The 72,089-nt window shown below is 39.8% G+C and overlaps 2 protein-coding genes across 2 annotated transcripts; both read right to left on the bottom strand.

The window, feature by feature from the left end:
* Positions 1-32,714: 32,714 nt before the first annotated feature.
* On the bottom strand, positions 32,715-42,479 carry LOC138820060 (vomeronasal type-2 receptor 116-like). The gene is made up of 6 exons (XM_070011703.1): positions 42,382-42,479; positions 38,930-39,218; positions 36,974-37,771; positions 35,837-36,052; positions 34,570-34,693; positions 32,715-33,637 (listed from the first exon to the last, which is right to left on the bottom strand). The coding sequence occupies exons 1-6, from the start codon at positions 42,477-42,479 to the stop codon at positions 32,715-32,717; spliced, it is 2,448 nt and encodes an 815-aa protein (XP_069867804.1).
* Positions 42,480-48,883: 6,404 nt separating this feature from the next.
* LOC138820059 (vomeronasal type-2 receptor 116-like) lies at positions 48,884-55,687 on the bottom strand. Its single transcript, XM_070011702.1, has 5 exons — positions 55,361-55,687; positions 53,463-54,263; positions 52,633-52,860; positions 51,092-51,215; positions 48,884-49,806 (listed from the first exon to the last, which is right to left on the bottom strand). Exons 1-5 carry the CDS (start codon positions 55,685-55,687, stop codon positions 48,884-48,886), a joined length of 2,403 nt encoding a protein of 800 aa, XP_069867803.1.
* Positions 55,688-72,089: the final 16,402 nt, after the last annotated feature.

Raw genomic sequence — 72,089 nt, 5'->3', positions numbered from 1 at the left:
GGTGCTGAGGAATTGAACCCAGGGCCTCATGCATGCAAGGCAAGCACTCTACCACTGAGCCACCTTCCCAGTTCCTCAGTCGTGTTTTTCTTTTGATATTTAAGTAGTTGTACAAAGGGGTTTCAATTAACATACCAGTTCGTAAGTACAATGCATCTTGATCAATGTCAAGCCTTCTCCCATTGTTCTCCTCCATCTCCTCCACCCTACCCTCTCCCTCAAGTCATCTGGTCCTGGTTTTACATATGTACATCAATGACATGAATCATTTGCCCACTTTCCCTCTCTCCATTGTCTACCTCCCTCCCTTTAAGCCTCACCCCTTCTCCAGCAACACATTTGGCTTCCTGGTATTTATTTTGTTAAAGTGACAGTTAATTGTTCAAAGGAGTTACACCATTGGAATTCTCCCCTGCATGGGCCTGCTCCAGTCCATTTGTTCATGTACATGTGCTGTGTATGCTTTCATACATGTTTATGATTTCGGAGAAGAAACATTCACCTTTTGTCTAAGCCTAACTTAACTTTTTTCATATTTTGTTGTGCAGCAAAAAAATTAAATACAGGATGGAGAGCAAAGTGTATAAAAAGGGGGAAATTGCTGGGCCCTGGTGGGCTGGTCCTCACAGCTTTCCAACTTTCTCAGTGTTTCATGAATATACAAGAAACTAGGCTGAGGGTAGGCTAGGAAATGACCTTCCCCAAATGGTGAGTGCCATTTAAATACTCTTGAAATTATTCAAATTTCTCTGACCTAGAAATGAGGACATCATAGCACAGATGGCTGGGTGATAAATTTTCCACCTCTTTCTGTTGCCAAGCAGTCTGCAATTGCAATAGACATGTCTGTGGTCTCTGACACTGGGGTTTGGCATTTTGGCTTGAAGACTAATCTGACACCAGGAAGTTGCCTTGAGTGGCAGCTAAGGCTTGCCAAGTGTGGCACACACCACGTGTGCTAAAACGAAATAAAAAAAAAGTTCTGCTGAGATTGTGAGTTCCTACCAAGTTCGGGTTACAACTGAGTGTCTGTCTGAGCTATTCAGCGTCTCTTTCCAGTGTCAGCTCCTTCTTTTCTTTTCTTTTTCCACTTCCAGGTTTATTTATTTATTTATTTTTTATTGTGAAAATACTGTACAGAGGGGTTACAATTACATGGGCAAGATAATGAGCACATTTCTTATCCAGCATTGTAGCCTTCTCCTTTGTTTCCCCTTCCCATCCCTTCCCATCTCCCCCCGCCAACCAAAGTTGTAAAGTTTGTTTTTCCACATAACAACCTGTACATCTCATTGTTGCAACGGATCCACCTGGATCCCTATTTAAATGATTTGTTTTTCCCCTTCCCCTCCACAAATTATACCGACATCAAATACAGTGAAAGCAGGGGTTATACCGTAGGGGAGGGACATACAAAGCAACAAAGAAATAATCTTGTAAATGTGTTAGAAACAATCGCATGAGAGAAAAAAAAATTTGAATATATATCTTAGGGTTCATTTCCCTAACATCACCTTATCTGACCTTTTCTGCTTGACTCAGACATATACTAGATATTGCAAATAAGGGAAACCATGGGACCTATGTTTCTCTGGACCTGGCTTACTTCACTTATTATAATTTTTTCCAAGTCTTTCCATTTCCTAACAAATGGGGCAATGTCATTCTTTCTGATGGAGGCATAGAATTCCATTGTGTATAGGAACCCAACCTCCTTCTTTTCTTTTTTATTTCTGCCAGTCCTTGGGCTTGAACTCGGGGTCTGGGCACTGTCCCTGAGCCTCTTTGTGCTTAAGATGAGTGATTTACCTTTTGAGCCACAGCACCACTTCTGTTTCTTTTTGTTTGTTTTGTTTTTTTGAGTAGTTTATTGGAGATCAGAGTCTCGAGGGGATTTTCTGCCCCAGCTGGCTTTGAACTTTGATTCTCTTTTCTTTTCTTTTTTTTGTCGGTCATGGGGCTTGAACTCTGGACCTGGGTGCTCTTCAGCTCAAGGCCAGCACTCTACCACTTGAGCTACAGCACCACTGAACTTTGATTCTCTTATCTCAGCCTCCTGAGTAGCTAGGATTACTTGTGTGAGTCACCTGCACCTGCTCTACCACTTGAACCACACCTCCATTTGGGGTTAACTGAAGTCTCCTGGACTTTGCTGCCTGGGCTGGCTTCAAACCGTGATCCTCAGATCTTAGTTTCCTGAGCAGTTAGGGTTACTGCTGTGAGCCATCAGCACCCATCTGTCACTTAGTTCTTAAGGTTGTTTTGATTGTTTGAATACCTGTCTATTAGTGAGAGTTGGATGTTAAAACCTCCCACTGTAATGAGGTCAGAATCTACCTGTAGTTTTATGTCTGTAGTTCTACTTTGGTATTTTTTTTCCTATCTGCTGAGAAAAATAATCTGAGAAACAAACAAACAAAAAAAGGAGGGCTAAAAGAAAATTGTGTGATCAAGAAAAATGCTTTGAAATGCAAGGAAAAAAAAAACAACAAAAGCAGGATTCAGGCACTGGGGGCTCACCTGTAATCCCAGCTACTCCGCAGGCTGAAATCTGAGCATCACTGTCCCAAACCAGCCAGGCCAGGAGAGTCCACGAGACTCTTACCTCCAATCACCCACCAAAAGCAGCAAGCTGTCTATGGCCCAAGCGGTAAAGCCTTGAGTGCAAAAACGAAGGGCCAGCACGCAGGCCCCGAGTTCAAGCTCCAGTACCAGTATATACACCGAAACAAAACCACAAAGGGGAAGTAAGCATGGCGTCAGTATCATCTTAATGGAATAAAACGACACAAAAAAGTGTGGGAGAGACATAAAAAAATGTTAGCAATGCTATACTAATGTCTTGTTTGTTAAATACAGCTCCCTTGGGCAGGTTTATACCTATTACGACGGACTCCTCTGCAGTATCAAGTGGTGAGTCTTTGCAAGGATTCGAGTAATAAGAAGCCGTCTAAAAGAAAAAAGAACAGCTACACTATTGTTCTTTTTCCTCAGGTTTTATAGAAAGAACATTTTGAGGTGGCCAACTCTCCACCCTCTCTATGGAGAGTCTGTTTCAAAGTTGTCTTTTTGCTTTCATATAAACCTGCTCTGTTTGCATAACACAAAGAAAGGAAGAAAGAAAGAAAGAATCTCACCGCAGAGTCAAGGAAATCACAACAAATAATATCAGCTGGAAAAGTTGACACGGGCTTTGAATGCCTCTTGAAAAAAACAGTTTGTCCGCCCTTAAGGTGTTTGATTTCACAGTTTTGACTATTTTGTCTTGTTGTGGCTAACAGAAACCTCTTTGCAAGACCATTAGTTCCAAGTCTTTTGTTATTTTCTTCTTAAATTCTTACAGCACCCTATGTTTTTACCCCAGTGGTTTAGAGTGTGTGTCAGAGTTTCTGGAAGAAACATTAGCTTTCAGAAATATCTTGGCACAATGAAGAAGAATAGCTGCCTTATCTATTTCTTTTACAGATGAGTAACATATTTTTTTTCAATCGTTATTTCTCTCTAAATCCATGGCTTGTAAATATTTTGAGGTATAGCTCTATAGTTTGACATCTCTTCCTTGATTTTTCTAAAATAGTTTCAGACAGCATAGAGCAGAATGTGGAAAAGAAAAACATATGAGTTTTGGAGTTATAAACAACTAGAACAGGAGACATCTCTGCTTGTGTAATGTGATATACTCAATTCTAGCTTATCTATATTTGCATCTCTCTTTAACTCATTTTTTACAATTCACCTCTTGAGACCCTTAGTTCCAAATCAATTCTTTGCAATTTCTAATTTAACCAGCTCATCATTTTATAGAAACTTATAGAAACCTGTGTACACTTAGGTATAAACAACTTTTCCTCCTAACCAACTTCTTCTCTTTCTCCTCTTATTCTTTCTCTTCCTGTTCCTCTTCTTACTCCTTCTCTTTCTGTTCTTCCTTTTCTTCATCACTTCTTCCTCCTCTTCCTCCTCTTTCTGTTCTTTTTCCTCCTCCTGTTCCTCTCTTCTTCTTCCTCTTTCTTCTTCTTCTTCTTGTTCTTCTTTTTCCTGTTTCTCCTCCTTCACCTTCTTCTAGTAATTGAGTATAGAAACCCAAGCCTGGCCCTACCACTGAGCTATGTCTCCAGCCCTTCAACATAAAAGTTGTTACTGCAAAACCGGGCACTGGTGACTCATACCTATAATCCTTGCTACTCAGAAGGGTATGATTGAGGATCATGGTTCAAAGCCAGTGTGGGCAGGAAAGTCTGTGGTACTTTTACCTCCAATTAATTTTAATTAATTAATTAATTAATTAGCATCAATTGTTTAATAAAAATGAAATCACATTTACCTGTGGCAACATGGGAAAAAAAAACCTTCTGGGGCAAAACTTGAAGCCAGATAAAGTAGGAAAAATGAGGTATGGTCAGCTAACAACAAGTCCAGGAGATATTCCTTCACGTACTTCCCTTAAGATTAAGGGCACAAAAGTCATCTGGGGAGAAATGAAGTAGGATAACATGGAAATTGAGGCCTGGTGTAGGCAACTCAGAGATATGGTATCTTAAAAACTTAGAAGTGCAATCTTTGCTTCAAAGAGAGGCAGCTGAATGCATTCTTTCCTGAGGGATGCATTTCTCACCCAAGGATTCACAGCTGCCTGACAGGATGCCCCAAAACACAGACAGCAGGGTGTCTCCTCCTTTCAAGGATAAGGGTCTGTCTCCTGGCAGGATGCATTCTTACCTGGAAACTCAGAATAACACCAGGTGTAGTTAGAGCAAAGACAAAGCACCTAGCTTTGCATAACTTAAAGCCAGACCCCCCTGCCTTTACCCTATAAAGACCCTGCTGCCCAAGGAGCAGTGTGTCTCTCTGGGTGTCTCCTTGTCTGTGTCTTTGTGTCCCTGTGAGAGCACCCACACTCTGCTAGAGTGTGCCTCTGCCCTTTGGTTTGTCTGCTTTTTTTTTTTTTGTCTGTTTCCTTGCTTGTTTACTCAGTAAAGCTCTGCCAAGTTTTCTTACCATTGTGACTTGTCCAGAAATTCTTATTCTGAGATTGAAGCCAAGAACCCTCAGAGAAGAGTTCCCATATTTAAAGGGGAGCGTCACCGAACCTCACCTTTGTCTGGTGACATACTTGTTACCTTCCTCATGTAACTGTTACCCCTCTGCACAGTATCTTTGCAACAAAAACATTCAAACTATATTATATCATATGTAGTATTACATTATGATATATATATAAAGAAACAGAGATGTGAATTCATGCACACTGGAACTCCACAAATTGGTCCCACTGAATACTTTATGATACCATGAGCTGTCCCAGTATTAGACACAGACCCCACTGGAGGCCAGGGCCTACAAAGCAGCGGGGTCAGGAGCAGAGCATGACAGTGGGTGCCATCTCGATCTTCCCCACTGCACTTTCTCTCTTGGATTCTGTGGGTGCTGATAATCAGTAACGCACCAAAGTGATCTGGTTCACAAATCAAATCCCTTTTCCAGTCACAATTAATGGCCTCGACACCCAAGCTTCTTATTCCATAGGTCTCCCGGGAATGACAAGCAGGACCTCAACTTGTATTTCCTGACTAGGCCTCATGGGTTTCCTCCCTGATTCTTGCTAGCAGCTACTTCATTGAATAAAATGAGTGACTTTTCTTAGAATCTGTATTTCCCCACTAGATTGTGTTATGTTGTGACTCTCTTCTAGCATCTGCAGCTGTGATTTCAATTGGATTCATGTCACTGTGATCTAGCCTGCAGGGCAGCCTAGCAAAACCACAAAGCTGTTTAAGTCTAAAGACACCTTAATGGTCAACTAAGTTCCAAAGTCTGAAACAGAGTCTTGAACTCAGTCTGGACCCAAATGTATTGTTTCTTGTTATCTACAGTAATTAATTTTTTGTTCCAGTATTGGTGCTTAAACTCAGGGCCTAGACATTGCCCTTCAGGGGGCTGGGAAAGTGGCTCAGTGGTAGAGCGCTTGCCTTGCATGCCTGAGGCCCTGGGTTCAATTCCTCAGCACCACATAAGAAAAAAGCCAGAAGTGGCGCTGTGGTTCAAGTGGTAGAGCACTAGCCTTGAGCTGAAGAGCTGAGGGACAGCGCCCAGGCCCAGAGTTCAGGCCCACGACTGGACCAAAAAACAAAAACAAAAAACATTGCCCTTTAGCTTTTTTTGTTCAAAGTTGGTGCTATACCACTTGAACCACACTTTTATTTCTGGAGATAAGAGTCTCACAGACTTCTCTTCCTAGGCTCCTGAGCAGCTAGGATTACAGCACTGAGCCACTGCTACCTCTTCAAATATTTTATTGGCTTCTACTATTACTATTTTCCTTCAGAAGAAACGTTTTCACAATAAAAATTGTACTTAAAAAATAGTGTAGTCACAACCCAGGCCAGGGTGTCTCCAGTGGTGGAGCGCCAGCCCTGAGGGACAACGCCCAGGTTCTGAGTTTGGCCCGGATGCTGGCCAACAATGAACAAACGCAGTGATCCACTGTGAGTGCTATATTCTTTTAGAGATGGAAGTATGCTTTTCACATAGTCTTTCAAACATCAGCATCTCTAATGGAGAATCATTCTAGATCTTCTTTTCCACTTGACTAATTGTTATTCTCTAGGAGTAGAGTGGCCAGGAGGAGGCTTGCAGATCAAGAGCTCAGACATTAAATTGGCTATAAAGAGATCAAATTAACATTTATTCTTTGGTTGCAAATACCACATTTTTGGTATGTGTTTGCTAGCCCTGGCACTTGAACTGAGGGCCTAAGCACTGTCCCTTAGCTTCTGTGTCCAAGACTATTGCTCTACCACTTGAACCACAGCTCTACTTTGGGCTCATTGGTGGTTAATTGGAGATAAAAGTCTCACAGACATTCTGGCCCTGGGTGGCTTCAAACTAGAACACTGAATAGCCAAGATTACAGGTGTATGCCACCAGCACCTGGCTCAGATACCACCTAGAATGTTAAAAGTCAAGGATATCTATTAACATCTATCTCTGACAGACATAGAATGTTTTACTCCTCACTGAAGGTTCCTTTGAACAGTATCGTGTCAAATGGAGTGGCTTCAAGTTAGGTGTTGAACACCAACAATCTGGTTTGGAGGAAGTGGCCTTATTTTTCTACACCTTTGTTTTATCATTGGAAGACAAAATAGGTACTGGTAACTTACTAGCATTTGCTTGTGTGTCTTAAACAAGTTAGAATTTAGTAAGTACTCTGTGTGTGTGTGTGTGTGTGTGTGTGTGTGTGTGTGTGTGTGTGTGTGTGTGTGTGTGCGTGTGTGAGATGTGCTGGTACTGGGGCTTGAACTTATGGCCTTTGCACTCTTGCTTGGCTTATTTTTCCTCACAGTAAGTAGTTTTTCTCAACAGATTTAAATTAACTAAAGTCATCAAGAAATGCTGACATGTTGCTTTAGAAAATTTCTCTCATTTAGACTTGAATTTCTGACAATGTCACAAACTTGGTAAAGAAGAGAAATATACTGTTAGAATCAAAGATGACATACATCATATTGATAAACAAAAGCAGAAACAGACAATTGTCATATTTATTAGTATTTTAGTGAAAATAGTAGGATTGGGATATTGTTCATTTTAGTATTTTTAATTTTCATGTGCTAGTACTGGGGCTTGAACTCATGGCCTGAGCACTGTCCCTTAACTTTTGCACACAAGGCTGGTACTCTACCACTTGCGCCACAGCCCCAATTCTGGCTTTTGCTGGTTTATTGGAGATAAGAGTCTCACAGTGTTTTCTGGCTGGTCTGGATTTGAACCACAATCCTCAGATATCAGTATCCCAAGTAGCCAGGATTACAGGTGTTTGACCATTTCATTATATTTTTTAACTCTGCACATACTTAAAATTAGACTTAAAGACAATGGATGGAAGAACTTAAAACCACGAATGGATGGGAAGAAATAAAACAGGTTGTTATATGCAGGGAAGAAAAATGGAGGAAAGAGGAAACAAAATTGATAAAATCCTGTGCTGGATAGCACAAAGACAAATTTTCCTTCTTCAATATTCTATAATAAGCAGGATCCTGAAGCCATGAATATAATTATCTTGGCTGGAATTCCTGTGCTAGAGTAAACAGAAATTTGAGCACGTCAACAAGTTATTTAATCAAACGGAGTGGGTGTAAGTGTGAAGGTGAAATTAAAATGCTCACTAAGATAATGTGAAGCTGGGCACTGGTGGCTCACACCTGTCATCCTAACTACTCAGGAGGCTGAGGTATGAGGATCCTAGTTTGAAACCAGCTCAGGCAGGAAAGGCCAGGAGACCCTAATCCCTAATTAACCAGCAAGAAGCCAGACGTGTCTATGTAGCTCAAGTGATAGAAAAAGCCAAGCAAAAGCAGGAGGCCCTGAGTTCAAGCTTGAGTACTGGTAACAACAACCACAACAAAAGATAATGCGTGAAAAGCTTCAAAAGAGATGGAGTAAAGAAAGACAAACACTCGTATATACATGAGTATATACATATACACACATATATGTATATATACATATATGCAAAATTGTCTTTTTGAGCACCAAATTAATCAGAAGAAAATGAAACAAGAAATAAGATTAGGAAAATGGAATTATATTACTCAAGAAAATATACACATTTGCATCAATCTGTTGCATTTTAACAATTTTTTTGTGTATGCCACTACTGGGGCTTAAGCTCAGGGCCTAAGCATTCTCCCTTAGCTTAGTGCTCAAGGCTGGCACTCTGCCACTTGAGCCACAGCTCCATTTCCAGATTTTTGCTGATTAATTGGAGAGAATGCACTTTCCTCCCTGGGCTGGTTTTGAACCTTGATCTGCAGATCTCAGCCTGCTGAGTAGCTGGGATTAGAAGTCTGAACTACTGGTGTCCAGGTGGGTCTGTTTTCTAAGTTGGAGCCTGGGGTCATTGGAAAATAGCATTAAGACCTTGGAGCAGCAAGAAGCCAGGATGAGGAGTCCCTGTGTCTCTACACACCAGAAACAAGGGCCCAGATGCCTGGGGGAATAAGGGAGGCAAGTTAGCAAGCTAAGAGCTACCAGTACAAGGTCAGGAAGTGGCTAAAGAAGGTAAAAACACTGCACTCCAAATCCAAAGCTCCTTATTCTTGCTTGGCTTTTTCACTGAAGGCTGATGCTCTACAATTGAACCACAGCTCTACTTCCCTTTTTTATTTTTTGCTGGTTCACTGGAGATAAGAGTTTCACAGCTTTTCTGGCCCAGGTTGGCTCTGAACCAGAGTCCTCAGACCTTAGCCTCCTCAGTAGTTAGTATTACAAGTATGAGCCACCAGACCTTGGCAGTTTTCTTTTTCTTTTCCTTCCTTCCTCCCTCCCTCCCTTCCTCCCTCCCTCCCTCCCTCCCTCCCTCTCTCTCTTCCTTCCTTCCTTCCTTTTTCTTCCTTTCTTCCTTTTTCTTTCTTTCTCTTTCTCTCTTTTTTTCTTTTTTTCTTTCTTTCTTTCTTTCTTTCTTTCTTTCTTTCTTTCTTTCTTTCTTTCTTTCTTTCTTTCTTTCCTTCCTTCCTTCTTTCTTTCTTTCTTTTCTTCTTTCTTTCTTTTTCCTATGTCTTTTTAATATATTGTGTGCTCTCTCTCTCTCTCTCTCAGCCTGGGCACAGCCCCAAGCTCATTTCCTCAAGGCTAGTGCTCTACCACTTTGAGCCACAGAGCCACTTCAGTTTTCTTGTGGTTCATTGAACATAAGACCTCATGGACTTTCTTGCCTGAGCTGGCTTTGAACCATGATCCTCAGATCTCAACCTTCTGAGTAGCTAGGATTACAGGTGCTAGCCACTGGTGCCAGTTTTTTCTCTAATTTTTTAATTTTACTTTTCTAGCTTTCATTATAAACTAACTTGTGTTATTCTCCTTTTTAAAAAAATTATAAACATTTCTGTCCTTTGCAATATCTAATGATATCATTCTTCTCCACAATAATTGAACATATTCTTGCACAGGAATGGTTCCTTGTTTTTAATACCTAATTTTTAACTCTTACACAAATAAATTTTGTTTGTCTACTAGTTTCTTTTCTATAGTTATGACCAGTCATACAGATAATGTATTCTACTACATACAGAATATGTACAATATCAGATATGTATCTGGCATTGCAGATATTGGTAGTTGGTATTGAATTGGTGTCTTTGTTACATCCAAGCCAGTGGTGAGAAATGACACATAAACCATGCCACTACCCAGACCTGCCAAGTCAGACAGAATAATTCCATGGAAAGTTGTTAGGCGACTGAAACTCCAAACCAGAAATGAAAACAAACTTGAGATGAGCAAAGTTCAGTACAAAGAACACATAAATTATACAAATGAAAGGCAATTAGAGGCATCAAAAACTAAGTGATCATATAACGAAGGTTCTGTATGATAGTAGGGGATGGAACCTCACAGACTGAGACCAACCAGGAGAATGATGATAAGAACATTTAATGAGAGAAAAAAAGGTATGTACAAACACTTCAATGAAATCCAAGAGGAGACAAATAAATACCTAACTGAATCCAAAGGGAATATAAATGAATAACTAAATGAGCTAAAAAAGGATACAAATGGGAGCTGGGAAGGTGGTTCAGTGGTAGAGTGCTTGCCTTGCATGATGAGGCCCTGGGTTTGATTCCTCAGCACCACATAAGCAGAAAAGGCTGGAAGTGGTGCTGTGGCTCAAGTGGTAGAGCGTCAGCCTTGAGCTGAAGAGCTGAGGGTTTGAAGTCTCAGTACCACAGCAAGGGCTGGGGGTAGACAGGGGTATCCCTGGAGGGTACCCGCACTCTGGAGGACCAAGCAAGGTCCCCACACAATCTCCTCCGGCTCTATGCCCTGCAGTCTGAGCTTCAGGCCACAGTGGGGGTCTGAGGCCTCAGGGTACCCTCAGCACCACCCCCCCAGCAGTCTCTGGCCCACCTCCTCCTGGACTATCTCTGAGCCTCAGATCCCCAGGCCAATCCCATGTTATGGAACCCCTTCCTCTTCAACACCCCCATGGTTCCAGACTGGGGTGCCACTACCCCAGACCCCCCTCTACCACCTGCTGCCCACACAGCACCAGGTCCTGGGGGAGCCCCAGCTGAGACCCCACTTCTGGACCCACCAGCTGCCTAGCTGAGGCCTTCACAGCTTCTCCCATGAGCTCTTCTCACGGTGACTAAGGCAGAGAAAGGAGAAGACCACGGATTGTGAGAAGTGAAGAACACCCTCAGTGTTTAATATGCTAATATTAATGCTTGTATGCTAATAGATGCATTGGAAGACTACAATCTGAAAGGCAACTGTTAGTCACAGCACGGTCAGAGGTACAGACAGTACAGAGCCGACTCAGGCCATCCTCAGTGAACAAGGCAGGGGCTCGAGTGTCAGGAGGAGCAGAAGAGAACCCCCTGGGCACGAACACGTCACCACAGACCACAAGTGTGGACAGGAGCCGCGACTCACGACGGAGACCCACTGAGTGTCACGGGTATTAGCACCGGGCCATGAGTTCACGACTGGCCTGAGGCCTTCCAGGCCTCCGTGGCTGGCAGAGTCCCATCACGTGACCTTTGCCACCACTGCACTGTTACAGCCACTGAGGTATTTTACTTTAATGATGTTTTACTGTTATTTTAAAGGTGATGTACAGGTGGGCTTACAGTTACATAAGTCAGGTCATGAGTCCATTTCTTTTTGAATGATGTCCCCCCTTCCCTCACTCTCTCCCAGTTTTTCCCTCCCATCCCCTCCACAAGCTGTAGAGTTTATTTTCCACAGTGTCCAGTGAATACCACGGCCGCGTTTGTTTCTCCTTTGTCCCTCCATTTCTGTATCCCCGCATTCCCCTAAAAGACACATAAATGGACAAGAAAAAATAAAACAAAAACAGCAATAAGAATAAACCTCTTGTTTCATTTTCCTGGAGTTCATTTGGATAAATATTATTTTGTATGATCAGAGCTACACGGGCATAGCGCCTTTGTGTTCCTCTCCTAAGATACCCTCCTTTGGTCTCACTGTGTGTGATTGCCTAGGGACGTGTCTAATTTATCATGTCCTAGTGAATCATGTTTTTTTAAAACTCCAGTATGTTTGCTTGTAGATTTATAGGCACATTCTAGCTCCCACAAATGAGGGTAACCACACAGCCTATGTTTCTTTGTACTATGGTTTCTCGTCGGATCATATAAATCTTTTGCCTTTCATTTTGTTTGATTTATTTGTGTTGCTGAGAATCTTGAGGTGACTGAAGAAGTCTCCTTGTTGTCAAGAGCTCCACTGGAATATGGCTTCCTTGTTGTGGATTGAGACAAACCAAGCATTCTCCTGCCGGGCAGGTTTCTTAAGTGCAGTTGCACAGGGTGGCAGTGACCTCAGAATCTGTCACTCTATGCGGTATCAGGTAGGGTCAGGTCATTAGGCAGTGGGACACGTCACGGATGCCTTTGACACAAATCTCTGTGTGTCAGCCATGCGTCAGTTAACGTGACCTGATACATGCCCCAGAACTCCAAGCCCTGCTTGTGTCAGAAATCCCCATGGTTGAACTTGGGTCATTTCAGATCACACAAAAGCCAGGCCTTGGTCCTCCTGAACTCTGGCTACCACTGCAGGACTGTGCACAGATGGCAACTTGAATGTGTGGGTCCTATTCCTGCCACTGCAAGGTATAATCGAGTCCTTTCCTCTGCTGTAGTTGCTTTCTGGACCTCCAGGACCACCCCTCTTAAATGAGCCAACACTGGCCTTTCTCCTTTGTCAGCCCATGGCCCACTGGGTGAACTCAGGCCCCAGATGGCGGCAGGAGGGTGCTGGTTCTTGAGCACTGTTCTTTTGGAAGCCAGGAGGAACAAAAGAACTATGACACAGTAAGGCTTTATCATTTTTAAGCACAGACAGAATGTTTATTTCCTGTTTAAATTAGTCTGTATTTTCACTTACTGGGAACAGAAAATATATCTTACCTTGTACATAGCAAAAGCAAATGAATGCAATCCTTCAAACATTAAAAATTGCAATCAAAGATGTACAACAGATAAATTAATGTGTACCTCTAAGAGTTATCTTATACAAAAAAAAAAGCTAGCACAAAAATGCACACATTTATTGCCCAAGTCACCAGCTCACTTCCAATTCTACTGTGGCCATCCTTCTCAGTCACAACTTGAATCTTCATGACACTGCACAGGCTTAGAACGATAATTATTGTTTAAAAATAGGCAGGGTTCATAGGAAATAGCCAACTGGCTATGAAGAGGTTTCTAAACATTGAAATAAAATGCAGAAATTAATTAGTAGGAAGAAAACACATCAAATGGGTCTAAAGAGTAACACACTATACTGATGTAGTGTAAGGAAAACAGACAGGTGAGTGTTTGACCTTTTTGTAAAAAGAAGCAATGACAGTAACCAACAATGGCAAAACCCTGTCATAACTGCTCAGAACAACTCTGTGAGAAGCTAAGTGAACAAAGATTTGGGCTTTAATAAGTACAATATTTCTATTTTCCAGTTGGTATTTTATTCAATTTTGAATTTAAATTTAAAGCATAAGAGGACAGTATCATACAAGTTTGTATTATGTTTTGTGCCTTTACTTTGGTTGAGTAAAGATCCACTTAGATTTGAAAAGATGGGTTAGATGATATCACCTTTGTATATTAATAGCAAATTCTGATTTAACTTAGAATACCGTGTATTTATGTATGATATACTGATATTTGTGCACACATACATAAATTAAACAGCAATCATAAATGGATATGCCCTTCATATTTCCAATGCTAAGAAATTAACACAGATTTCTTTATATGGAATCTGATTTAAGCTTCTTTATTTATAAACCATGGATCAAAAGTAATTTAAAAGACATCTATGAAATTTGCTATAAAGAATGAGTGTATTTTAAAACTTATAAAATGTGTGTATCATTTAAAGCTGTATCCAGCTGTTGATTACATGAGCTTTTAAAAGCCAATAATTACTTCCATAATCATCCAAAATATTCTGATTGAAAGAAGAGATAAATCTATCATTGAAAGGGGAGAGAAATGTGAATATTTAAAATCATCAGTGTGTTTCAGAGAATTATACAAATACTTGAGGAAAAATTATGTCAATATCATTTTTTGAATCTTAAATGTAAGAAAAGTTCCAAATCGGGATATACTGTTAGAACATAAATATGTATCATTCTAACAGCAATGCTGAAAGTGGTAAAATATTTTCCCAGCATAAACAGTATTTAATGAAAATAGTAAACATTTTCAAAGTACTCTGATTGCTAAGTGTTTATAGCAGTTCCAACTTTAGCTCCAACTCCTTCAGTCAAAAATAAACAGAGATATTTAGGTGCAGAAAGCAACTGAATTATGAGCTTTTTTGGTCGGGGCGGGGAAAGTGCTGGTACTGGGGCTTGAACTTAGGGCCTCATGTTCTCACTTGGCTTTTATATTCAAGATGTAGCTCTGCCACTTGAGCTACACCTGGGTAATCTGAGATAAGAGTCTCAAGGACTTTCCTGCCCAGGCTGGCTTTGACCCTCCCTCCTCAAATCTCAGCCTCCTGAGTAGCTGGTAGGACAGGTATGAACATCAGCACCCAGCTCTGTAATTCATTCTTTAAGGATCAGATATTCCAATGATAAGAAACAATTTTAAATAAACAAGGCCTAGAACAGTTGAAGAATGAAGTATGTTTTCTAGAATATTGTACAAATATAAATTTCTTCTACTTGGCCAGTTTTCCCTCTCATCATCATATGGCCTCATAGTCTTAGATAGAATACAGCTAGATACAGCTGCCCCCCAGGACAATTCAAGGGACAGCACCTCTAAGGTGTCCCATAGTGACTACTGCTAGAAACTTGAGACAAATCTTGTGAAAGATAAATAACTAAAACATCAAGTGTTCACTTAACATGTTCCAAATGTTGCAAAGCAGAGTTTTAATCATCCTGACAATCTGGGTGGCAGTGGTGCACCTGTAATCTCTCTTAGCTATCTAGGAGGCTGACATGTGAGGATTGAGGTTTGAAGCCAGCCTGGACAAGAAAGTCTGTGAGACTATCAAAAACCCAGAAGTGGAGGTGTGGCTCAACTGGTAGAGCACCAGTCTTGAGGGGAAAAGCTAAGAAGAGACAGTGGCTAGGCCCTGAGTTCAAGCCCTAGTACACAGACACACATGAGCCTCAACTGGCCTTCTCCCCCCCCCCCCATCTTTAGTCTTTCCAAAGTTCTATGAGAAATCACAATGAGTGTCTTCATGTTGAGAATGAAGGAGTCTAGATACAGAATAATTCATGCTTCAGGCTGAGGAATTAAAAAATGGCAGAACAAGGTTCGGCTTAAGCATTACTTTGCATTGTCAACTATTTTAAACCAACCATAGAAGCAATAACTCAGTGTGATTAATTTTATTTCAAGAAGCCAGAGAACTGTAAAATAACCTGCTCAAGGTTATTTAGAAGATTAAGTGTCAGTGCAAGGGTTTAAACCTGACTCAGGTTGACTACAAAGCCACCTTCCTCCTGCTTTGCTGCCTTATATCAGAGTTGAGACCAAATTCCATACCACACATTGGCATCTGGAACTTGGTAGAGTCTTGACATCTGGTCATGGGTCCTTTGAAGGTGCTGATTCAGTCACTGGAGTCCGGGAAGAGAAAAATCCACAGAAACTCACACAAGGCAGGAACTGATGGTTCACACCTGTAATCCCAGCTACTCAGGAAGCTGAGATCTGAGGTTTGTGGTTCAAAGTCAGCTCAGTTAGGAAGGTCCATGAGACTCATTTCCAATTATCCAGCAGAAAGCTAGAAGTAGAGCTGTGGCTCAAATGGTAGAGCACCAGCCTTGAGTGAAAAAGCTTAAGGACAATGCCCAGGTCCTGAGTTCAAGCTCCTAGTATTGACACCAAAATAAAACAAAACAGACATCAACAAACAGAAAGTAACACACTCACTTGCAAGTCAGAATTGCTTAGTTCAGGCAATCTGAACCTGAGCCCAGGATTTCAAAATGAGATCAAAGTGTAGAAAAGCATACACACTATTTGTTAAAAGTCAAACTAGGGGCTGGGAAGGTGGCTCAGTGGTAGAGTGCTTGCCTTGCATGATGAGGCCCTGGGTTTGATTCCTCAGCACCACATAAGCAGAAAAAGCTGGAAGTGGTGCTGTGGCCCTAGTGATAGAGCACCAGCCTTGAGCTGAAGAGCTGAGGGACAGTGCCCAGGCCCAGAGTTCAGGGCCCATGACCACCACCACCAACAACAAAAAAGTCAGACTAGATATATCAGTATATGTAGTATATAAAATAGAAGTATATAATATTAGAATCTTTAAGAAGTAATAATATAATTTATGTAACATAATAATATATAATATATAAGATGTAGTATTAGAGTTTCTAAGAATTACATGAATTTTAAGAAATACATTTGAATACATACAATTTCATATACAACTAGAATATTGCCATTTAGAAACAGGCTTTTAATCAATTTACCATTATAAGATTAGCAATCAGCAGAAAAGCCAGAAGTGGAGCTGTGGCTCAAGTGGTAGAGCACCAGACATGAGGGAAAAATATCTTAGGGACAGCACACAGGCCCTAATACTAGCACACTCAAAAATAACAGCAACAACAAAAACCAAACAAAGGAAAAGAGCATAATGTGAATAATGTTATACATATACACTATATTAAAAAGGTTATATACACTATTATTAAAATTGTTAAAAGGTTATATACATGCTATTATTAAAATAAGGTTATGTATACTATATTATTTTTAAAATAGCCAAGTTTAGTAATGCATGTCTATAATCCCTGCACTCTGGAGGAAGGAGGATTAAGAGATCAAGGTAGCCTGGGCTACATTGCAGGACCCTGTCACGAAAAGAAAACCCAAAACAAGAAGCACTAAAACTAAACCAAAACCAAAGCAAGATATTCTTCTTCTCTATTATTATTATTATTATTATTACTATTTTTCCAGAAAGCTGTTATAGATAGAAGTCTGCTTCTTTCTTTTTTTGCCAGTCCTAGGGCTTGAATTAGGTCTGGGCACTCTTTCTTTCTTTCTATTTTTCTTAGTACGTTTTTTATTGTAAAAATACTGTACAGAGGTGTTGCAGTTACAGAAGCAAGGTACTGAGTCTATTTCCTATTGAGCATTGCTACCCCTCCTTTGTTGTTCCCTTACCGTCCCTTCCCTTCCACTTCCACAACTACACTCTCCCCACCCCCTTAAATTGTAAAGTTTGTTTTTTCAACAGAGTGTCTTGTACATCTCATTGTTACAATGGGTCAATCTATATCCCTACTTAAGCATTTTGTTTTTTCCCTTCCCCTTCCCAAGCTAGAGAAGTGTATATACAAGATGCAGGGACGGACAACAATTACAGTGAAAACAGCGTTTTTACTGTGGGGGAGGAACATACAAAGAAACAAAAAAATCACACAGTACATTATAAATACGTTAGGAACAATAGAAAGAAAGAAAAAAACCACTTGTGTCCCTATTTTGGGGTTCATTTCGCTTGGACTCCACATAGATCTCCCCTATGACCCAGCAATCCCACTTTTGGGCATTTACCCAAATGACCACAAACAAGACCATACTAAAGCTACCAGCACGACTATGTTTATTGCAGCATTATTTACCATAGCTAAGATATGGAACCAACTCAGATGCCCCTCAGTAGATGAATGGATCAAGAAAATGTGGTCTATATACACAATGGAATTCTATGCCTCCATCAGAAAGAGTGACATTGCCTCATTTGTTAGGAAATGGAAAGGCTTGGGAAAAATTATATTAAGTGAAGTAAGCCAGGCCCAAAGAAACATAGGTCCCATGATTTCCCTTATTTGCAATAACTAGTATATATCTAGGACAGGCAGAAAAGGTCAAAAGCTCTGTACATATGACCAGATAAGATGACGTTAAGCGAAATGGACACTTTCTGAGCTTCTTTTGCTCAGTGCCATTTTGCTCAATGCCACAGTGCCATTTCTGACTTTTTTGAGTAGTTTATTGGAGATAAGAGTCTCAAGGAGTTTCCTGCCTAGGCAGGCTTTAAATCATGATCCCCAGATCTCAGCCTCCTGATTAGCTGGGATTACAGGCGTGAGCCGTCAGCACCCAGCTGCTTATCCATTTAAAATGATACCCAAGAGAGTGTGGACACTTCACATGCACATGCAAGTTTTAGAATTGTTTAATTGTGTATAAGCTGACAATGGGAAGAAAATTGTTGGAATCACTAGAACTGTGTTTCTTCCAATGGATCTTTCTCCCCCCTCCTCTCTCTCTCTCTCCTTCCTTCCCTCCCTTTTTTCCTCCCTTCCTTCCTTCTGTCCTTCCTTCCTTCCCTCCTTCCTTCTTACCACCTTTCTTTCTTTCTTCCTTCCCTTCTTTCTTTCTCTCTCTTTCTTTCTCTCTTTTATTCTTTCTTCTTTCTCTGTCTCTGTCTCTGTCTGTCTGTCTCTGTCTCTCCCTCCCCTCCCCCCCCCCCTCTGCCAGGCATAGGGCTTGAACTCAGGGTCTGGACACTGCCCCTGAGCATCTTTTGCTAAGGCTCTACCTCGTGAATCACAGCGTTACTTCCAGCTTTTTCTGTGTATGTGGTACTGACTGAGCAATTGAACCCAGGGCTTTATGCATGCTAGGCAAGCGCTCTACCACTGAGCCACCTTCCCAGCCCTCTTTTCTTTCTTTCTTTCTTTTTTCTTGTGATTGGACAGCCCTTTTGCACTTTGCCAAAAAGGCCACAGAGATGAAATGCTGGAAATATTAGAGAAATTATTAGAGAAAATGCTGGGTAGAAAGAGTGCTCCAAATGGGAAGTGCTTTGATGAGCCGCATGACCTTTCAGGGTTGCTAAGGAAATTCTTGTAGCAGGTTTTTTGTTTTTTTCAGTGAAATAGTCAGCAAATGAAGCAATCCATCTGAGCATGCTCAAGTGCTAGTAAAACAAATCTGCTGTTTAAAGGACTTCTCTAATAGGAAGCAGAAGTCAGATGACAGAGCTGGGTTGTGTTCTGCTCCCTAGGGGGCCATTCTTTGGTGATGAGCTTTTCCAAGAGCCTAGGGCTGATAAACTTCTCACCTCAGGAGCTCCTGCCCAGCCTGTGGACATTAAAAACCAGACACAGAGCAGAGACCAGTCCCACTGGCTCAGCCAGGTCTACCTTCCTCTGGCCACGGGGAAGAGACTGCAGGGCAACAAATACAGATACAATGTGATTTAGGGACTTTTTAAACACCTTTAAATCTAAAGAACTGGCGACTATTCCTGAAGAAATAACCCCAACTTCTTCCATGACATGAAATTACTGTAATTAACCCCCCCCCCCACACACCATTTTCCCTACTGAGCAATCAATATTATTTCAGTTAGTTTAATTCTGTCTTTTTTCTGGCAAAAAAAAAAAAAAAAAACAACAACCCTCAATGTCAATAAAATGTGACATACTAGGTGGGAAAGTTAAAATATAGAAATAAAAATGTAAGTAAAACTAGTACAGCATGACTACAGGGTACATGAATGCAGGGCTCCCATGCTGTATTAATTTACCATTCCCTTGTAAGTCTCTACTTTACTAAAATTGCTGCCATCTGTTCTTATGGGTACAGTTAGTGCTAGCATTTGGGTTTGGAGTCGTTTAGTTTGCTTTTTTTTCTTCCAGTAACTTCATAGCTTTGCATGTCAAGAAAATTCAATTAGGTTAACATAGGGAGTTGCCTGTTTGAGGAAGTTCATGATGCTCAACCATTAAGGAGTGTGTCTTATATGAGATTCGTCTAACCCAAGCCCAAGTTCTCTAAGCAACAGAAGAAAAGACTGATGAACTTCAAGGAAGATTCTGTAGTTAGGAGATAACTCTTCCCTTCAAAGCTCATGGATACCATGGAACAAGTTCAGGTTTTACATAAACAAGATATCTATTTGCTCTGGACTAAAAGATCTTATATCTCAAGCCCTAGAAAAGATTGGTGTGAAACATGCTCTCAGGAAAAACAACAGCAAAAAAAGACACCATGCTTCTGTTTAGCAATGCTGTGAATAAAATAAAGGCTTTATACCATTGGTAATAAGAGTTTTAACCAAGTTGTTTATTCTAGAGAGTACAAATTTGATGATGGGGGGGGAGCATGATGTGACTCATCCTGTCTGGCATTTATTTCTTCTTCTGATTCTTTTTACTCTGTCTCCTACCCAGCATCTTATAAATTGCAAAAATGCTGATTTGCATTGCAGTGGTTCTTATTTTTTGTACCTCTGTATAAAAACTTGAGCATCTTTCTTGCTTTGACCACTGAAAGAAATAAGAGTTCCATTTCTATCTGCTTTACTTAACTTTTCCTTTGGACTTTTGTGTAGGACTTTTGTTTTTGAGAGAGCTATAGCTTTGGGTCATTTTAACTACTTTATACCCACAAGTGATCCCTAGATATTTACGTATCTTGATGTTCAGACATTTACTTATATGTTGATAGTTTTAAAAATATTTAATCATACTTGTGTTAAGAAGAGAAATATCAAGTACTACATTTTTGTTTTGTTTTGAATAGTGGCCAAAGTTAAATGTATTGAAAAGGGATGGGGGTAGAAAGGATAAGTAATGTGATGGCTTGTTTATCTAGAAATATTATTTACATTAAACTCCCTTTCCTGTGATTCAAACAAGAAAAGAAAATGCAAGGGAGGTCAACTTCAAAGTGAAGTTGGGATGTTTTCATATTTGTCTTTTGTTTTTGTTATTATTTCTTAATTGGAGAAGTATGCAGTAACACCTAGACAAGCATTCCCTTAAATCACACAGTCCCTAAGACCCAGGTACCTCTCTCCCCCCACTCCCCTGCCAGTCCCTCCCTCTCTCCTTCTCCCTCCCTCCCTCTCTCTTTGTCTCTCCTGGTACAAGGGTTTGGGTATAGTCTGTTAGCTTTTTCACTCAAGGCTGGCACTCTACCACTTAAATCACAGTTTTACTTCCAGTTTTTGGTGGTTAATTAAGTATCAAGAATGTCATAGACTTTGATGCCTGGGCTATGAACTTTGATTTTCACAATCTCAGCCTCCTGTGTAGCTAGGATGATTGGCTTGAGTCACCGGTGCCCACCTAGATCTATTTATTTATCTATTTATGTATGTATTTATTTATTGGACTTCCATACAATTTTATCTGAGCCCTAGTAATGGAACTCAAACATTAGGATTGTGGTAAATTGGGTCTGAGGTAGTGCCTTCTCCCCTTATATCCACGGAATTTATGCCTGTATTATGCATTTTGAATATTTGGTATCTTGAATGCCAAGATGGTCATTCCTATAGGTTCAAGATCTCAGTCTTCAGGCTCTGTCTCAGAATGCAGGCTACCATCTCTAGTTTAGGCTTTAGAATTTTATATAAATATAATTTTAATTAAGAGTAGCTAATACTGTATCTTTTTTCCATTTATTGTTTTACTTTTTGTGCTGGTACTGTAGCTTGAACTCAGAGCTTTATCACTCAGGGCTAGCACTCTATCACTTGAGGCACATCTTTACTTCCAACTTTTTTGAGAATTAAAGATAAGAGTCTCATTGGGCTGGGAAGATGGCTCAGTGGTAGAGAGCTTGCCTTGCATGCCTGAGGCCCTGGGTTCGATTCCTCAGCACCACATAAGCAAAATGAAAAAAAAAAAAAGCCGGAAGTGGCACTGTGTCTCAAGTGGTAGAGTGCTAGCCTTGAGCTGAAGAGCTGAGGGACAGTGCCCAGGCCCAGAGTTCAGGCCCCACAACCGGACCCCAAAAAAAAAAAAAAAAGATAAGAGTCTCATGGACTTTCCTATCAGGGCTGGCTTTGAAGTGGATCCTTGGATCTCAGTCTTTTGAGTAGCTAGGATTACAGGCATGAGTCACTGAGGCCTGGCCTTAATTTTTATTTTTATTATAAGGGGACTTAAAAAATCATCTTTAAGTAATTGTACAAAAAGATTTCAATTCAATGTGGCTTTTCATTAGTACAATGTATCTAGATCAACGTCATCTAGTACTGTATTTTTTGCCATCAATTATTTTCTTTGCAGAATATGACATTGCAAAGGAAAGTTGACTGAAACTGGACGTGCAATTCATGGAGGGACTTCCTGTGGCTGAGATACAAATGGAAGAACATCTTTTGTGAATCACTGTGATAGCTTGCACACTTCAAAGCCATTTGAGAAAGCTTGGTGATGAAAGTTCTAGGCAAACCTGAGGTCAAACGGCCTGGGGCAAGCTGAATTAAGGAATAGAGATTTTAGGGGTTTCATTAAAAGTAAAATTGCAGCTTCAGTGCTTGCCCTAATGAAGGTGGTAATGAAAGTTTAGCTATTATCATTATATTTTATATTATTATTTATTTATTCTGTTTTGTATCATAGATTATTTATATTTTCCTTCACATATAATGTTCAATTTTTCATGATCGGCTCTAATGTCCTATAGACAGGAATCATTTTATCTAAAGCAAAGAGAAGGGAAGAGAATGCATGTCTTTTCTACCCCACCCCACCCCGCTGCCTGCCAGTCCTGGTGTGCTGTCCCTGAAGTTTTTTCCTTCTTATTTCTCTCTTCCCTCTCCTCTTCTCTCCTCTCCCCTCCCCTCCCCTCCTCTCCTCTCCTCTCCTCTCCTCCTCTCCTCTCCTCTCCTCTCTCTCTCTCTCTCTCTCTCTCTCTCTCTCTCTCTCTCTCTCTCTCTTTCTTTTTGTTTCTTTCTTGCCAGTCCTGGGGCTTAAACCTGGGCGCTGTCTCTAAGCTTCTTTTTCTCAAGGCTGGCGCTCTACCACTTGAGCCACAGCACCACTTCTGGCTTTTTCTGTGTATGTGAGCTTCCTGCAGGCTAGGTGAGCACTCTACCACTAAGCTATATTCACAGCCCTGTCCCTGAGCTTTTTTGCTCAAGGTAGCACTCTACCACTTAAGCACCAACTCCACTTCTGGATTTTTAGTGGTTAATTGGACATAAGTTTCTCTGACTTGTCTGCCTAGGTAGACCTGTGATCCTCAGATCTCAGCCTTCTGAGTAGCTAGGATTATAAGCATGAGCCATAACATAAAGAATTTAAACCATTAATTAACATTAACATAACATTAACATAAAGAATTTAAACCATTAATTAACATTAACATAAAGAATTTAAACCGTTAATTAATTTTAAAGAACAAATGGTAAGGTTATCTCTATATGATAAAAGTGGGACTGTGGCCCTTCTCTTCCCTTTCCTTCTTTATTTTCTCTTCCTTTCTCCTCCTTTTCCCCCCTTCTTCCTCTCTCTCCTCTCCCCTGACTCTGATCTCCACAGTAAAACAACATCCCCACCTAGTGCCTTCTCATAGAAGCAACATATTTACAGTGAACGACAGACTGCATCTTTCTAAAAGATTTATTTTAGCCAATCACCCATGGCTCAAGCCTGTAATCTTAGCTACTCAGGAAGCTGAGATCTAATGATTAAGTTTCCAAAGCCAGCCCTGGTGGGAAAATCCATGGGACTCTTATATCTAATGAGCCACCAAAATGGTGAAAATAAATGTGTAACTCAAGTGGTAGAGTGCCAGCCTTGAGCACAAAGCTAAGAACACGAAGCCCTGATTTCTAGCCCCAGTACTGAAACAAAAGTATCTTTCAGTTATATATATATACATATATATGCACATATATATGTATATATATACATATATATGTATATATAAATAAAATAGATTGTTATATTTCTTTATAATTACAAAATATTTATAATTTATTTCACAAAATATATCTATCATAGATTATATCTATATATTAAATATTATATCTATAATAATTATATTATGATTATATATCTGTATTATATTAAGCATTATATTATAGATTGTATCTATAATTATATCTATATATGTCATAGGTTATATCTATGATATATAATATTATATAACATATACTATATATTATACATGATAAATATCACTATATAATCTATGTCAGATTATGTCTATCATATATAATTTATATAATAGATTATATATGACATATATATTATATCTATGACATATATATTATAGATTATCATAGATTATATCTATGATATATTATAGTATAATTATGTATAATCTATACTATACTATAATATATATAATATACAGCATGAGAGAGCTTTTCTGCAAAGATTATACTTTTTATTATTTAAAGCTTCAGTGTTTCAAAAATCACGTGCTTCTTTAACTACAGTCATATAATAATAATAATATAATTTTGTAATAAAAACCAGGTGAGGTGAGAATCTGGAGCCAGTGGAATGCTCTATACTGCTCTTAGGAATGGAAGTTGAAGCATCATTAAGTTCTAGAATCATAGTTCTCACTATTGGCCAAAGGGAAATTGCATGTAAGATGTTCACTAAAAACATCTACAAGAATGTTTATAGAGCACTATTCCGAATAGCTAAGAATTAAGAACCACCCAAATATCAATTATATTACAATGGATGAGTAGAACAATTCTATAACTGAATAGTACACTGCACTGAGATTACAGAAACCACCACAACATGTGTGTGTCTGTGCATGTACACACATGTGTGTATGTGTCTGTGTGCACGCTAGTACTGATGCTGAGATGGCGACTCTGTGTACTATCCCTAAGCTCAAGGATCTACCAATTGTAGCTTTCTTGTGGACAGTTGGTTTCATACTCTGAGCCTAACATCTCAACCTCCTAAGGAGCTAGGATTATAAGTATGTGTAACCAGAGCTTTAGTAGTCCTTGATATTGACCTATTGACCAAATTTGTTGTGGTTGCTGCTAGTTACTGAGCCATAATCTAAATCCATATGGATCCAATGGATCCAGTTCCCCTTAGCCAATTATTGACACACTATCGCAGAAATCAACTTTCAAGGACATGAGCATGTGCCATAGGGAGGTCATATCTGTCAAAGATCCTCTGATTTAGAAGACAGAGAATCTGCATAGTCTAAGTGCTCATGGTATGCACCAGCCCAGATGCCACAAGAGAGTGTCCATTGACCTTCTACAGTTGTCAGGCATGGAGGCTGAGGAGAGTACATTGGTGAAGCTGGTGGAGTGAGGGGTGAGCTTAAGGCCTGGCTTCCACTTAGATATGATAAGCCATTGCTACCATGTCTAGAGGACATAAAAGGTCCATTCATTGGCCCAGACAAGTCCCCATACATTCATATGTGCAAGGAGAGCCTTTGGGCTGGATTTTCCCTTTCTTAGACAAAATTAATATTTTGTTTTCTTTATCTTGGCTCCAAAGATTTCTGCCATTTCTCCCTTCCCTAATGATCTTCCTCCCAGCCCAAGGGTGTCATTCCAGTCCCCGTGCTTCCACTTCAGCATGCGTAGGGTTGCACAGTTAGAGGCTGGCAGTCCAGCCTCTAGTCTAGTCCTGGGGGCATGGGATCATACCCAGGCAGCCACAGATTCCAGTCAGGATTACCTGCTAAGTAGAAAGTTCTGGGACACACAGGCAGCAAAGATGGCCCTGAGAGGAAGTTGAATGGGCAGAGCCAGATTTTGTTTATGTTCAGTGCATAAACAGCTCGTGGAAGCTTAGGTGCATGATAGGGTGTGACCTTTACAGTGATTGGTTGGTTCCATTTCCTCCCCTCCCACGGGGTCTTTTGCTTTAAAAAGGGCTTGCTGTGTGTAATAAACGAGTTCCTGCTTGACTTGACTCCCCGCTGCCTCTGATTGTCTCCCGGGGGGAACAGAGAAGCAGCTGCACTTACCTTTCCTTGGACCCAGTTCAGAAAGTGACAACTGTCTATGGTGGCCAAGGGAGTACCCACCTAGCAACCAGCACAGGGCTGCATGGCAGGTAATCTTGCACAAGCAGCTTGAATTAGAGGAAAATCTGTTTCAGGATGTCCTGATATCAACCCAGGACTGTGAGGTATTGGTTCCTTTTTCTGGACACAACTTTTTCCTTTATGCTGTAAGAAGGAACAATGCATCTTATAACTCTCTAGTATAAAAAACCAAAACAAAAATAAAAAAGTACTTTCTTCCATATTATTCTTCATGCTTCCCAGGTAACCCTGGGGACTATCAGCTGATTGCCACCATGTAAAGGTAGACCACTGAATGTCCAGCAGTGCTTTGAGGGTTGCAAACCTAGACTTCTTCCATCATCCAGCTAGCCTCTCCTCCTCTCACATTCAGAAAGGATTCTACCCATGTGTGCTCTCATTGCTGTAGCTGGGCAGACTCACTTATAGGCAAAGTAAGAGCCGTTATCAAAACACAGTCTTCAAGGGTAGTTTGGAACATCCACATCCAAAACTGGCCTGAAATCTCCACAGTAGACGTATTTTTGCTCCTAACTTTTGTGTCTAAGCTAGGGATTAAACTCAAGCAATGGATGCTCCTGAGCTTCTTTTGCTCAGAGATTACACCCTATCTCTTGAGCCACAGTTCAGAATTCTGGTGGTTAATTGGAGATAGGACTGTGGTGGACACTACTGCACAGGCTGGTTTCCAACTGTAATCCTTCCTTACAGCCTGAGTAGCTAGGATTAGAGGCATGAGCTACCAGTGCATGGCTGTTGCTACTGTTTTTATGTTACCCATAGTGAGGTCTCAAATAACAATTAACTACTGTGTCCACCATCACTTTTCTTGGTTTCCAAACCCTTGAGAGAGATGACCTCTAATGGAGCTGCCTCCTCCATCCCCTTAAAGTTTGAAGCTAACCTGTTAAGACCACAATTCTCTCATGTGTTCCTAGCTTTCCGTCAGAATGGCTTCTCCCAGGACAAACCCTATCCAGACTAGAGAAGCCTCCTGTGATATTGTTTGGGGACATTTATTCATACAATTCTAAGGATTCATGATTCCAGTCACAGAAAAAGGAAAAAAAATCCAAAATAAAGTGACAACGAATCTTCATAAATAAATACCACCAGTATATTGAGTACTGCCTCAAAGGGTGGCATGAGAATCTCATCCCTTTGGTATTGGATCAGGGTTCGAAGTCTTTGGAGTTGCAGATTTCTAACACCTTTGAGATTATGTGTTATGTATTAGCATAACTCTGATTATAGAAAGAGTATGACAGTGGAGTGTTTTGTAGGTCAGGACATCATCTATGCTGATGAGTGCATTATGTTATTTCAGTAGATTACACACATTGCAGTTGTTGGCATTAAGTGTTCTGTAATGTCAAAAGACTCCAGTAGATGGAGTATGCTATGATGTAATTACTGGCATTCTTGGCTTTCTAATCTATTACTGATCTATATGCATCAAAATCTCCACATACAGTCTGGATCTTGATTTTAGTTTTCTATTCCTTTTGTGATTTGATGCTCTCTTTAGTATAATATTTATTAGCATCAAATAAATTAAGGACAATTATACCTCTAGGAAAAATACTTGAGCTTTAATTAGTCCCTTTATTCCCTTAGTCTTATTTTATCTGAGGTATGATTTGAATAGTTTCACATAGATATATTCAGTATGCCTTTATGTTATCTATGTATCTTCATGTTGATTTACTTTTAAAATATCCATATCTAGTTACAAATAAAAATGTAATACTTTGATCATATAGACCATAATGATTTGAACTATGTCAACATTGTGGAGTGGACCAGGCAATTGATGTAAATATGAGCTCCTGCTTGTCATCCTGCTGTGGTAAAGTGACTTAAAACCTAATTCCTTGGAGATTTTCCAGGTGCCTTTCAATGTTCTTAACTGTGGTTATCATTTTTTATTATAGATCTGTCGCTCTTTTTTTTCTGTATAGCTGAAATTTTGAATCCATTGAATGGTATCTCCGGAACTACTCCACAGCATTTGTCTTTGTACTTAAAATGGTTTTTCTTGTATAGCAACAAAATATTGATTGTCCTTATCTTCTAGTTTGCTGTCTCTATATTTTAATTATCATCTGTAGATAATTCAAATAGAAAGTGATCATTGATCTACTGAGATTAGTATGCATAGTTGAAAGTTTTCTATTTGTTTAGTCCTTACAGATTATGTATAAATTTCTCATGCTTTCTGTGCACTCATTATAATTCGGTGTTTTATGCGTTTTCTCTGCTCCCTTCAGAAATCAAGTATACTTTTGTATACTGTTACGGATGTCCCACTTACAGACTTATGTTTAAAACTCATCTAAATGGTCTTTCCAATTACAGTGTACTGTAATTGGTCAGTGTAACTATCTTGGCATGTTCCCAACGCCTGGTGTCCATCCTTTAAATAAATGAAATCATTCACTTTATATCATCATTACTATGAACTCCTTCTACATTGTTGAGGTTCCTATCTTGTCAGAAAACATTTTCTGTGAATACAGATTTGAATATAAGAAGATGATATTTTGCTGCACATTCAGGTAATTATTCTTAGTACTGCATTTTTGTACTGAGTTCTTAGTATAGAAAATTCCTATTAATAGTTCTTGTAATGTGGAAGCTAGTGATGTAGTCCCTTCCTTTTATTGTTTTCTTCAGGCTGTATGATTTCATTAATTTTATCTTCATGATTTTTTTTTATTCCTTTTACTCTAGTGTCCCATTAAGCAAATGTAGTAATGGCTTCCTTTAAGTGACTTTATACATGCATAATTTCTCTGTAGTCCTCTTGATGATTTCTGATTATTTGTTGATATTTCTTATATAAACATATTTTCCCCTTGTTTCTGAGGATTTTTTCATTATGGTGCTTATGAGCCCTTTCATTAAATTTCATACTTGCTAGTGAGTGTTGTCTAATAAGTTTTGTGTCCAAGATTTGTTGGAAATTGTTTCATTTCGATTGACAAATTATTTCCCTATTTCATTGTTCATATTTATATTATTTACATCGACATTTTATTTTCATATTTTATTTCTTCATCGTCATTGGAGAGTGGACATTTATATAGTAGAATGGTAGATGTTCAGACATCAGATTCACTTTTTTCCAGTATAGAAATCTTTTGTTGTATACATTTCTGAGGTGGTTAGGCATTTGGGAAATGTTTGTTGTTGTGACATGATACAGGTTGTTGTGTTTGTTTTTACTTTTTCAATATAAAACTTTCTAAAATTTAAACAATGGGCTGTTTAAGTCTATGTGTTGCAATATTTCAGAAAACATAAAATTTAAAGTCCTGTGTTTGAAATCAGTGTAAACTAAGTATCTAATCTTAGGCCATAAACTCAATTTTTTTCTACTTTAAATGTGAAAATCTTTGTTTCATCCCAAGGAATCAGTAGCTCTTAATAAAATGTTCTCAGTAAAGTCTTTATTAGAATTTAACCATAACTAAAATGTGTTAGACTAATAAGTGCAGTGTATTAATACTGCATTATAACCTATTTAATACAGAAGTTCTTTGTATTTTAAAAAGCCTTTTCATGTCTCTCGTCTAAGAAGTCAGTGTTTTAGTTTCAGTTCTATGTTTAGAGGGGTAGGCTATCACATTGGAGCAAGGACGTACACTCCACGTTTCTTTCAACTTAAAGGGAGAAGAATTGAGGCAGAAGAGGTGACACTATATTTTTGCAATTGTTAAACATAAGCAGATTATGTGTCACGATACTTAAATAGAAGTATGTCAGAATGTAGCATTTACTTCCAGATTATAAATGCGATGGGTAAATTACTTTTACTTGGCTACTTAAATTTCTTCTTTCAAAGAAGTTTGTTTGATTTTCATCAGAAAATATCCTTGCTTGGCATTTTTTTTTAGTCAAGAAAAGAAAAGAGAGAATACCTAACAATAGCAGGTCTGGGAACTTGAAGGCCAATGAGATCCAAGGATTGTCACATGAATTCAAATTTGGAAGACTAAGTGAAAGATTAGTCTTCCCAAAGTGATGCCAATACATTGTTATATTTCAAACTTAAAACTAAAGTAATAGAAGTCCATTATCAGTATATAATCACTTGCCTGTTAGAAATACAAATTTCTACAGGTGAAATGAGCAATAGAAAAGAGCTAGAAGGACTGCCATTATGCAACACTATGTCTTAAATAGTCCTGTATTCCTTAAAGATGTACAGAACTCAATAATTCAGTCTGTTTAAAATAATGAATAATGCATTTCTTCTAAAAATAAAGTGCTGGAAATATAACATTTTTGTTATCAACAGATGTAACAATATCAATTGATAATATAAAAAGAAAAAAGGTGTAAACATCCAATATATATAGCTCTGTATGTTTAATATTTTAAGTGATTAAACAAGAATAAGTTGAAAAGTATATCCAGCCATGGATAAAAAAACTACTAGGAATCTACACTTCCCTCAGCTATTACTCCATAAATCCAATACATTCTGATACACAGTCGAAGTGTGTTTTTGTAGAATATGTACCACATTGTTGAAATTCTGCGACCCTATAGAGAGGGAGAGAAAGGAAAGGCTGGGGACCGGCCAACACCACGGCCACCAGGGGGGCGGTGGCCACTTGCAGCCCCCAGTCCGCTGACATGCAGTGGACGGCCCTGAAGCGAGGCCTTCAGAAGACACCCCCACCGCGGGGAGAAGAAGCATGCCCCAAACCAGCAGTGAAGCGCATCAGGTGAAAACCCTGAGAACCAAGAAGCAGCAGATAGAAAACTCAAACAGGAGGTGATGGCAGAGGCTCGAAGATGACCATCCAGGACCCAGAAGGCCAAGAGGGGCTGCGCGGTGGAGGAGGAAGAGGAAGTCCTTCCGTCTGAGTTCGGCTGTGCTTTCTAGAACCCAGATGCTGGCTTCAAGGATGTTTTGGTGGAGGGGACCCATTTTCATTGGACTTTTTTGAAGACCCATTTGATGACCTTTTGGGGACCAAAGGGGTCTTGGAGGAAGCGGGGAGCGGGGTGCAGGCTCTTGTCACTCTGCCTTCCCGCTTTCCTTCGCCTGGGTCAGTGGGTCGCGGAGGCCTCCCCCCTTCTCCTCCGTGTAGTTTGGCCGTGGTGGGATGGGCAGCTCCAAGTCTACGCCAACGTCCACTAACACAGTTAAGGCAGGAAAGGAGCTACCAAAAGAACGCTGGGAATGGCCAAGAAGAGTAGAAGTTGAAGAATATGGTCGGGTAAGTCCTTGACAATACAGAGGTCAAGGTGGGGAAAGAGGAAGAAGCAGGAGCAGAACGAGGAGTTGGAGAAGAGGAAGCCCACCACAGGAACCGCGAGCCCGCCTGTGCGCCGGGTCGCAGCTTCTGCCTGGCTCGACGGCGATTACGAGCGCCCCCTCACCGATTGGCGGGGTCAGGGCATCGCGGGTGGCCCGGTAGACGTTTGGGACACAGCCTCGACTCGTTCCTCAGCTCTTCTCCAGCACTAAACCCGTGAGCGCGTTCCTCGAGGGTGGCAAGGATCTGTCTTGTTCTTTTCAGCTGAGATATTGTAGTGGTGAAATTCAGGAAGGTACAGCGGAAGCCGGGCACGTCTCTCGACACCCGCGCCTTCCCCGTGGTGACACGGGGTTACGGCCACGCACCCCGTAACTTAAGGGTAACATAAACCATCAGTCCGTCTTTTGTCCATAGTAATCTGACAGCACACTGTCGGCTAGCTTAGTCGCTTCACCTACAAGATCATCTCTAGCTTTTACAGGTCAGGCTTATGCTGGGGAAAACCAAGCTGGTTGTTCTGCACACACATGTGTGCAGAACAACCAGCCGTTGGGCAGATGCTTGACCTGAATGCTTCAGTTGCACACTTGGGTCTCACTCTTGTGCAGTCTGCTGCGCTCCGTCCCTGACTCACTCCCAGGCCGCCGCTGCTCCCCCTCTTTTCCTCGAAGCATCGGTGGCTGCTCCCGGGTGCCTGTCCTTGTCCACACGGCCTTCCCTCAGTCCAGAGGACCTGGGTCACTCCACGTGTGCTTTTTCCTCTAGGAAGTGGTGACGGCGTTTAAGGTGTGCACATCTCCACGGGGAGATGCGATGATGCCCCTGTGGCAGAGGCCCCGGCTGTGTGCCTGGCTCCGTGGGATGTGGTGAGGTAGTCATGGTAGGGCGGGTTGGTATTAAATACGTGTAGAAAATGTGACCTTCAAGGCACAGGAAGAAAGATAAAAGGAAGAGAAAGAGGGAAAGAAAATGGACACAAAACATATTGAAGAATATTGGCCAAAAACAGATGTAGGAATGTAAATACACCATTATCAAACAAAGTAAACTCTAACAAGCATATAAAAACCTGGAACTTCATCATGAAGACAATATTGAAGGTTTAACCATTGAGGATTAAGCAGCATAGTGATGTGTAGGCAGGAAGTTAATGTTCTTTAAAATTTAGAAAAATACCATAATTCTATCTACTCTAGGAGCTAAGATGATCATAGTATGAAACCAACCTGGGCAAGAAAGTTCATGAGAATGTTATCTCTAGTTAACACACTAAAGAGCTAACAGTAGAGCTGTAACTTAAATGGAAATGCCCCAGTTTTGAGTAAAAAAAACAACAAACTCAGAGAGAGTACCCAGACTTTAAGTTCAAGCCCCAGGACTGACAACAAATAAGAAATTTTAGGCAAATGGTCAAGAAAGCAATATTAGAAAACAAGTCAGCAGAGAAAATATAGTAGTGGACATGATGGGCTAAATACAAAGTAAATAGAATAAAACATATACAGAAGAAATTTCAAATTTATTTGGCTCTGGCTAGAGAAATGAGTAAGAGTCATTTATTCATCAAAGTTATTACAACAATATAAACTAATATCTGATGGAAAAAGGAATACATTTGATCTAACATGTAAGTTTCACCTTAAGACGGTCTATTTCTCCGAGGATGACTTCTGTCCCCGAAGCCAAGCAGAAAATTTCTATCTGGCCTTAACAAGATGATGTAGCACTTGGGGGCAAAGATACAGCCCAGTAGCCCTGCACTAGATGCCAAGATGGAGAAGATCTCTACAGCCACCATGACTTCCCCCTTGGCACTGTGGTAGACAGGCAGAAAAGTGATCCAGACAATGCAGAACAGCAGCATACTGAAGGTCAGGAACTTGGCTTCATTGAAGGTGTCAGGTAGGTTCCTGGCCAGGAAAGCCAAAGTGAAGCTGATCAGAGCCAGGAAGCCCAGGTATCCCAGAACACAGTAGAAAGCAGTGAGGGAGCCCTTGTTGCACAGGATGATGAGGTGGCCATGTTCAGATTGTGCATCTGTGTCAATGAAGGGAGGAGAGGTTCCCAGCCAGATTCCACAGAGAGTCACCTGGATCAGAGTGCAGATGGGGATGATGAAGTTAGGAGCCCCGGACAGCAGCAGCCACCTCATCCTTCTCCCTGGAGAAGTGACCTTGAAGGCCAGAACCACAGTTACAGTTTTGGCCAAGACAGCAGAAACAGCTACAGTGAACACAACTCCAAATGTTGTCTGCTGTAGAATGCAGGTGCTTGTGTTGGGACGGCCAATGAAGAGCAAGGAACAGAGGAAGCAGAAGATGAGGGAGATGAGTAGGATGTAGCTGAGAGCCTGGTTATTAGCCTTGACAATGGGAGTGTTCTTGTGTTTCACAAAGACCCCAAGAACAACTGTTGTGAGTATAGATAATGAAAGAGCCATGCAGGCCAAGGCCATCCCTAAGGGTTCTTCATAAGCCAGGAAACGTGCAGCTCTTAGGAGGCACTGGTTTCTCTCTGTGTTGGCATACTGATGATCTGGACACTTCATACAGTGCTCCATATCTAGTGAGGAATTCAAATAACCATTTATCCCTTTCCAATATTTAAAAGGAAATTAGAAAGTCCCCGTGAAGAGATAATTCTGACACGTGAATACTTACCAGCATAAAGTAAGTATTACCATTAGCAGAAATTTTTACTATTATTTTTATGTCTTTATCATGTTCCCACACTCATTCCCATATTCTCATATTTTAGTCTGATTGAAATTTTTTTGCTTGTAATGACAATCACAAATATTGTTTCTTGCCATTTCTAATATCCTATGAATAATTTTCTGTGCCTCTTCATGCTGCCATAATTCTCAGACTTGTGTGTACAACGCAAACCCCTCATTCAAAATTGTGGATAGTAAAACCTTGTAACTTCCTCTGTATTGTCTGTACAATATAAATTGGACAACTGTGACCCTTCCTTGCAGTTGTTATATCTGTCTCTCCTACTCACCTATAGGGGATAGAGAATCAAATGACTCTTTGAAACTATAAAGTCATGCTATGCACAATACTTGTGCCTGCTTCTTATACCAAACCCAACCCAGAGCATTTTTCTCTGTTGCAAGAACAGTTCTAAGCACTAGGAAATAAAGATACACGTGATCTGTGTTTTCTTTGTAGTCTGAAGGTAATTTTGAAGAAGATGGGGACCTCGTTCTTAAAAAGATTTTTCATTTAATATGATAGAAGTTAAGCTTACATTACTGAGTATTTGAGTAAATATAAATACAATAGACCAGAAAAAATTAATCTTATACATAAATCAGAGCCCATGATGTTTTTTTCAAGGAGAAGAATCAACCAGTGTCACAATTAGATTACTAAGTGAAGGAAGGAAGAATTTGATTCTGTAATCATAATACACAACTTTTGTATTGGCTTGCATGGATTGGGGATACCAGCAAAGAAAATGAATTTCTCACTAAGACATGAACTTACCTGTCCCATTAGCAATCTCATTCTCTGAGCATGGTGTGCAATCAAAGCAACAGGCTGCCTTTTCTTCCTGAGGGGATTTCCTGAATCCAGGATCACAACTCTCACTGCAGACAGAGTGAGTAGGCTGAGGAAAATCAGATATGTGTCAGTAATTGTTTAGACTTTACATAGTGCTCCAACAATCCATTGTTTTAAAATATTGAATTATTAAGTGTATTATTTCTATACACATAAATACAACCAATGAACTGAATGTTGCTATAGATTGCCATCACATTATTACAAAAGGCTAATGTGCTATAGCCTTGATCTATAGCCTGTGGAACTATTGAGAAGTGTGAGACCTTTAAATGTAGAGTTTAATGGTGAGAAAGTAAGTTCTAGTGTCCAGCCCTATGGAACTTCCTTGAATTCATGTAATTATGTGTTGTCTCCTGCTCATCTGTGAAATTGTGAAGGGCAAGGAGGAAGAATCCTCTCAGAAGCTTTAAAAGTGTGCTGTAAGATAGGGCACAGACCTCCCTTTTATAGGGTTATGTGAACTCCATGTACGTAGTATTGTCTTAGTTTTCCAGTGGCCATGAAGTGAGAATCTTCTCACACAGGCTGATTGAAGGACTCCTCTCACCGAAGATGCTTAACCAATTAACCATTGAATGAAACCTCCACAGAAGGGAGAAAAATAACCCTTTAACCACATAAAGTGATGCTTTGGGTACTTTTTCACAGTGTCAAAAGCTTGCTAAGAAATATGCAACTTACATTTTATGACACTATTCTAAATCAACATTTAGAGACTATTAATGTCTATTTTTTTTGGTGCTAGTCTCAGGGTTTGATCTAAGGATATGTTCATTTTCCTTGGGCTTTTTTTCCCCTGAAGGTGAGCACTCTACCACTTGACCTGAGGTTCCATCTGAGGTTTTTGATGGTCAGTTGCGATAAGAGTCTCAAAGACTTTTCTGCCAGGTTGGACTTTCAACAGATCTGTAATCTTAGACCTGAGGATATCTTCCTCCTGAGTAGATAGGATTACAGGCATGAGTCACTAGTGTCCAGCCCTGCTTTATTTGGTGGTTAAGTGAAGATAAGCATTTAAAAGAAGTTCCTTCTTGGACTGTCTTCAAACCACAATATTTGTATCTCAGTCATCTAATTAGCTAGTATTACAAGAATAGGTTGCTGACATCCAACCAGATATATATTTTAAGGGTGAAATTTTCTTACTTATATGTCCTTAAAATCATTGCAATTAAACCCAACCCACCTCTGTAGTTTCTATGGCCCAATGTACCATATCTTCAGATAAAGACAGTTGAGCATAAGAAGAAAACTTTCCTACTTTCACCTCAAGTTCAAGACCTTCTGGGAAATTCCATATGTTTACAATGTCATACTCTGCTTCCAGTTTCCTTTTGTCATCCAAAATCACTTGGTCTCCAGCAGGATTGTGAAACTGGATGTTCTTCAGAAAAGAGTGCAGCTAAAAGACATACATCATCTTATGGTGAAGTACATCCCGAGTTAAGACAGAAAACCTGAAGAAAAAAAGTTCCTCATTGACTTTAAATTTTGATGTAGAATGCAAGAATAGTAGAACCACCTAATGAAGTATTCGGGAAAAAAATATATGGAGGAATAAAAATAATTTTGCCAAATCTTGGTCACTTGTCAAAGAAGTAGATGCAACCTTTTCAAAAGAAACCAAGTCTAGATAGTCACAAATGAGATGACTTTGAGTTGTCTAGCTACTGTTTGCCACAGCCACTAATTTTATGAATGTTGCTAGTATGAACTTGGTAAAATTTTAATACTTAAAGTAGAATAAAACTAGGTCCCTTATGCAAAATATGGGTAATTCTTTTCAGCAGGTCATCCTTTGCTATTACATAAGAAACTCATAGGGAAACTCAAGGTACATTTATAGTTTTCAAAACATCTGCTACAAGGGAGGGGCAATTGCAACAGCAATATACACAAGACAATATGTTGGAAATGATCCGTACAATTTGAGGGGTGGGGGGAGGGAAAGAAAGAGAAAAATGAATGAAGGGGTAACAAGTTTGACAAGAAATGTACTTACTATCTTACTTGTGCAACTGTAACCCCTCTGTATATCACCTTGACAATAAAAAATAAAGAAAACTATCTGTTATGCATATGTTGAGGCTATTTGTAACTAAAAGAATTTATGAAACATGGAACTCACTTGATCCTTGTTACGGCCTGCTTTTCCTTAAAAGCACAAAAATACATGTCCAGAGTACTTCACAGACATTTAAACAAATATAATTTCTTGGGTTTTGAAAAAAATACCTAAAATGCTTAAATTTTATATGGTATGAAAACTATCTAAGAAGTGACATTGCCTACGGGGTATGTCATCCAACACAGAGGGCTTTACCTGTGCAGGGGAAGTCACTGCCCTTCCCACTGTTTGTGCTTCTGTTTGATGAAGAAGCATCTCATGGAGAGCCTGGGCCACAGCATACACAGCGTTGTATATATGGTAACTGCCTCCAGACATAGTCATGTCATAACTGTGCTTAGGCAGCCAGTCCAAGGAGGCTTCATAAGGACAGTTCTCCCATGTTACACAGTCAGACTTTGAATCTGAACAATTAAAAGAGAAAAACCACAGTCTCGCTAGGAAAAAGTCTTCTGGGTATTTGGAAGGGTTAACTGCCTTGACAAAATCTGTGAAACCTAAAATATCTGGATGATGGTGTGAAAAAATGAGAGGTACATGGATTGAACCTAGTACAAAGTATTTCCTCCTCGTGGTGAACTCTAGCTGTGAGTTCATGATACAAACTTTGCCTTTTATTAAAAATTGCTCAATACACCTCATCACATCTATTATGCCTTCACTATCTCCAAGTATGATGAGGATGTTTGCTGAAGATTTATTAATCTGTTTGTAAAGTGCCATGACTTTAAAAACATATTCCAGGCCAGAGGCTGGGATTTGTAGCTCAAAGTCTACACAAATTTTATTCTTGTCCATCTCTTCTTTCAATTCAGGAATAATCCACAAGCCATTCTCATCTTGTGAGGTCAATAGTCCAACCCAGTTCCAGCTGAAATGAAGGAGTAAGGAGATCAGGGCAATGGCTATCGAAGTGTCCTTTGAGGCCATCTGATAGAGAGCAGGAAAGTTCTTATGGTCACTCAGGGCATGATCAAAAGGCCCAAATGTAAGCTAAAGGGAATGAAAATTGGATACTCCATGAATTGAGAAGATTTTTATTCATTATGATCTCACTTATGATATGTATTAAATAACCATTTGAAGTAGGTGGAAGGTGGATTTTTCTTAGTTTAAAAAATTGTTTTTTAATAGTTGTACAACATTTCAATTTGTTCATACAAAGCTCCTTGATCTTTGTCACTATTTCCATCAACTCTTTTAATCTATAGCAACTCTACCCATTCCTTGACTTTCCTAGGTCCATTTTCACACACACATCTGAATATGTATGTGTGTGTGTGTGTGTGTGTGTGTGTGTGTTGTGTATAGTGATATGTTGTATTTTCCCATCCATCTACTCCATATTTCTCTGCCCCTTTGCACATCCCTCTAACAACTCCCCCCAGACAAGTTATGCTTCAATGTTCTAGTGTTAGTTTTCTTTAATGTCTGTTAGTTGATCAGAGGTGTTATACCATGGGATTCCACCTCTATGTGTATCATAGTTTACAGATTAATCAAATATATTTGTAAATGGATATGTGTGTGCCCTATATTTATTTTATATTACATGTTCATATTTAGATTTAACTTTCACATATGAGAGAACACATGCTCCTTTCCCTTTGTGAGTCTGAGTTACATCATTCAACATAAGATCTTACGTGTGTGTGTGTGTGTGAGTGTGTGTGTGTGTGTGTGTGTGTGTGTGTGTGTGTGTGTGTGTGTGTGTACTATTGTAGGGGGATGATCTCAGGGCCTCATGCACTTCTTTGGCTTTCTCCCTCAAAGCTAGCTCTCTATCACTCAAACCACACATTACTTCCTGCTTTTTGCTGGTTAATTAGTAGCTAGGTTTGCAGTTATTAGCTACCAGGACCCAGCTCAACATATTGCTATACTTTAAAGTCATTTTTCCATTTACTGATTTTTTAAGAAAAGTATTGACAAAGTTTAAAAGTCCAAACAATCTCTTTGTGGCTCTAACTTTTCCAGTCCCTTTCCTAAAAATGGTAGCGTGGATGCTCTATTACCTTGAATACTTACTCTTTGATATCACAAAATTTGATAGGTTCATAAATTCATTATTTTCCTATCACTATCTTCTAACAGCTAAAATGGCACCAAATTAGACACTTTGTTATATCCCTTCACTCCTTCCTTCCTCACCTGTGGAAATCTGTACAGGTTCAGCAATATACCAATCTGGGCAGATAATGATCCTGATGGTCCTGTCAGTACTGCTATAGACTTGCTCTCTCTCATACAGGAGTAGTTTGGAATGTTGTCCTTCCCAAAGAGGCTCATGAAGAGATTTTTAAATGTTTTCCAAGCTTCCATGTGAGCATTAAAGATATTAAATCCCAGAGTCAAGTTATGTAAAAGATGAGGGTTTTCATTGATCTCTTCAATAGCAAAAGCCAAGGCCAAAACAAACTGGTAGGTGTTGAAGATAAATCTGCATAATGAGCATAGAAAATTAAAACTTATCGATTTGATGGACTAAATGGTTGCTTCTGTGCCAATGAATATGTTAAAGCATTACCCAATTATGATGGAATGCAAGTGTAGTGTCTTATGCTTGTCTAAGGGATTAAGGACATGAAGGGAATTTGTCATGCATAAGATTAAGAAACTTAAGAGAGAGCTTACTTATTCCTCATTATCACATGCACCACAACAAACACTAATGTTGCCCATTAAACATGGAATAGTCTTTCAAGAGACACCAAATATTCTCTTGCTTTTTATCTTCCAGTAACTAGCTCCACCTGTGTGAAAAATCTTGTGTTTTCCATCACCCAGTTTATGTTACGTGGTTATATGGCAGGCTGGGCTAAGTAATACATCTTCAATAGTCATTTAAGGAAGATTCTATATTAAGCTTCACTAACTAACAGACCTGACATATTGAAGAGCTCTTCCTGCAATATCAGCCAGAAGAAGAGCTCAAATACGAGGTGAGGGAATCTTTTTCTTATTTATGTAATAAAACCAAAGGGATGTATCTAACTGCAAGCATGTCATCATGGAGAAAGAAATCTACAACATGAGGAGTAAAGAAAGAATTGTGAGTAAGCTTTACATTGAAATCCAAAGATCCAAGGCCACCATTGTAAAATGCAGTAATCACTATTGCCTTCCCAATATTGTTAGGTTGAGATCCTAGAAAGACTACAGAGGAATAAAGAGAATCAACACTTTGCTCTCTTTCTCTCTGTTATGTCTGTGCAATGGTGTGAGTATGTGTATACACACATTCTAAAGAAATAATATTGAGAATGGATGGGAAGGGGAAACAAAGGAGGAGGCTACAATGCTTGATAAGAAATGAACTCATTATCTTGCCCATGTAATTGTAACCCCTCTGTACAGTATTTTCACAATAAAAAAATAAAAAATAAATAATATTGAATCAATACACATTGTTTAAAAAGGAAATAATGGAGGCAAGACAGAAATACAAATGTGAGGATTAACTTGTTTAATATATGGTGTACACATATTTGAAATTTCAAATTGGAAGCCTATCATGTAAAAGATGTCTTCTAAACAGAAAAAAAAATAGTAAGCTTGAGTAAAGTCTAACTGAACATACACATATGTATGAGGAACCTGAAAGCAAGAATGAAGACATGTGGAAAAAGACTGGTCAAAAGCTGACAAAAAGCCAATATTAGTGTTTTGAGGATTTAGTAAATGGTTGAGAATGCCAAAAAGTTAAAATGCTTGTTCTAAGAAGCAATGGCAGAATTTAAATTTCCTAATGTAGACAATGATACAAATATGAGATATCTAGAGATGAAAGATTGACCAAATGTTTGACCACAACACCTACTCGAGTACAGAAGCTATAAATGGAACCCATAACACATAGGTATTCCTCTGTTTTCCTAAGGGCTGACTCCTCAGTAGAATCCATAGAATCCCAGAGAGTATGGCAGGAAATCTTTAGAATATTAAGGATAAAAATGGATAAATTGTGTACCAAGATTACTGTTGCCAGCAAAGACATCCTTTAGAAGTGAAGGATAAAAGGGTAAAGATATTCCCAGACAAGTACAGTTAAAAGAATATACTCCCCTAGACCTGTTCCACAAAAAAACCAAAAGTATTCCATTTGTCACCCAAATTTAATGCCCATGTAACATGGCCACTTTGTAAGAAAATCAGAATGGGGTAGACAGTTGTTTGAAGAAGTTTTTTTTTTTTTTTTGGTCGGTCGTGGTGCTTGAACTCTGGGCTTGGGTGCTGTCCCTGTGCTCTTCAGCTCAAGGTGAGTGCTGTACCACTTGAGCCTCAGCACCACTTCCTGAAGAAGTTTTTAAATGGGAAATGTTAAGTGTTTATAGGGTATTAGAACTACTGTATACAAAAATAAACACTTTTTTTTACATAATTAACAGAAAAGCATTTTGTCCAAAAGATTGAACCATTGATGAACAATAAAAATATTCAAGAATGTATAAAACTTACTAGTTGAGGTGGCTATAAAACTAGTTGAAAATGCTCTAATATTGTAAATATGCTAGCAAAATCATACACAATTCTTATGCAGAGGGAAATTATTAATATAATTATATCTTATAATTACTGTAGAATATAAAATTGGATATCCAATACTACAAATGATAAGAGGAATACAATGCAGTTTCAGTTCCTGTTTGTCTTTAACATCTCATCTTAATATATTAAATGAAAAGATTTAATTAAAAATTAAATGAAAAGATTTCATTATGACATTTCTGAACATTGATTTATGGACTTTGATCATAGCCCTCTATTACTTGTATGTTTATTTTCTCTTTTTATTTCATCCTCCTCATCCCAGATAGTTGTTATTCCAAAATAGCTTCCTGTCATCTATTTTCAATTTGGTAATTACCAGAAAATATATAACAGACAAATGAAAGCTCGTAATTCAGAAATCAAAAGACACTACTATTGAGCTTCCTTCATAACCACTGAAGTCTCTATAAGGAGAGAAAGAGTGGAAGAAGCTTCAATTAACATAGAGAACAAATTACATAATGGCAATAAGGAGTTATGACCTGTCACAATGACTGCAAATGTAAATGCATGAAATTCTACCAGTAAGAGCTAGAATGGCTGAGTGAATAAAAGCTCAAGGCCAAAGTACAGGTTGATGCCAAGAAACTCACTTCACCATCAATGGCTCTAAGTGAGTATAAGAAAGGTCAGAAAATACAAATGAAATATAAAAGAAAGTAGGAGCATCTATAATATATCATATCCAATAGACTTTAATCAAAGCAATGAAGTGACATTTTTGTAATGTAATGATGAAGGTATCAAATTTACAAGACGAAATAGCAATTCAAAATGTATATTTACATACTATACAATCACTAAACTAGTTAAGCAGACTTTGATAGTCCTCAATATAATAATAGCTGAAGATTTTATGGAGGGATCATTCAGACAAAATCAACAGGGAGGCAGCAGAGTTAAATTTCACACTTGATCAGAAGATCCTCACATACACCAACAGAACACTTCAGGGTAGAGAAGACAGAGAGCATTCATGTGTGCACTTGGAGTTCCCATTTCCCATCCTGAGGACGGATCAGTAAATGGAAATACAATGATGAGTTACTTACGGCTTGTTCTGTACATCTCTAGAAGCATCACTGTGACTGCGATCTGTTCCCAAAGCATAGAGGGGGAAAAACCCAGAAATCATCACATCTCCATCCATGTGTGCTTGTTGCTTCATAGTAGAACAGCAGCCAGTGCCAGCCCAGGACCTGACAAGGAGGGGAAGCTGGAGAAGAACAAGTGTGAACATCAAAAAGCTCATTCTTGACGCACCTGCCAAGGTGAAATTCTGGCTGTCAAGTGTGTATATTCATAAATCTTTTTATTGGTGTCTATGTGTCTTTTTATTGACAGAGAGGTACACTGTAGTGCACCTTTCATCAAAGCCTCTGTGAATCCCCAGGAAGAATGGGTAAAACTTCCCTGGGGCTCTGCATCTGCGGCTCTGCATGTAGAGAAAAACATGAGTTGGAAAACATGTTTGCAGATTCTCCTTCTTCATCCTAGGTGATGTGATTTCCTCCAGGACTGCAGATAGTGAGTCCCCAGGGATGAAGTTGTCTTTGATGTATTTGGTCTAACATCTGTGTCAAGGAACTATTTGCATCAAAGCCATTTGGGATGATGCAACTGGATTGCATCAGAATATGCCATTTCAGGTGCATGGTGAAATGGCAAAAAAAAAAAAAATCTATGCCAGTGAGATGTCAATCAAAGATACTAGTGCATCATACCCAGATGGTAAATTCACACAGCTATTATCCAAAACAGCTACAGAACATTGCTGGTTGATTCAAGCAGGTTACAGTCCAGATTCCATATACAGAGGTCTCCACAAATGCATCCATTTACTATTGCCTAAGGAAGCAACAATGTTCTGAAACAATCTACTGATTGTTTACTTTGTTGGGCTAAAGGTTTTTAGTTTGATATAATCCCAGTTGTTAATTCTTGCTCTTATTTATTGAGCTATTTGGAGTTTTAATCAGGAAGCTACTGCCTAAACAAAATGTTCCATTTTTTAATCCATATTGTAGTGCTTTATCTCAAGTTTTAGCTCTTTACTATCAGGGTGCTGAAAAACAAAGATCACTCACAATATAGGGCATCCTGGGATACCTGGCCATAGTGTCCAGGGAAGATGGCAGCAAGTGTGTTCCTAAAGAAGCTCTGTGAGAGGAAGCATTTAATCAGCACATGGGCTGGCTTTGTGTGTACACATGTGGTCTTTACACCCAGGGCATGGCTGGTTGGCTCTCTCTCTCTCTCTGCAGCCAGCAGTTGCTTCCAGGACTCTGAGCATAGCCCCACACAAGACAAATGTATGAAGAAAGGACACAATGGGATTATATGCTTCCAAAAGACAGAATAATACTGGGCCGTTCAGAAGGAAATGAAAAGACGTGGAAAAAATTATATTAAGTAAAGTAAACCAGACCCACAGAAACATAGGTTGCATGGTTTCCCTCCTTTTAACTAGAATATTCATATAAATCAACAAGTAAACATGCTGGATGATAAAAGACAAAAAATACACTGGATGGTAAAAGACAAAAAATGCACAAAAGATACATGGCAAATTATACTGGACTCCAATCATTCACACCATGAGACCCAAGGAGGATATTCTAAAGAGGATCACGGATGCCCAATAGGCGATGTGCATATAATCATATAAAATGATATTTATAGAAATTAACTAAAAGACTTGGAAATGAAGGTTTTGTTATTTTGTTTGTTTTCTGTCTTGTTTTTATTTTCTGTACATTTTGTCTTGTATGTAAGTTTATCTCTTTTGGGGAGTGTAAAGGGGAAGCATAAAAATTGTAGGACAAAAGGCGAACTAATGCAGCAGGGATAATCACTAGACACTATTTTGAAAATGAACTATACCACTTGTGGGCAAGTTGGGATGGAAAAACGGAGAAAGAAAGGGTAGGATTGGTGCTGTTCAAAAAGAAATGTACTCATTACCTGACAACAGTAAGCCATCTGTACACCACCTTTACCATAACAATAAAAGAGGAACGTTCTAAGGTGACGTATGTATCCATTAAGTGTTTGTAAGAATTAAGAGGATATTGAATTGAATTATGGTTGCAGATTGTCCACATACACTAATGGGAAACGTAGGGTGTTTCTGCTCAAAATGAATAGTACAGCAAAGATTTTACCTGCTATTTGAGTGAAAGATGGAGTATCTCTATGCTCCTAGAATCATTGTATGTAGAGTTTGTCTTCCCTGATGCCATTAGCATATCACAGTGCAACACATTGGCACTGTGACCCAGACAGGGTTAAATCTTTTACAAGGTGTTCTAGAACTCGACTTCACAGCCCACCCTTTCTGTATACCTACCATAAATTAGTTAACACACAGCACATACTGAACCATCTGTTCAAAAGGTGAGTGCCAATTCTAGTTCCATGGGACTCATTTCCTGCAGGTAGAACATAAGGAATAGGCCTGTGATGTATGTGCTCAGAGAAGCACCCTTTTTGGCTGATGTCAGAACCACGTGTCATAAGCAGTGGTGGTGCTAGCTTAGACTGGTCCTGTGGAGTGTGCTGTCCACAGCTGTGGAAGCTTTTCTGTGCCTCTATTTCCTTGTAAGCAGAACATTCTCTGTATATAGCTTCAGTTATCTGAGGCAAGAAACAAAGAAGACATTTTTATGAAGAGGACACCAGATTCTATCTGGAAGGAATATCCTAACCTACATATATACAGAGCAAAGATAGCTGAGATCAGACTGAGAAGACTCTAGTCACAGAGTTATCTGGGGTTGGTTGTCCATATATGTGGAACACCTAGAGTGTAACAGCGTTATTTCTAGCACTGAGCATAGTTTACTGAGATGATCAGGAAAACCCAAGCTCTGCTGGTCTTCAGGAAACAGAGAATTCTGTTTAACCCTAGAAATTCTAAAGTGTTCAGTAGGGGTGAAGTCCTCATAGACTCATCTAGATAGGATGAAATTCTCAACTCCAGTTTGAACTTCATACCATAGGACCAACTCAGAAAGTAAGAGTGCTTTGGTTTCAAGGGAGGATAATTTTCTTCAGCATGCTGATGTGTGTGTGTGTGTGTGTGTGTGTGTGTGTGTGTGTGTGTGTGTATGTGTGTGTTGGACATGGGTAAGCTCTAGAGGCCATAACTCTTGTGAGGTGCCCCAGAGCCCTGAGGTTTGGGTCTTTTTCTACAGGAAGAAGAAGACATAGAATGGTGGGTCTTGTTTTCAGCTCTGGATGAGGCTGCAGCTTACAGACCAACTCTGTGACAAGTCATTCTCATGACAGAGAAAGGGCATCCTTTCAGAAAAGGATACAGCTACTAACAACATTTTGTCTCTGGCTTCCTCCTTAAAGTTTATCATCACTACATACTTGCCTCCTCCTTTGTTTTCCCCCTACCATCCCTTCCCTCCCACCTCAACAACTACCATGCCCCCCCCTGCCAAAGTTGTAGAGTTCATTTTCAACATAGTGTCTTGTACATCTCATTGTTACTATGGGTCAACCTGTATCCTCATTTAAGCAGTTTGTTTGAGAAGTGTATATACAAGATGCAGGTGAAAATAGGGGTTATACCATGGGGGGAGAACATACAAAGCAACAAAAAAAATCACATGGTACATTATAAATATGTTAGAAACAATAGAAAGAAAGAAGGTATTTGTGTCCCTATCTTGGGGTTCATTTCACCTATCATCATATATGGTCATATGTACATAGCTTTTGGCCTTTTCTGCTTGTCCTACACATGTAGTAGTTATTGCAAATAAGGGAAACTATGGGACTTGTTTTTTTGAGCCTGGCTTACTTCACTTAATTTTTTACAAGTCTTTCCATTTCCTAACAAATGGGGCGATGTTATTCTTTCTGTTGGAGGCATAGAATTATATATATGCCACATTTTCTTGATCCATTCATCTACTGAGGGGCATCTGGGTTGGTTCCATATCTTAGCTATGGTAAATAATGCTGTGATAAACATATTGTGCTGGTAGCTTTAGTATGGCCTTGTCTGTGATCATTTGGGTAAATGCCCAAAAGTGGGATTGCTGGGTCATAGGGGAGCTCTATGTGGAGTCTTTTGAAACCTCCATTCTGCTTTCCAAAATGGTTTAACAAGTTTGCACTCCCACCAACAATGCAGTAGGGTTCCCTTCTGTCCACATCCCTTCCAGCATGTTGTTATTAGATTTCTTGATTATAGCCATTCTAACTGGGGTGAGGTGGAATCTCAATGTTGTTTTGATTTGCATTTCTTTTATGGCTAGGGAGGTTGAGCATTTCTTTATGTGTCTATTGACCATCCTTCTTTCCTCTTCAGAGAGGAAAGTTAAGTCTTTAGCCCACTTATTTATTGGGCAGTTGTTTCTTGGAGAATTTGTTGTTGGGGGATTTAATTTTTTGAGTTCTAAGTATATTTTAGATATGAGACCTTTGTCCATTATATGGCTAGTGAAGATCTTCTCCCAATCTGTGGGCTTTCTATTGATCTTGCTAGAGCTATGTCCTTTGCCATGCAGAAGCTCTGCAGCTTCATGCAATCCCATTTATGCAAACTTTCTTTGATTTGTTGTGTTTCTGGGTCTCTATTAATAAAAGTTCATCCTGTGCCAAGGAACACTAGAGTTTCACCTATTCCTTCCTGGAAAGTTTTCAGGGTGTCTGCTTTGACTTCAAGGTCTTTGATCCATGTGGAGTTGATTCTGGTGTAAGGTGATATATAAGGATGTAGCTTTCATTTTCTACAGGTGTTTAACCAATTTTGCCAGCACCATTTACTGAAGAGGCTGTCTTTCCTCCATTCTATTTTTTTAGCTCCCTTATTGAAGATTAGGTGGCTCTAGGTCTGTGGGTTCATTTCTGGGTCTTCAGTTCTATTCCTTTGGTCCTCAGGTCTGTTTTTGTGCCAATACCTAGCTGTTTTGATAACTATGGCTTTGTAGTAGAGTTTGAAATTTGGTATTGATATTCCTCCAGTACTGTTCTTTCTGTTAAGGATTGTTTTTGCTATTTGGGGTCTTTTATTGTTCCATATGAATTTTGGGGTTTTCTTCTATTTCAACAAAAGATGCTGGCAGAAAACTGAAGTTAGATCCTTCTATACTACGCTGCACCAAAATCAATTCCAAATCCATCAAAGACCTCGAGATAATAGCAGACACCCTGAAAATATTATAGTAAGAATAGGGCAAACACTAGGGCTCCTGGCACCAGCCAAAACTTTGTTAAAAAGGCCCAGAAACACCAAATCAAAGAAAGGTTGTATAAGTGGGATTGCATTAAACTGCAGAGCCTCTGCATGGTAAAATAGCTAGCAAGATAAGTAGAAACACCACAGACTGAGAAAAGATATTCACTAGCCATGCAACACACAAGTATCTTATGTCTAAAATACAGTTAGAGCTAAAAAAATTAAATCCCCAAAAAGCTAATCCCCACAGGAACAACCACCCCATAGACAGGCAAAAGATTTAAAGGAAGACTTTGCTAAAGAGTAAATAAGAATGGCCAATAGACACATGAAGAGATGCTTAACATCTCTAGCCATAAAAGACATGCATATCAAAACTTCATTGAGATTCCACCTTACCCTAGTCAGAATGGCAATTATCAAGAAATCTAAGAACAGATGCGAGTGGGGATGTGGCTAAAAGGGAACCCTACTATACTCTTGGTGGGAGTGTAAACTTGTGCAGCCACTCTGGAAAGCAGTATGGAGGTTCCCTAAAAGACTAAATATAGAGCTGCCCTATGACCCAGCAATCCCACTCCTTGGCATTTATTCAAATGACCACAAAGAAGGCCACACTGAATCTACCAGCTAAGATATGGAACCAACCAAGATGCTTCTTAGAAGATGAATGGATCAAGAAGATGTGATAAACATATACAATGGAGTTCTATGCTTCTGTCAGAAAGAATGACATAGCCCCATTTATAAGGAAATGGAAAGATCTGGAAAAATTATATTAAGCCACACCCAAAGAAAAGTGGGTTCCACGATTTCCCTCATTTGCAATAACTAGACTATGTCTAAGATTTTCTTAACAGGGGATCTGAACAGCCCAATTGCAAACTGCATACTACAATATATAATGAAGTATATCAACATGAATGCCAAGAATTTGTAATAAGAGGTTTTATTTTGTTTTGTATACAGTTATTTCTATTTCTTTTTCTACTTAAGTTTTCTGTAAACTTGTCTTGTAAATAAGTAATTCCAATATGTGGAAAGGGAATAGAATCACAGAAACAGCAGGACAAAGGATGAACTAATACAACAATGATACTCACTTGAACACTATGCTGGAAATGAAATATAAAATTGGGAGGGAGGGGAGTAGGTAGGACTAAGGGGGAGAAAATGAGGGAGAGGGTAACATTACCTTACCTATGTAATTGTAACCCCTATGTTCATCACCATTACAATAAAGATATTAAAAAGCAAGAAAAAATGAGTGTCACCTACTAATTGAAGTGATTCTAAGAATATAAACTCATATCTGATTTAAAAATGGAATAGAGCTGATCAAATATGTAAGTTTTATCTTAAGAGGGCCTATTTCTCCCAGTATGTGCTTTGTCCCTGAAGCCATGCAGAAGGTTTCTATCTGGTCTTAACAAGATGATGTAGCACTTGGGGGCAAAGATACAGCCCAGTAGTCCAGCACTAGAGGCCAAGATGGAGAAGACCTCTATAACCAACATAACATCCCCCTTGGCACTGTGGTAGACAGGCAGAAAAGTGAGCCAGACAATGCAGAACAGCAGCATGCTGAAGGTCAGGAACTTGGCCTCATTGAATCTGTCAGGCAGGTTCCTGGCCAGGAAAGCCACCGTGAAGCTGGCCAGGGCCAGGAAGCCCAGGTATCCCAGGACACAGTAGAAGGCAGTGAGGGAGCCCCTGTTGCACAGGATGATGATGTGGCCGTGTTCAGAGTGTGCGTCTGTGTCCACGAAGGGAGGAGAGGTTCCCAGCCAGATTCCACAGAGAGTCACCTGGATCAGAGTGCAGATGGGGATGATGAAGTTAGGAGCCCCGGACAGCAGCAGCCACCTCATCCTTCTCCCTGGAGAAGTGACCTTGAAGGCCAGAACCACAGTTACAGTTTTGGCCAAGACAGCAGAAACAGCTACAGTGAACACAACTCCAAATGTTGTCTGCTGTAGAATGCAGGTGACTGTGTTGGGACGGCCAATGAAGAGCAAGGAACAGAGGAAGCAGAAGATGAGGGAGATGAGTAGGATGTAGCTGAGAGCCTGGTTATTAGCCTTGACAATGGGAGTGTTCTTGTGTTTCACAAAGACCCCAAGAACAACTGTTGTGAGTGTAGATAAAGAAAGAGCCATGCAGGCCAAGGCCATCCCTAAGGGTTCTTCATAAGCCAGGAAACGTGCAGCTCTTGGGAGGCACTGGTTTCTCTCTGTGTTGGCGTACTGATGATCTGGACACTTCATACAGTGCTCCATATCTAGTGAGGAATTCAAATAACCATTTATCCCTTTCCAATACTTAAAAGGAAATTAGGAAATCTCTATATAGGGATAATTCTGACATGTCAATACTTATTAGCACAAAGTAAAATTTACCAAGTATTACCAGACATGTTCAGTATAATTTTTTTTTGGGGTCCAGTTGTGGGGCCTGAACTCTGGTCCTGGGCACTGTCCCTCAGCTCTTCAGCTCAAGGCTAGCGCTCTACCACTTGAGCCACAGCACCACTTCCGGCTTTTTTCTTTTTGCTTATGTGGTACTGAGGAATTGAATCCAGGGCCTCATGCCTGCAAGGCAAGCGCTCTACCACTGAGCCACCTTCCCAGCCCTTCAGTATAATTTTTATATCTTTATCATATTCACACACTCCTCCTATGTTCTCTCTCTTTTTTAGTCCAAGTGTAACATTTTTACTTGAATGATATCACACAGTTATTATTTCTTGGCATTTCTAATAACTTCACAATTTTTTTCTGCACCTGTACATGCTGCCATAATAATCCTGAGCCTGTGTGCACAACTCAAATGCCTCATTCGGTCATGGATAGTAAAGCTTGCATTTCCCTCTATGTCTCTGTGCAATATATATAAGAGCACTGTGAACTTTCCTTGAAGTATATTTGTCTCTCTTATGCCCCTGTAAAGTGTTGGCAAACAGAAAATCAAATTATTCTTTGAAGCTATAAAATCCTGTTATGCACAACACTTGTTTCCATTTCTTACCCCAAACACAACTGAAAGCACTTACTCTGTTGAATTAACAGTTCTGGGCACAGGAAAATAAAGATGTGCAGGTCTGCGTTTTCTTTGTATTTTAAAGGTAATTTTGAAGAACATGGAGACCTTGTACTCAACAAGGGTTTGCAGTTAATATGATAGCAGTTAAACTCACATTACTGGGAATTTGAATAAGCATGCATACAAAAGAGAAGTAAAATAATACTATTGAGAATTCAGAGCTCATGATTTGTTTTTGTTTTTGTATTTTTTTTTTTTTTTTGTCGGTGGTGGGGCTTGAACTCTGGGCCTGGGCGCTGTCCCTCAGCTCTTCAGCTCAAGGCGAGCGCTCTACCACTTGAGCTACAGTGCCACTTCCTCATGATTTGTTTTTTAAAAAACAAGCTTTATCATTCCTTTTGCAATTAAATTGCTAAGTGAAGGAAGAATTTGTGAATTCTAATTCAAGACTTTTTGTATTGACTTGCATGGATGCAGGGGACTCTAGGAGACAGCCTGAATTTCCCCCTCAGCCATGAACTTACCTGTCTCATTAGTAATGTCATCTTCTGAGCAGGGTGTGCAATCAAAGCAACAGGCAGCCTTTCTGTCCTGAGGGGATTTCCTGAATCCAGGACCACAACTCTCACTGCAGACAGAGTGAGGACGCTGATGGAAATCTGACATGTATCAGTAACTGTTCAGACTTTTATCTAACATCCCAAATCCATTGTTTTATAGGGTTGGATTATTTTTTTAAATTTTAATTTTTTAAATTTTTAAATTTTTTAAATTTAAATTTTAATGTGAACATACTGTACTGCGGGGTTACATGGATTATTAAGCATAGTATTTTATGCACATAAATCCAGTCAGGACGTGAATGCTGTTATAGGCTCCATATAATGTGATCACAAAGGCTTGTGTGCTATAGTCTCGACCTCTAGTCTGTTGAACTAGTGAAAATTGTGAGAGCTTTAAAAGGTTAGAGATTAAGGTTGAGAAAGTCAATGTTATTGGCCACCCTATGGAGCTTGCTTGAATTCATGACGTTTCCTACTCATTGTGTACTTGTGAAGAGCAAAGTTCTCTTTCAAGTTAAAAGTATACTGTAAATAATGCATAGACCACACATTTTTAGGGTTATGTGAACTCCATGTCCACCTTATCTTACAGTGGCCATGTGGTGAGAACCTTCTTTTCACACAGGATCGTCCAAAGATTACTAAGTAGCAACTAACATTGAATGAAAAAAGAAGGGAGAAGAATGAAACTTTCAGTGACATAAAGTGATTCCTTGGGTACTGTGTTATAGTGTTAGAAACCTGCTAATAAATATGTAATTTATATTTTATGACAATATGCTAAATCATCATTAGGAACCACTAATTTCTTTCTCTCTCTCTCTCTCTCTCTCTCTTTTTTTTTTTTTTGCCAGTTATGGAGCTTGAACTCAGGGCCTGGGCACTGTCCCTGAGCTTCTTTTGCTTAAGGATATCACTCTATCACTTGAGCCACAGAGACACTTCTGGTTTTTCTGTTTATGTGGTACTCAGGAATCGAACCCAGGGCTTCATGTGTGCTAGGCAAGCACCCTACCACTGAGCCACATTCCCAGCCCCCACTAATTTCTTTTTTATTTCAGTGCTTATCCTGGGGCTTCAATTCAGGATCTTTGCACTGCTCTTGGGCTGTTTTTTCATTGTTTGCACTCTACCTCTTGACCCATAGAATAACCTGAGCTTTTGGTTGTCAGTTGAGATAAGAGTCTCACAGATTTTTCTACCAGGTCAGGCTTTAAACTGACCAATAATCTTAGAACTGAGAATGTCAGTCTCCTGAATAAATAAGATTACAGGCATGAGCTAACAGCACTGAAACTTAATTCTTTGGTGGTTAAATTAAGATAAGAGTCCCACAGATGTTCCTGTTTGTACTGACTTAAAACCATGATGTTCAGATTCCAGCCACTGCAGTGGGGAATATTACAGGAATGAATTGCTGGCATCCACTCAGATACACATTTTAAGGGTGACTTTTGCTTACTTGTACATCCTTAAAATAATTACAATCGATTCCAACCCACCTCTGTGGTTCCTATGGCCCAGTGTACCATATCTTCAGATAAAGACAGTTGACGACCATGTAGAACATATGGAGAAAACTTTCCTACATTCAACTTAAGTTCAAGACCTTCTGGAAAAGTCCAAACATTCACAATGTCATACTCTGTCTCTAACTTCATTTTCTCATCCAAAACCACTTGATCTCCAGCAGGATTATGAAACTGGATATTCTTCAGAAAATAGTGCAGCTAAAATGACATATCATTTTATGGTGAAGTGCATGCAACATTTAAGACAGAAGACTTCAACTTAGAAAAGCTCCCAATTGCCTTTAATTTATGATTCTGAATTCAAGAATAGCAGAGACACCCAATGGAGTACAACATAAGAGAATTTATGGAGGAATAAATATAATATTTCTGAATCCAAAGGTACAGGAGGCAACAGAAAACAATTCCATGTAAATAATCATGCATGAGACAATGCTCAGCTGCTAGCTACAGTTTCCATAAGGAGTGATTTTATGAATGTGCTTGTTACATTATTATTACCTAAAATATTATAACTAAAGTATTAATACCTAAAGTAGAATGAAACTATGTCAGTTATGAAAGATGTTTAATTTTGTTCGCCAGGCCATCTTTTGCTCTTATGTAAGAAACTCATGAGGAAAAAGTGCATGTATGGTTTTCAAATATCAGCTTTGAGTGCAGTGCCTCAGAGACATTAACACAAGTATAGTCTTCCTGAGTGTTGGAAAAGTACCTGGAATATTTAATTTCATAGAGTAAGAAAAACATCTAAGATGCAACTTTGCTCATGCCATGTGCCTCCTGAAACACGTCTTTACCTGTGCAGGGGAGGTCACTGCCCCTTTTCTCTTTCCCACTGTTTGTGCTTCTGCTTGATGAAGAAGCAGCTCATGGAGAGCCTGGGCCACAGCATACACAGCGTTGTATATATGGTAACTGTCTCCAGACATAGTCGTGTCAAAAATGTGTCCAGGCAGCCAGTCGAAGGAGGCTTCATGAGGACAATTCTCCCACAATACACAGTCAGACTCTGAATCTGAGCAATTAAAAGACAGAAACCACAGCCTCGCTAGGAAAAAGTCTTCTGGGTATTTGGAAGGGTTAACTGCCTTGACAAAATCTGTGAAACCTAAAATATCTGGGTGATGGTGTGAAAAAATGATAGGAACATGGATTGAACCTAGCATAAAATATCTCCTCCTTGTGGTTAAATCCCAGTGTGAGTTCATGATGCAAACTTTTCCTTTTATGAAATATTCCTCAACACACATCATTAAGTGTAGTATGAATTCATTATCACCATATATGATGAGGACATTGGCTGATGATTTATTAATCTGGTCATAAAGTGTCATGAATTTTAATGTCAGGGCATAGTTTGGGATTACTAGCTCAAAGGCTACACAAACGCTATTCTTGGTCATCTCTTCTTTCAATTCAGGAAGAATCCACATACCATTCTCATCTTGTGAGGTTAGCAGTCCCACCCAGCTCCAACTGAAATGAAGCAGTAAGGAGACCACGGCATTTGCTATTGACGTGTCCTTTGAGGCCATCTGATAGAGAGCAGGAAACTTGTTATGGTCACTGAGGGCATGATCAAAAGGTCCAAAGGTAAGCTAAAGGACATGAAAATTGGATGCTCCATGAATGAGAAGATTTCCATCCATCACAGTCTCAATCACAATGTATATTGTGTTAACAAGTTGGTGGAAGTTGGTGGAAGGTAGGTTTTACTTTTAGTATTTAAAAAATAATTTTTAATAGTTTACAACATATCAATTTGTCCATACGCTGCCTCTTGATCTTTGTCACTATTTTATCAACACTTCCCATCTACATGAATCCTGACTTTCCTAGTTTTATTTTCACACATGCACATTGAATATTATGTTGTATTTTCCCAACCATGTATTCCCTATTTCTCTCCTGCTTTGCACATTCCCTTAACACCTACACCCCTCAGACTAGATATTCTTCATTTATCTGGTGTTCATTTTTTATACTTTTAGTTGATCCGGGAGGCTATACCATGGAATTCCACCCCTATGTGTACCATATATAGCTTAATCTTGTATATATGTAAATATGTGTGTGGTCCCTATTTATTTAATATTTCATGTTCATAATTTAGCTTTAAGTTTCAGATACAAGAGAACCCATGCCACCTTTCTCTTTCTGAGGCTGACTTACTTCATTCAACATAATATCTTGCATATGCAACTGAGTGTGTGTGTGTGTGTGTGTGTGTGTGTGTGTGTGTGTGTGTGTGTGTGTGTTAGTACAGGGGCATGGCATGAACTCAGGGCCTCATGCACTTCCTTGGCTTTTTCTCCCAAGGCTCACACTCTACAGTTTGAACCACATATTACTTCCTGCTATTTGCTGGTTCTTAGAAATAAGTCTTCTGAGTAGCTAGGATTACAAGTATGAGCCACTAGCACCCAGCTCAACAGATCTCTACACTTTAATGCCATTTTTAATTTCCTTATTGTTTAAAGAAATTGAGAATGCTTATAACTTCAAATAATCCATTGTCTGCTCTACAATTTTCCATCATCTTTGCTGAACAATGGGACTGTATTTCCCATTAACTTGAATTCCTACTCTTTGATAAAAGAAAGTTTCTTGATTGATAAAACCAGTCTCTTCTTACACCTGAAATGGCACCAAACGAGACATTCAAAAAATATTGCTCCACTCTACTCACCCTCACCTGTGGAAACCTGTAGAGGTTCAGAAATGTCCCAATTTGTGCAGATGTTAATCCTGACGGTCCTGTCAGTACTGCTATAGACTTGCTCTCTCTCATACAGGAGTAGTTTGGAATGTTGTACTTCCCAAAGAGGCTGATGAAGGGGTTTTTAAGTGTTTTCCAAGCTTCAAATTCAACATTACAGATATCAAACCCCAGAGTCAAGTTATGTAAAAGATGAGGGTTTTCATTGATCTCTTCAATAGCAAAAGTCAAGGCCAAAACAAACTGGTAGTTCTTGAAGATAAACCTGAGCATCAAATTTAGAAGAAGTACTTCAAAACTCATAACTGATGGATTGAATGCTTGTTTCTCTTCCAAAGAATATGTTAAACCATTACCCCAAATTGGGATGGAATGTGAATGTAGTGTCTTATGCATTTATACAGGATTAGATAAAGACACGAGTGACATTCAGAAACATACTTAAACTGAAAGAGATCATACTTATTCTCCATTACCACATGCACCACAGCAAAAGCTCTACTCCATTAAATATGGAATAGGCTTTCATGAGGCACCAAATATTCTGTTGCCTTTATCTTAGTGGAAAATCTTATGTTTTGAGTCACTCAGTTTATGTTATGATGACATGAAGCATATAGTTGTGGAGGTGGGAGGGAAGGGATGGTAAGGGAAAAACAAAAGAGGAGGTAACAATGCTTGATAGCAATTGTACTCATTACCTTGCTCGTGTAACTGTACAGTATTTTTACAATAAAAATGTATTAAATTTAAAAAAAACCTCAGGGATATAGTCTGAGCTGGAGATGCATGCTAGAAATATATTATGTAAACGCTGCTTCCCTGTAGTGGTTGTTAAGAAGTAGATACTTCAAATATATTAATTAACTTGTTAATTAAATACTTGCAACATCCATTGTAAGGAAAGATCATTGTAAGGAAAGAGACTACAGATTATTAACTTAAAGACCCTTGGAGATAGAATGACTTTACATTTTCATTGCTTATTTTTGTCTTGGTAAAGTTCACATAAATGCTGTATGAATTAGAGGCTTTTTATTTCAGTTATGACTATATTCATAGGTATATAACTTACTGTACTATTAGTTATTCATGCATATTTTACCTGGATCTACCTCTGTTTAAAACAAACCAGCCAGTTTTCATGCAAATGTTCTGGAACAGAGAGGTGGCTTCTGAAAATCATTGCTTAATTTCTTTAGTAGAAAATACAGGAAGAAGGAAGTAAGTTTGTTCCAAGAGTATTTTGTGCATGTATCTAAATATCACAATGGAACTCCTTCAAAATATAATTTGTACTAATTCACAAAGAAAAATTTTAAAAATCCAAAAGAATTACAGCTTTGTTGATGATATACAAAGCCTAAAAATTGTAGATACATTAAATAATTAACATTACCTGCACCTGAAATCCTAGCTCATCAGTTGGCTAATATCTAAGAACCCTGAATCAAAACCACCTGGGGCAGAAAAGCTCACTGACATTCTTAGCTCCAGTAAACCAATATAAAGTCAGAAGAATGGCTCACGTGGTAGATCATCAGCCTTGAGAGAAAAGGCCACTCAAGAGTGCAAAGCAAGCTAAGCATTAGTGGTTCATGCTGTAATGCTAGCAAACCAAGGAAGCTGAAAATGAACAGAAGAAATTACACAAATGGGAGAGAAAAAATGATATAAGGTTTAAAAATGGTCATAAATAGAGAAGCTGACTTTAAACAAAGTATGTCACATGGAGGGTAGAACTACAATATGAACCATGTAGTTGGCAAAGTGCCATATTGCATAACAATTGAGAAATGTTGTCGGAACATCAGTGGATATAGAATTGAGTCAAATATCTAACCTACTAATGCTAACTGCAGTGTTACACTTATCTACAATGAAGAGTTCATGAATAAATATTTCTATTTGTAGTTAGTACCATGCATAAAGTTGTACTTAACCCAGATCATATTTCTCTCCATATCTGTAGATAGCTAAAAAACATCCATTTGCTGAAATGACAATAAGTAATGTGTCCATCTTAGCACACTAACAAAAAGACTCAAACATACATTGGGAAATTAAGAGAAGGAAAATCAGCAAAACATGGGCAGATTGTGGGGAATATATAAAATATGCTAAGCCAGGTGCTGATGCTTTATGCCTCTAGTCTTAACTAGTCAGGAGGCTGACATCTGAGGATTATGTTTGAACCCATCTTGGGCAGGGATGTTTTTGAGACTCGTAGTCTCCATTTAACAATCAAAAAGTGCTTGTTATGTACTTGTGGGTCAAGTGGTAGAGCACTAGCCTTGAGCAAAAAAGCTCAGGGACAGTGCTCACACCCTGGGCTCCCATGACCAGAACAAGAGAAATAAAGATCAGCAAACATACCAATGACATATAAAATAAAGACACATATCTTCTATAGCAGGGAAGAGAACACTTTATCCCTGTCACCTTGGCTTTAAAGAGTAGGCATCTACCTCAGGGTACACTTGTCACACAAGCACTTGAAAAGAATTGAAATATTGGAGGCGATGACATTTTTCTTGTAGCAGGCATGGACTATGCTGCTAGAATCTCTTGAAGTTTCATATAGCCATTTTTCTTTTATTTTGTATAGCCATTTGCTACTGAGAACCTCTGCTACAGGTCTAAAGCCAAGTATCTGCATGTGCACGAATAAACAGAAGACACCATGAGCAGATAAAATTCTCTTTTAAGGGATTTTTTTTATAATACTTGGTTATGTCTTGACTGTGGAGAATATATATGACATGAAACTATGACAAAGCTTTTAGTTTGAAACAGTTACTATGTGCCTATAGAGAGGGGGGAGAAGAAAGAGAGAGAGGGAGAAAGAGAGAGAGAGACAGAGACAGAGACAGAGAGAGAGTCCTAGAGTTTGAATCAGAGGCCAGATACTGAGCTTATTTTCTCAAGGCTAGAACTCTGCCATTTGATCCACAGCTCTCCTTCCAGGTTTGGGTGGTTAATTGGAAATAAAGGTCTCACAGATTTTTATGCCCTGGCTGGCTACAAGCCTTGATCATCAGATAACAGACTCCTGAGTACTTAAGCTTACAATCATCATCATACAATAAGAATTTTTATCAATATCCTCACAATATAAGTGTTAGCAAAAAACACCTTCTCAGACCACTGATCTATGGTGAAGGAAATGTGTCTGCAGCCTTTTAATACTGAACTCATGCATTGACTTAGTTTGTAATAACATGACTTCATTCACTCCAATGACAGCTGCGATGGAGGAGATACAGGGACGCTGTAAAAAAAAGAGAAGAGGTTACAGCCCTGGAAAGAAAGGAAACCTCAAGTCCTCTCCTATTAGCAGCCAGAAAATTACTGCACAGTAGATCCAAGATAAAATAATGAAAGGAAGGAGTTTCTGCTTCATAGAGATGGGAGGTCAGGGGAGAGAAGACAGAGAGCATTCATCTGTGCATCCAGAGTCCCACAGCCATTGCCCAACTGGAGAACAAATTAGTAAATGGAAATACAATGATGAGTTACTTACAGCTTGCTTTGTTCGTCTCCAGAAGCATCACTGTGACTGCGATCTGTTGCCAAAGTGTAGAGAGGGAAAAACCCAGCAATCATCACCTCTCCATCCATGTGTGCTCGTTGCTTCATAGTAGAAAAGCAGCTAGTGCCAGCCCAGGACCTGACAAGGAGGGGAAGCTGGAGAAGAAGGAATGTGAACATCAAAGGGCTCATCCCTGATGCACCTGCCAAGCTGAAATTCTCTCTGGAAAGGAGTGAGCCCCACAGTCTCAGGAACGTATATCCATACCTGTTTCTGTAGGTGCACATGTGACTTTTTATTAACAGAGAGGTACACTGCAGCCAACTTTCATCAAAGCCTCTGTGAATCCCCAGGAAGAATGGGTAAAACTTCCCTGGGGCTCTGCATCTGCGGCCCTGCATCCAAGATAAAAACACGAATTGGAAAACATGATTTCAGATTCTACTTCTTCATCCTAGGTGATGTGATTTCCTCCAAGACCACAGTTAGTGAGTCCCCAGGGATGAAGTTGTCTTTGATATATTTGGTCCAACTTCTGTGTCAAACTATTTTCATGAAAGACATTTGGGATGTTGCAACTGGATTGCATCAGAGGGTCTTATGTCAGATGCACAGTGAAATGGCCAGAAAAACAATCTTTGCTAGTGACACATCCACCAAAGTTAATAAGCGCAACATACCCAAATGTCAATTCACAAATCTAATTTCCATAACAGTCACAGAACATTGCTAGTTGATTCAAGCAGGTTTCAATAAAAATCCCATGTGAAGAGGTCTCCACAAATGCATGTATTTACTATTGTGTAATGAGGCAATGATGCTGGTGAAACTAGCAATTACATGTCAATAAGTCAAGGTTAATGCAGAAATTGTGTTGTACATTTACATTCTGAAGCATATAATTTTTACTAAACTTTCTCTATATACATGCATGAAGTTATTTTTATGGTGTACGTGTCTGAGAACATGTGGTCATCTAAGAAATTCTTCTCTATCACAAGCATTAATAAATATTACAATCAACAATATATTTCCTACTAGTCAAAATACATTAGACCCAAATTCCATGTAGACATCTCATTGGCCCTGAGAACAGAGCTACTTTAGGGCTCAGTACTTTCTAATGAGTTTGCCAGTGGTCTATTATAATACTGTATTCATTACATTTTATAGAATATCTATCACTTAATTTTAAAATTCTTATTATCATGCTATATCTACAGTCAGCTTATTTAGACCTCTGTGTGTATGTATAGGTGTGTGTACAGTCTCACAGGTAGCTTCATATTATAATGTATTTTTAATAGTTTCTTGTGGAACCTACATACCAATTTTCCTACTGTATATATGAAATTACATTCATCATGTGTATATACTCTTTCTCTTCATTCTTTTTTAGTAAAGATGTTGTCCAGGGGGATTACAGTACATGAGTACAGTAATGCGTCCATTTCTTGTTGAACATTGTTACCCAAACGCCTTTGTTTTTCTTCTATGATCCATTTGCTGCCCCCACAAGCCCCCCAAAGCGTAAAGGTCATTTTTGGCATAGTGTCCTGTGAGTGTTGATGTCCAATGGCGCATCCTTCATCTTTGTCTCAGCATTTTGTTAGTTCAAATCAGATCAATGCGTCTCCAACACACAGGGTGCCAGAATCAAAGACAGCGATGGCCAGGGGGAACCACTGGATCAGAGAAGAGACAGGAATCGAGGAGACCAGGGCAGCGCCCGGGGCAGCCGGACAGCCCGGGCCGGCGGTCAGCATCGGGCCTGTGCGTCCTGCGTCTTCCAGGGAAGTGGTGCTTGGCTGCGGGGCAGATTCCAGCGCTTGCGGGGTCCGCGGTGGGGCGGTGGCCAGGTGCAAGAGGTAGAGCTCTGGCTTTGAACAAGAGAAGCTCAGGGAGGGCTGGGAAGGTGGCTCAGTGGTAGAGCGCTTGCCTGGCATGCGTGAAACCCTGGGTTCGATTCCTCAGCACCACATAAAGCTGGAAGAGGTTCATGGTAGAGTGCTAGCCTTGACATAGAGAGGCTCAGGGACAGTGCCCAGGCTGTGAGTTCAAGCCCCAGGACCACCACAAAAAAGACAGACCCTTCCAACAGCAACAAAAGCCACATCAAACAAAACTTAGCTTGTGAGCATTTCTTGCTTCAGTGTGTATAATTGGAAAATAGTGCTTTTTCTTGGATTAATTTTGAGATTTAACTGACAGAATTTTTGTGAAAATATACATGGCTCTGGAAGGATGATGTTTGTGTGTGAAAGTAATGGTGCATATCATTCTTGAAGTTTCTCCCAAATCCTGCTGGTAATTTTTAAAATAAAGATATTTGAAGCTGAAGGTATGTGTATGTGTAAACTTGTTTCTTCAGTGCATTGTAGGTTTTCATCCTGGGTATTGGTCTTGTTTCTACCACTAGTTGTGATGAATCTGTTAAAAAAAATTTGTATTGAGCTTTCTAATCTTTTTCAGATCATAATGACTTCCTGTTTACCCTGCAGTTTGAGAGGAGATACAAGATATTTTAAAGAATTCAGAGTCATATTGAAGAGAGTTAGTATGTATTATAATGATATTTCACACGAAAGAAAACTTTACCAAATCTATTTGAATTGAAAAATCCTGTTTTGCTACTTGGCCATAATGAAACACTGTAGAATCAAGTATTTTCAGAGACCTGAATGGAAGTTACTAGTATAAAGTATCAAATTTACCTTTAAACTTAGAGGAAGGCTTTAAAAATTTTTTTATTGTGAAAATACTGTGCAGAGGGGTTACAATTACATGGGCAAGGTAATGAGTACATTTCTTATCAAGCATTGTAGCCTCCTCCTTTGTTTCCCCTTCTCATCCCTTCCCATCCTCCCCCCACCCCCCACCCAATCCTCCCTGCCCCCCCACCAAAGTTGTAAAGTTCGTTTTTCCACATAACAACCTGTACATCTCATTGTTGCACTGGATCCACCTGTATCCCTATGTAAACGATTTGTTTTTTCCCTTCCCCTCCACAAATTATACCAACGTCAAATACAGTGAAAGCAGGGGTTATACCATGGGGGAGGGACATACAAAGCAACAAAGAAATTATCTTATAAATGTGTTAGAAACAATTTCATGAAAGAAAAAAAAACATTTGAATACATATCTTAGGGTTCATTTCCCTAACATCACCTTATCTGACCTTTTCTGATTGACTCAGACATATACTAGTTATTTCAAATAAGGGAAACCATGGGACCTAAATTTCTTTGGGCCTGGCTTACTTCACTTAATATAATTTTTTCCAAGTCTTTCCATTTCCTAACAAATGGGGCAATGTAATTCTTTCTGATGGAGGCATAGAATTCCATTGTGTATATATACCTCATTTTCTTGATCCATTCATCTACTGAGGGGCATCTGGGTTGGTTCCATATCTTAGCTATGGTAAATAATACTGCAATAAACATAATTGTGCTGGTAGCTTTATATGGTCTTGTTTGTGATCATTTGGGTAAATGCCCAAAAGTGGGATTGCTGAGTCTTAGGGGAGCTCTATGTGGAGTCTTTTGAGGAACCTCCATACCACTTTCCAGAGTCCTTGAACAAGTTTACACTCCCACCAACAGTGTAGTAAGGTTCCCTTCTGTCCACATCCCCTCCAGCATCTGTTATTATTAGAGTTCTTGATTATAGCCATTCTAACTGGGGTGAGGTGGTATCTCAATGTTGTTTAGATTTGCATTTTTTTATGGCTAGGGATAAAATTTTTATATGTCTGGAAAAGTGTCAAATCAGATACATTTAGAATTAGGGATCAAAGCCTTTTGTTGTTGTTGGAACAAAATAGCAAAAAAAGCTTAAAGTCTGTTACATAAAAGTGTATTTAAGGGCTGGGAATGTGGCTTAGAGTGGTAGAGTGCATGTATGAAGCCCTGGGTTCAATTTCTCAGCACCATGTAAACAGAAAAAACCAGAAGTGGCCCTGTGGCTCAAGTGGTAGAGTGCTAACCTTGAGCAAAAGAAGCTCATGGACAGCACCCAGGCCCTGAGTTCAAGCCCCAGGATGGGCAAAAGCATGTAATACTGGTTTCAGCAGGTTAGCACCCCCTTTTTAATACAGTCTTGTGGTTTGGTCACAGTCCCTCAGTTTTTTGCTCAGTTCCACTTTCAGTTGGAGTTTAAAGTCTCAGACTGCCCTAAGATGGCTTTGAGCCACAGTCCTCAGCCTCCTGAGTAGCTAGGGTTACAGCCATGAGCCACAGTCCTCAGCCCCCTGAGTAGCTAGGGTTACAGCCATGAGCCAGTGGCACCCAGTGAGGTGCCTTAACAGATCCTAACCCTTAAAAAAGATCATTCACCAAATTGTAGTTAGGAAAACGAATGTTAAAGATTTGTTGAATATTTATAAGCATTTTTCTGGGAGCTTGAGAGGTAGAAGAGATCACATTTACATGAAGATTGCCAGATGACCTTCATGAAGGGGCTGACGTTCATTTGGGGTTTAAAGGAGGAAAGATGTAATACTTAAAGAGTGTAGAGAATGTACATCCCAGGTGGAGCATGAGGTGGGTTTCATATTGTTAATCTCATCAGTGGGAAGTTTTCTTGCATCAGTGCATTAAAGCATGAATTTGAGGCCACTGAGGCTTTTTTAAAACATGGTAGCATTTGAGATGGAAATAAGGTATTTAATGTGAGACATTTATAAAGATAGGCTTTGAGGGGCTGGGCAGGTGGCTCAGTGGTAGAGCACTTGCCTTGCATGCCTGAGGCCCTGGGTTCGATTCCTCAGCATCACATAAGCAAAAAGAAAAAAGCCGGAAGTGGTGCTGTGGCTCAAGTGGTAGAGCGCTAGCCTTGAGCTGAAGAGCTGAGGGATAGCGCCCAGGCCCAGAGTTCAGGTCCCACGACCAGAGCCCCCCCCCCAAAAAAAAGATAGGCTTTGCATACTTTGGCTAGTTGTAGAGAGTGAGGATAAAGAATATGGTTGACAATAAATGAAGTTTATTGTTTTACACATGCTACACAAATGCTATACACTTGAGCAATCCTTCAGCCTTGTGGGCTTGCCAGTGTAGGTCTTTTAGGATTCCATAGTACATGCATTCTCTCTCCTCCCTGCACTACATATAAAAAACCTTGTGCAGAGGCTTTTTGTGGGTGTATGTGTGTGCTGTTGGGTACTGAGGTTTGAACTTGTGGCCCTGGACTTTAGCTTGCTTTTAATTCTTGCACACAGCTGGCTCTGTACTAGTTGAGCCACACCCTTGCTTACTTTCTTTTGCTAGTTAATGAGAGTCTTGAGGATTTGTCTGTTAGGCTGGCCTATCCTGCAATTCTCAGATCTTAGCTTCCTGATTAGCTAGTATTTTATGCATAAAGTACTGGCACCAAGCTCACTTTTTTTTTTCTGAAGCTTATGGACTAACCACTAGTCAGTAACCACTTTTAGTGTGATTCCTATGTATTGTAGTTGGAGTTTCTTTAACATACAGTACTTAGAAATGTTTTCAAACCTCAGCTGAAATGATCTGCTGCCTCTCCATTGGTAAAGTGTCTGTTTGCCAGAAGCATCCTTTTCTGTTTGTTGTAAACCTTAACAGTAGGTAGAATGAGTTATTCCCACTTTATTCTTTTTCATTATTATTTTAGCGATTGTAAGGGCTGGAGGTATGGCTTGAGCTGTGGAGCTCTGGTCTAAGAAGTTCAAGTCTCAGTACTGCTGAAGTTATTTATTTTACTTTTTCTTCCTTTCCATTTATATGTTAAATAAGCCTGTCTTCCCTGTCCAAAAATTGCTGGGACTTTGATCAATGTGTTAAATCAATGATCAGTTTGAGACAGTTGACACTAAATCTTCAATGAAAAAGTTACATCTGGGGAGGGGGGACCAAGATGGTGACGGGGCAGTAGGGAAACGCCACAGCTCTCTCCAACCAAAAAGAGAGTTCGAGCTCCAACGCTTAATCTCCCCAAGAGACCGACAACAACAAAAAGACGAACACTCAGAGAAAAACCAGAGGCGGAGAATAACAAAAAAGAAACAGAGGAAAAGAAGAATTTCAGAAGAAAAGCGAAGACCCCTCCCCCAACCTTTACTGGCCGCGCGGCAGTGCGCCAAGCCGCCGGCCAGCCGGCCCGGCGGGGGCTGCAGGAGCCCCAAGAGACACAGCAGAGACACAGGGGGCCGCTTTCAGATCACCAGGTACTGGTTTACAGAACAGCGGATATCCAGGAACAAAGAAGCCTACCAGCCGGGAGTCTCCACGAGGATCCCACCCCCACCCCTCACTCTCCACCCGAGCAGAGGGGCTCCATCCCGCCAAAACCGCCAGCAGCACGCAAAGGGAACTGTCTGCAGACCACCCGCCCGCCCGATCACGATCGCAACGACCCGGCGGGGCCACTCGGGCCCCAGAGGTACCGAGAAGAAGCTGCCTGAGCGGGGACACTCTTGACCCAACAGCTTCGACAGAGGCAGAGACAGAAAAGAATCACACAGAGCCACCACCGCCCAACCCAGCCCGGATTGCAACAACAACTGACGACCTACACCACACAGAAACAACCAGCTCCAGGGTGAGTACCCCACAGGGGAAGTGTATCCCTCAAGGGAGACCAGAGCTGGAGGGAATCCCCAGACCCTGACCTAGACTCCCTACCCCAACACCCGGACCACAGGACCCACTAAAACTGGGAACTGTTTGAGAGCTCCACCAGCCCGTGGAGCACACTCAGCTGGCCAGGCTAGAGCAAGAGCACCCCTGGAAGGGAGCTTAAATGCCCAAGCCAGGAACAGCGCCCCTGGGTCAAGACTACCAACAGTAGAAGAAATTTGAACTGTGTCCCCCAGGCTGTATAACCTAGGTGGTATACACATCAGCACAGGCCTAACGAGTGCGCTCCAGGCTGCATAACCTAGGTGGTATACACATCAGCACAGGCCTAACAAGCGCGCTCCAGGCTGGGGCCGGAACCAGGCCCGGGGATCCGGCGCCTGAACAACACAACCAACTCCTCCCAATTGAAGTAAAAAGCTGAGCATACGCCTCAACAGAGGGGAGAAAGCCAGGAAACAACACTCCCCGGGGAAGCACGCCTGTGACAACAAAAGACCTGGAGGCCCAGGACAAGAGAAGCCCAAACCCCACCAAAACTCCACCCATATACCCTAGACTGGGAATTGGGCAACACAGGCTGCCAGCACCTGATAGTAAGCAGGAGCTCAGACTGTTAAGGCGGCTCAGCAATAGAGTGATAGTCTTGGATGTATGAGGCCCTGGATCTGATTCCTCAGCATCACAAAAGCAAAAAGGGTCAGAAGTGGTGCTGTGGCTCAAACGGTAGGGTGCCAGCCTTGAGCTGAAAAGCTGAGGGACAGCACCCAAACCTAGAGTTCAAGCCCACAACCAGCCCAAAACAAACAAAAACACATCAGGAGCCCATAGCAGACTCCAGCATTTGGGAGAGTGCATCCAGAGCATCTGTTCTTCACAAGAGCACCCGTAGGAGCAAACACAAGCAGTCTAGGCTGCTCAACCCTTCCAAAGGCAGGAACTGCCAGGAATCTACAGCAGAGAGCTGAGAATCCTAAGAAAGTCAGAATAGCAGCTGGAAATAGGCTCCCAACAGAACCCAGATCAGGCACAGACTCTCTCTACCAATACAGAATCAGCAACCAAGCAAAGACAGACACACCAAAACAAAATTGAAGAGCAGTCTCCCGAACCTCCATGCGAAAATCACAGAGAAAAATCACAAGGTTTACTACCACCCAGGACAGCAAGCTCACCTCAAAAGCCAGCAGCCACACAGGGGAGAGCCCCAGTGGGAGCAAAGCAGGAATGGAAGACAAAGGCTACTTCCAAGGGTTGCTGGAGGCAATGACTCAAGAAATAAAGCGAGAAATTGATCAGAAATTGAAAGAGCACAAGGATGAACTATCCAAAGAGATACAGGGTATCAAACAAGAGATGCATGCAAAAATAGAAGCTGCACAAACCTCAGTAAGAAGTGAGATAAACGCCAAATTAGAGGTAATGCATACCTCATTGAGAGGTGAGATCAGTACTCTGAGAACCAACATTGAATCCATAAAGGGATCCATTTCCTCCATGCAAACCACAATAGAAGCCACTGTCAACAGAGTGAATGATATGGAAGGTAGAGTGTCAGATACAGAAGACAGAATACACCAACTGGACCAAAAAGTGACAGATATGGAAAAATCACTCAAGTTAAACCAAAGGGATATTCAAGAGCAAGCAGATAATGCTAAAAAATTTAACCTTCGCATAATTGGAGTGGACGAAGGTGAGGAATTCCAGAGCAAGGGAATGCACCACCTATTTAACAATATAATCAATGAAAATTTTCCCCACCTCAAAAACGACCATCTTAACTACATCACAAAAGCTTATCGAACACCCAACAAGCAAGACCCCAGGAGAAACACTTCTAGACACATTATAGTAAAAATGATAGATCTGAATAATAAGGAAACAATCCTGCATGCAGCAAAAATGAAGAAGGAGCTATACTACAATGGGAAAAAAATAAGAATTACTGCAGATCTCTCCACACAAACAATGAATGCAAGAAAAGCCTGGGAAAGCACCATACGAGCCCTGAGAGCCAATAACTGCCAACCCAGACTGATCTACCCGGCAAAGCTAGCATTCACATTTGATGGAGAACTGAAAACTTTTAATAGCAAAGAAAAACTAAATGAATACATAAACATTAAGCCAGCATTACAAAGAATTCTAAGAGGGGGGACACAACCTGAAGAAAGCAGCCAGGAACAGGGGCCTGCCCCAAACAGGCATTACTCAAAGTCTAACTGAGCAAGCACAGGAGGAAAGGAAAAAAAAAAAAAACTTAGGAAAACGGAATGGCAGGGACAACAATGCATCTCTCTATACTTTCTCTTAATATAAATGGGCTGAATTCGCCAATCAAAAGAAAACGAACTGAGGACTGGATCAGAAAACAAGACCCATCCATCTGTTGCCTCCAGGAGACCCACCTCTCAGCCAAACATACAAACAAACTCAGAGTGAAGGGGTGGAAAAGGATCTACCAATCAAACGCCCCCAGTAAGAAAGCAGGTGTAGCTATCCTGATATCTGACAAAATAAACTTTTCACTAAAATCAGTACAGAAAGACAAGGACGGACACTACATATTAATTAATTAATAATCCAAGAGGAGGATATAACCATCATCAACTTATATGCCCCAAATATTGGTGCACCCAGATATGTCAAACAAATGCTCTCAAACTTACAGAATAAAATAGATCCCAATACGATAATACTAGGAGACTTTAACACACCACTCTCACCAAAGGACAGGTCTACCAACCAGAGGATTGGCAAAGAAGCTACCGAATTAAGAGAGGCCATACTTCAAGCGGAATTAACTGACATCTACCGAGTATTTCACCCTAAAACAACACAGTACACATTCTTCTCAGCAGCTCACGGAACTTTCTCCAAAATAGACCATATCATAGTTCATGCAAGGAACTTAAGCAAATACAAAGGGATCGACATAATCCCCTGTATCCTATCTGACCACAGTGGAATCAAGCTAGCTCTCAATAACAAAGCATACCGCAGAAATTTCTCTAATACATGGAAATTGAACAGCACACTCCTTAACAATGCCTGGATAACAGAAGAGATCAGAGAAGAAATAAAGCATTTCCTACAACTCAATGAAAATGAAAACACCTCACAAAGAAACTTGTGGGACACAGCAAAAGCAGTCCTGAGGGGCAAATTTATTGCCCTCAGTGCCCACATCAAGAGAATGGAGACAGACCAAGTAAATAATCTCATGTTGCAATTAAAACAGCTAGAAAAACAAGAAAAAATGGGACCTAAAGCTACTAGACGAAGCCAGATAACCAAATTAAAAGCAGAGATTAACCAATTAGAAAATCAGAAAACCATAACCAAAATAAACCAAACAAAAAGCTGGTTCTTTGAAAAAATAAACAAAATTGATGGCCCATTGGCTAGATTAATTAAAAAAAGAAGAGAGGAAACCCATATTAATAGGATTAGGGATGCCACGGGAAACATCACAACACGTACCCAAGATATCCAAACAATTCTAACAGACTACTTTCAAAAGCTATACTCTCTAAAGGAAGAAAATCGGGCAGAAATGGATGCATTTTTAGAGAAATACAAGTTGCCCAAACTGAGCAAAGAAGAAGTTAACCAATTAAATAAGCCAATATCCTATAATGAGATACAGGAAGCTATCAAAAGTCTTCCAACAAAAAAAAGCCCAGGACCAGATGGATTCACAGCAGAATTCTATAAGACCTTTAAACAAGAACTAATACCCATACTCCTCAAGCTCTTCAGAGAAACAGAGTAGGAAGGAGCTATCCCAAACTCATTCTACAAAGCCAATATCACACTCATCCCCAAACCAGGCAAAGACCCAACCAAAAAGGAGAATTACAGGCCAATCTCCTTGATGAACACAGATGCAAAGATCCTTAACAAGATTCTAGCTAACAGAATCCAGAAACACATAAAAAAAATAATTCACTATGACCAGGTAGGCTTCATCCCAGAGACACAGGGATGGTTTAACATACGTAAGTCAATAAATGTAATCCAACATATCAACAGAGCCAAGGTCAAGAATCACATGATTATCGCCACAGATGCAGAAAAGGCCTTTGACAAAATTCAACATTCATTCATGCTAAAAGCTCTGGAGAAAATAGGAATAGAAGGAACATTTCTAAAAACAATAAAAGCCATTTATGACAGACCAATAGCCAATATTATACTTAATGGGGAAAAGCTACAACCAATTCTCCTAAAATCAGGAACAAGGCAAGGATGCCCACTGTCTCCACTCCTCTTCAATATAGTCCTAGAACCCTTAGCCAGGGCAATAAGGCAAGAAAAAGACATTAAAGGGATCCGCATAGGGAAAGAAGAAGTTAAACTATCCCTTTTTGCAGACGACATGATACTATACCTCCACGATCCCAAAAACTCCATCCCCAAACTCTTAGAAATCATAAATCACTTCGGCAAAATAGCAGGATACAAAATAAACCCACAAAAATCAGTTGCCTTCCTATACACTGATAATGTACAGGAAGAGAGGGAAATAAAGGGAGCAACCCCATTCACAATAACCTCCCGAAAAATAAAATATTTAGGAATTAACCTAACCAAAGATGTAAAAGAACTATTTAATGAGAACTATAAAAAGTTAAAGAAAGAAATTGCAGAAGACACTAGGAAATGGAAAGACCTCCCATGCTCCTGGATAGGCCGACTTAATATAGTAAAGATGGTAATACTTCCAAAACTAATATACAAATTCAACGCAATTCCTATTAAAATCCCAATGACATACATCACTGAAATACAGAAAACAGTCCAAAAATTCATATGGAACAACAAAAGACCTAGAATAGCCAAAATAATTCTAGGGGATAAAGACAATATGGGAGGGCTATCCATGCTGAACTTCAAACTCTACTACAGAGCTATAATAACAAAGACAGCATGGTACTGGCACAAAAACAGACCCGAAGACCAATGGAACAGAATAGAAGATCCAGAAATAAATCCACAGGCCTACAGCCAGCTGATATTCGACAAAGGAGCCAAAGACATACAATGGAAGAAACACAGCCTCTTGAACCGCTGGTGCTGGGAAAACTGGGCAGCCACATGCAGAAAACTAAAAGTGGACCCCAGCCTATCACCATGCACCAACATCAACTCAAAATGGATTAAAGACCTTAACATTAAACCTGAATCTCTGAAACTACTGCAGGACAGAGTAGGAGAGACACTTGAACTAATAGGCACAGGAAGGAACTTCCTGAACAGAGTCCCAGGGTCACAACAAATTGGAGAGAGACTCGACAAATGGGACTACCTTAAAATAAAAAGCTTCTGCACAGATAAAGCTATCGCAACCAAGCTAGAAAGACAACCAACTAATTGGGAAAAAATATTTACCAGCAATATATCAGACAAGGGGTTAACATCCTGTATATACAGGGAACTCAAGAAACTAATCCCTCCCAAACCTAACAAACCAATTACTAAATGGGCAAGGGAACTAAAGAGGGACTTCTCAAATGAAGAAATAAAAATGGCAAAGAAACACATGAGGAAATGTTCATCATCCCTGGTGGTGAAGGAAATGCAAATAAAGACAACCCTGAGATACCACCTTACCCCAGTCAGAATGTCCCACATCCACAAATCAGCCAACGACAAATGCTGGAGGGGATGTGGAGAACGAGGAACGCTATTACACTGCTGGTGGGAATGTACACTCATACAACCACTTTGGAAAGCAGTCTGGAGGGTCCTTAGAAAGCTAAAGATTGACCTCCCTTACGACCCAGTCATACCACTTCTAGGCATCTACCCTGAACAACAGGAACCAATATACAAGGACACGTGCACCTCCATGTTTATTGCAGCACTGTTCACAATAGCTAGGATATGGAAACAACCTAGATGCCCCACCACACATGAATGGATCCAAAAATTGTGGTATCTATACACAATGGAATATTATGCAGCCATTAGAAATGACAAAATAATGGCATTTGCAGGGAAATGGATGGAGCTAGAAGGAATCATGTTGAGCGAGGTAAGCCAAGAACGAAGAGACAAACAGTACATGGTCTCCCTGATAAGTGGATGATGAATCCAAAATGTTAGGTGATATGACAAAACTAACAGGACTTAAGAAACAAAGAACTCCCACTCATCTGGTTGAACCACTACTAAATACTTCCATGCTGCTGATCACATATATGGTATATAACATATGAACACCGTTATATATTACAGACTGTGATAGACAATTTGCTCCAGGAAAGTTAGAATGAACGTGTGACTTTAAATGAGCATCATTATTCCACAATACTGTGAATTTCTGGAAATTAAGTAATCACTTAATCACAATAAAAAAAAATGAACCTTGGGGAAGGGAGGGAGTGAGGGGATGGTAGGGAGAAAACAATGGAGGGGGTAACAATGTTCAAGAGGAAGTGTACTCATTACCCCACTCATGTAACTGTAACCCTCTGTATAGAATCTTTACAATAAAAAAATTAAAAAAATATAAAAAAAAAAAAGAGGGGAAGCCCGCAGGCATTCTTAAAATAACTATACAGAA

Source organism: Dipodomys merriami, unplaced genomic scaffold (assembly GCF_024711535.1).
Source record: "Dipodomys merriami isolate MVZ:Mamm:240054 unplaced genomic scaffold, mDipMer1.0.p SCAF_84, whole genome shotgun sequence".
NCBI lineage: Eukaryota > Metazoa > Chordata > Mammalia > Rodentia > Heteromyidae > Dipodomys > Dipodomys merriami.
The sequence above is the reverse complement of the archived record's forward strand: the minus strand, read 5'-3'. Positions and strand labels throughout refer to the sequence as shown.

Excerpts from the sequence above, each read along its gene's own strand:
- LOC138820060 (XM_070011703.1), bottom strand. The coding sequence starts at position 42,479 with ATGGATGGAGATGTGATGATTTCTGGGTTTTTCCCCCTCTATGCTTTG. Across the intron at positions 39,219-42,381 it reads AGAGATGTACAGAACAAGCC|ATTTATCTTCAACACCTACC; the intron begins GTAAGTAACTCA and ends CTCATTATGCAG. Across the intron at positions 33,638-34,569 it reads TGAGATTGCTAATGGGACAG|ATATGGAGCACTGTATGAAG; the intron begins GTAAGTTCATGT and ends ATTCCTCACTAG.
- LOC138820059 (XM_070011702.1), bottom strand. The coding sequence starts at position 55,687 with ATGAGTTTTGAAGTACTTCTTCTAAATTTGATGCTCAGGTTTATCTTC. Across the intron at positions 54,264-55,360 it reads ACCTCTACAGGTTTCCACAG|CTTACCTTTGGACCTTTTGA; the intron begins GTGAGGGTGAGT and ends CATGTCCTTTAG. Across the intron at positions 51,216-52,632 it reads GGGCCATAGGAACCACAGAG|CGTCCTCACTCTGTCTGCAG; the intron begins GTGGGTTGGAAT and ends GATTTCCATCAG.